Source organism: Ictidomys tridecemlineatus, chromosome 13 (assembly GCF_052094955.1).
Source record: "Ictidomys tridecemlineatus isolate mIctTri1 chromosome 13, mIctTri1.hap1, whole genome shotgun sequence".
Classification (NCBI taxonomy): Eukaryota; Metazoa; Chordata; class Mammalia; order Rodentia; family Sciuridae; genus Ictidomys; species Ictidomys tridecemlineatus.
Genome location: NC_135489.1, coordinates 2736995 through 2808443, shown reverse-complemented (window position 1 = coordinate 2808443; position 71449 = coordinate 2736995). Strand labels below are relative to the sequence as shown.

Sequence of the window (71449 nt, the reverse complement as noted above, 5' to 3'; positions counted from 1 at the left end):
TCACAGTTGTACGATCAAAAATACGCCTCTCAAAACAGCTTCCTCCAGGGAAATCTCAACTTAAAAACACCTCCAGCCTCAAAAGCATGTGAGCATCATCTCAAGACGTGGCAGCCACTCGTGATGCGCGTGTGGGTGCGTGGAGAGCCACATCCTGCACCCCGACCCTCAGGCCCTGGAGCACCATCCTGAAGCACCTGCTCAGAGCCTCTGAGAAGCAGAAGGGGCTGAGATTACTGTCAGGCAGACCCCACCCCAGGCAGATGCAGAGCTCATGGCCACTGTCACTCAGCTGGAAGACGGTTTCTCAATAAAAGAAAGAAAGAAGAAGCGAATCTTATAAAAACTAGTGGAAGCCCAGTTTCAGAAGCATTGCCTCTAACTGGACATTTGTCCCTCCAGACTGGAGCCAGCAGGAGGCTGGAGGTTGGAGGAACAACTTCAGGGAGCCAACGGGGGGCTCTGGAAGGCAGGAAGGGGCTCCTCAACTTCCTTCCGGTGGAGTCTCAAAGCTGCTCTGTCCCTGCGGCTGCTGCTGCTGGTGACAGTGACAAAGGCACCTGGGCAACCCCAAGGAGGTGTCCTAGGTCAAGCAGAGGAAAGCAGGAGAGGAGGAGAGGCGCCCGCCCACCTGCAGGAGCAGAGTGCTCCCCGAGATCCGCCGCTCCCTCACCCTGGGCTGGCTCCGACACCGGCCAGCCCCCACCTGGCCACGCATCCATTTAGAAGCACCCCTCTCCCCATCCATTCCCCACCCCTGCCACTTCTCAGCTGCGTCCTGGTCCTGCTGTGTGGGAGCATCTGCTGGCTCTGGGAAGGGGGTGGACCTGTAGCTTCACAGGAAGGTCAGAGGGTTTTGTGGCTGCTTCTCGTCCACTTGTGAGAGGCCTTCTTGTTCTGAGGGCCTCCTGGCTGGACAGCACTAAGGGGCATTGGATCAGAGTCAGGCTGATGTTCATGGAAGAAAATACTCCGCAAGTTAGAATCCCTGCTGCTGGCACTGAAAGGTATTTGGTAAATAATCCTCATTTCACAATATTTCCTTCAATTTTTGTCTAAATCACTGAAGATATGGAATCCTGCCCTTCTCCTCTCTTAACACAAATTTCCACACTAAGATCCATTTGCTTCAAGCAAGGACATCTACTTGTTTATAATTCCTCTTTGTCTTTATCAAATCTTCCTACAGTCTCCCGTTTCCTGGCATCCGGTTGGCATCCGGTTTAGTGATTCTTCTCCTAAAGTCCACTGTAGGCAACCTGCATTCCTGGAAGACCACGAGGCTCTCACACTTCAGGGTCTTAAGGCCCACCCACCACTCACATGACAGTGCATTGTCCAGGCTCTGACCCTGAGGATCCAAGGAAGCATCTAGAAGTTTGTATTTTTTCCCAGGTGACTTTGATGTGGAAGTCCCAGGTCTCTTTATGGGACTCACTGAAAAAGAGCAGAATATAGACATAAAACTGCACTTTACCACGTTTTCAACTCTCACACTTATCTTCCATATCCCAATCGATCTGTATGTCTAATTATAAAGTTGTAGGGGACAGGTTACCACCAGCCCTAGAGCATCTTTGTGAAAATCAGAAAAGATGGCTCCTGCTTCAAAGTGCTGTTCCCATTCCAGGAAGTAGGGTCACCTTGGCAGAGGGCAGTGTGGGTCTCCGTCCCCACCATGTGCTTGGCCACCAAATAGTTTGAACCATCACTGCGATGCCTGGCTTTGTGTATTGGCAAGAGAGGAGAAAAACATACCCTCACTGATCAATTTTGCAGTATTTTGATCCCCTGAAAGGCTTAGATGCTGAAATTTGGCCAAATGTTGGAAAATCTCAGCCACATACTTGTGCTCATGGAAATCACATTCACCACTAAAGCAAAGAGAGGGAGAAAGGATGCACCCAGATGGCTTAGAGCACTGGAGGGGGAGAGGATGGAAGGAGAGACGTGAGTGGGCACTGTCTCCTAAGCACTGAGGGAACCAGTGCCTCAGGGCACCTGGGGAGGAGCCAGGCGCAGTGGCCCTGCCACCAGTGGTGCTCCGTGGAGTTATGGAACCCACCACTGAGGACGGAAAGGCCTGGACGAGGTCCCGCCGAGGGGCCATCTGTCGACTGCGGTCCCCTAGCTGAGGAGGGCCACCAGCACCCCCTCTTCATGGTATGAGGCTGCTGCCCCGCCTGGCCAGGAGTGGGGACAAGAAGGAGGAATGGGAGCAAAAGCCAGGTGGCCGCTTCTGAGACGTTTGCTGAGTGTCCCAGGGGCCGAGGACCCACACACCCCAGGAAACAAGGCGGCAGGCCTGCTCCCTGGGGGAGCCGCTGTCCAAGGCAGGGGTGGAGTCTGTCCGAGGAGCGCCACCCCTGGGTAAGCGCCAGCACCCTCAGCCCTGCGCCTGTGCCAGTCCAGACGGAGAGGCCCGAGGGACTGACGAGGCAGTGCTCCCGGGAGCTCTGGGTGTGCCCAGCTTGGGTGTCTGCTCAGAACAAAGTTCCCCCAGAGGCAGACTTGAGCCTTCTGCTGGGTCCTCAGTATCCAGAACAGAGGGGAGCAGGGACTCAGGAGGGGGCAAGAGGAAGAGGCTGTCCGGCCTTCACAGAGGCTGCCCTTCCTCTCTCGCCTTCTGAAAGCCCCCGGGGCAGGCTGGAATGAGGCTGTAGGAAGCCAGCGTGGGGCTGTCCCGCCCTTGACAGCATGGGAAGGCCCGCAGGCAGGAGAGCCGCAGTCACCTGGGATGGTGACCTTCTCTAAGGAAAGAGGCGAACCCAGGGGCACGTTCCCCTCTAGTCCTTTGCCCTCCTGTAATCCCCCTCCTCACCTTTTTACTTTTATATAAACTTAAAGGTTACCAAAGTTTTATTTTAAGTGATTGCCATTCTTTCTGATTTAAGGTCCCCTGTGCAGCCTTGTGTCCATGTCACGCCTCCTAAGGTCACACCACCACAAAGAGACCGACTGCATAAGAACGGGTCACCTGGCGACCCCAGGAAGGTGCCTGGGTTAGAGGGCAGCGCTTGCCCACCTGCCTGAGCACACCACCAGTGCCCAGGAGGCCTCCCAGATGGACCTCCCGCCCACGCCCCTCTAGAGTGGCATAGCCACCCACCAGTTCAGAACCGGAGCTTTGCAATCAGAAGACATGCAACTCCTAGGAAACAACCCTGCTCCTTCTGTCCTGAGTGCTCAGTCCCCGAAGGGCTGCCTGGCACGGACAGATCATCCCAAGAGGACACGTTCACTCCACACAAACTGGTGCCCAACTCAACCTTCCCCCACCGGGCCATCTCTAGGGACCCCCTGAAATCCCCAGGCACTGATTTTCCTCTCTGCTAGGATCACTGAGATTTTTATTAACAAAGCACCCAGGACAAACTGTGACCTTGGAACACTCCCTCGGGACCTGGTCAGTCACTGCTGGGGCATCTCTGGGTCTCTGTGTCCAGCCACCAGTCCCTGCACCCGGAACACTGGTCTGCGTGTGCTCAGTGAAGGCAGAGAGGTGCCTACCTGGTCAAAAGTTCCCCCAGTACAAGTTGCAAACCTCTCTCCTTCCCGTGGGTAATTTCAAGATGTGCATGTATTTAAATATGATCCTCCATGAATTCACCAATTTTTGTGCTACATTTTTACAGATGTGTAAAGAAAAATTAACTTCTGAGAAAAGCAAGAGAATCTATGTGTCATTTTATTTTAGACTATCTTCTCCCCACAGGAAATTCAACAGGTGTGGGGCAGTTGTCAGAGGAAAAATGGAATGAATTTCTTTAACACATAGTAAGCTTTAGAATTCTTCCCTCCTGGTTTTGAAGGCATTGAAAACTCTGTCATAGCTAACTAACAGTGAACAAGTCACATTAACAGAGCTCTGCTGAACTCAGATGAGAGCTAAGTCCCCCCACCCACAAGCAGGGCTGCGGCCGGGCACACCGGCTCCTTCACCTGGTGGGAAGCACTGTGCTGAACCCATCCCGGGCTGTGTCTCGGGTGGGAGGAAACCGCAGCCTGCGGCACCGGAGGAACTGGCTCAGGGATGTCCCCTACAGGGTGGTGACGCTGGCATCTGCAGACCTGAACAAGAGTACTTGAACCCAGGGAGAAATAAGTGGACGCTCGATCTGCCCCAGGGCCCTGAGACAGGAGAGAGAATTCAGAGTTGACACTTAGAGCAGATCCAGTAGATGTTACACCTACAGAGGATGCAGAACCTTCTCAAAAACCATTGGAAATCATGGAAAGGATGGCTTTTTGTAGAGCTGCAATTTCCTGAAAACATAGATCCATGTGGCACAGATTCCAGCCTCCGGTACTTTTGATAATCTCAACAGGGGTGAAGATCAAGGGTTTCACTGCTGGGAACTTGCAAACGCAGTCTAAGCTTTTTCTTTCAACGAGAGGAGGAAAATAGCATAATAAAATTCTTTCCAAAAGAAAAACAGTTAACAGTATTGAAAACAGGGCTGACTTGGGCTTGTGAGAATTATTGAAGTATTTTCCGAGGTTGTGTTTCTGAGATGCTCTTCCTCTCCCTTCCCCCCTTCGTACTTATATGTTTAAATGTATTCATGCATATATTTGTATGTCTTTTTCTTTCTGTCTCTTTGGTTCTGTTTGTACTGCAGCTTCAAATATGAGCCAAGTCTTGTTTATGCCCTGCTATGCAGTTATTCCAAGATTATGAGCCTGTTTTTGGAAATTTTTTTTTTCTTTTTTAAATTTGGAAAGCATCCTGTTCTGTAGTATTTCAGATTTAGAACTCCATTTAGCTGCAAAATGAAAACAAAGAGATAAAGCACAGTCTTATGTGCTTCAAGTTGGGACGAATCTCAGCCACATTCCATAGATTATTTTGATTTAGTTTTAACAAAATACTGCATTCAATCACTCTAATGAGCTGTTCCTGCCCCCCTCTTGCACAAGGTCATTAGGTCCAAGACACCACCTTTCTGCTCTGTCTCCACTATTTCACGTCAGGGACGTCAAAAAAGACTCTGGTGGATTTCCACGGTGGGGAACAGGACAGGACTGCTCAGGAGGGGAAGGGAGATTTGTCAGGGCTCCCAGCGGGGAAGTGCAGGCTCGAGTCTCCTCCTGAGGGGAAAGTTCACCCCCTTCCCTGTGCTGGCTCGCAGTGAGCTCACTTCACAGCCTGTTCTACGGGCACCTTCCACACGTGCGCTTCCAGGGGAGAGAGAGCGCCCTGGAATTAGCATACACGTTAAAATATCTGTCATCGAGTGAATTGCACTTTTTTTAGGGTAACAGCTGTCTTTTTAATTAATGAGAGTAGCAGATACACGGTGCTCACGAGAGACATTCGCGCACACCACGTCCCCCACCGCAGGCCGGGGCCTGCTTCCGGTTTGCCAGGGGATGCAGACAGCAAGGTGAAGGCGCCCAGGTACCCGACGGGCTGAGAGTTCCAGTGTGATATGCTAATTAGAGGGGAGCAGCTCCTGTTCTGGTGGCCAATTAGGGTCTGAACAACCTCATCAGTCCTTGGAGCAGTTGTTAGCATGACTAATTATTTTTCTCCAGGTGTGATTTCTGTGAAGCTGGCGTGCACCTGAGTGCCGATAGGCGGCTCGCTCTGAACACTGGAAGGACCCAAGCCAGCAGCCTTTGTGGCAATGCTTTGTGTGCAGGTCCAGGTTCTTGCGCAGCAGAGCTGACCAAAGTGGATGGTGGCACCCTGGAAGTCCTGGTGGGAGGAGGACAGTTACGCCCTTCAGCACCCAGAAAGCTCTGGCATGCCTCCACGCCCATCCTGAAGGGGCTCTGGGCCTGCTGTCACACCTGCAGAACACCTGGAAGGCCAGTCTGCTGTCACAGCAGGGGTGGCCCTCAGAGGGACATGCAGCGGAGGCACAGTCACCACATTCAACCAAATGCAGGAGCTTTTCCTTGTCCAAGCCCAAAGACCTAGTCAGTGGGTTATTATGAGCAAAGAGGGCAATGATTTACATCTGAATGATGCTTTAATGCTGGTCAGCTAGACTACTGTGCTCATTGACAGTTACTCATAAAATCACATCAGGGGAATTCTTACTTTTTTATATACATATAGCTGCTGTCTCTCAAACAAATACCATTGAGTGCTCTGGGGTGTCCATGAGTAGAGCATGTATTTGAGCCACAGTCAAATCTTAAAAATGTTTCTAGCAAAATAAAAGACCAGATTATGCCCATGAGATCAAGTGGGGAAATTTACTGACCAGGAGGTCTCAGGTAGCTTCAGGAAATGTGTTTGTAGGTGAATTCGTTTTAAAGTGATTTTCCGTGTCCATTCTGAGTTCTACAGGGACATACCCAAACCAAGAGAAGCAAGTCCAAGAACCCTATTGAAAATGATTTTTAAAAGTCCCTTCTCTCTTCTCAGACACAGCAGTACCTCGCATCGCCACCGGATCTGCATGTCAGCCCCGGGCAGTGGGCAGCAGCCATGCCACCTCCCTGATGTTATAGCCAAGGTCAGGAGACTTTATGGTCCAGGGCCGTGTCCTGGGAGCAGTCATCAGTTTGCTCACAGGACATGGGCGAAGGACGAGGCATGAGAAGGGGCCAACACAGATGCAAGAGGGTGACCTTGAAGAACCTGGGAATCGTTTTTCCCTCTGAGCATTAAACTACACTGTCCACACAACACCATCAGAGCCCAACAAACAAAACCCACCTAGGAGACGGGCTGTCTGCATGTCCGGAAGAATTAATCACGCATGTGAAATACGTCTCCGGGGCTCGGGGAGAACCTTTGGCATAAGCAGTAGGTCCAAACTGAGAGTTCAGGAGGGGCTTCTGGCGGACTGCTGCGAGACTCGCCTAAAAACTGACCCTAGGAGGGCGTCCCCTGTCACCTGGACCAAGAGCCTAATCCGCCTAGCAGGCGTGCCCTCTCCTGTAGCGGGCTCTGTCCTGACCGCCTGTTCCCCAAGCATCCTTCTGATGGTTTGACTTCCCAAGTAGCTCGTCCACAGGGAGAGGATGTGTTGGTCAGGATGAAGCAAACATCTGGTCTGCTTGACACTTATATTACTCACTGTAAATTAAGGAGCTGGCACTCTGTTTCCTGTGTCAGTCTCCTGTGAGATGTGCTAGCTCCAGTCAGTGTGCTTGGGCCCCGTCAGCTCAGACCCTGAAAACCTCCAGCCCATGGATTGGAGGGCCTGACCCGAGCTGGGCAGGAAGGCCTCGCCGCACAGTTTCTGAAGGCCCCAGTTAAATTAAAATGTCATCTGTGAAGATTAACACATAAATAATGATATTTTCAAAAATTGGCCCTAAAATTTTAAGGCAGTGTGATGTAATCCAGAGACTGTGGGTCAGCGGCAGGGCTGAGTTAGCAAGCTGCGGTAATTAACAGTTGAGACCATGGACAAAAGGATGGGCAAGCTGGGGGCCACTGAGACCTCGGGCCTTTCTCCTGCCGTGTCCAGGTAGGATGTGGGCTGGAGCATGTTTTATAATGAGAAATGACCTCGTGAGCTTTGAGGGGCTGAGAATCAACATAGAGAAAGCCTCCTGAAAAAACTTTCCAAGTAGCTACCAAGCTTTTTCCCCAACTGGTATTTTTTTAATGTTCTGAGGATAACAACAGGCAACACAGATCACCAGCTACAGAAGAAGGGTCGGGAAAGCAGAGGCGGGGCCATCTACAGCTTCCACGGGGGTAGTTTGTCACTCGGTGGGTACATGTGGACACCCCAGTATGTGGAACACCAATCCAGAGCAGCTTGCCGGGTCTTCAGCAGCCTCTGGTTCAGAGTGGATTTGCAGCAGAGCTGTCCTCTCCCTGCAGTGCCAGGTGGGCTGCCCAGGGGGCGCTGTTCGTGGCAGCCCGTGTAAATGGCAGCCTTGCAGAGTGGAGCCCTGGGGGAAGAGTGGTCAGAACAGCACTTTCCAGGGAGCCTCTTGAATTACAGAGGGAGACCCACAGGCATGGAAATAAAGGGAACGATGCAGCCTCCCATTCTAATGGCTCCATTTCCCATTTTCACATCCATTACCCTCCTTGGATTGAGTCATTCCGATTCTGCAAAACCTCAGAAAAATTGCAAATGTGGTTCCCTCTGACTGCCGGGTGGAGAGTTCACGGTGCTCTTCGGCTTACCGCGATCAGGCGACCGGGTCCGAATTGCATACACTTTCCTCATTAGGAGGGCGGGTGAAGGATGGGCCCTCCGCAAACCTCCCTGGAGGGAGGTGGGCTTGGGTGCTGGCTGCATCCCTGCATCACTCAGACAGTTGTCTGTTGGGGAGAGCAGGAGTGAATCACATCCACAGATAATGGCACAGTAGGGACAGTGCCTACGGGAGGAAAAAAAGAACAATACCTGCGTCATTTCATGAGCTATTTTCAGGAAAAAGAGTATTTGGAAATTTCAAAGACATTTGATAATTCTAAACAGCTCGTTAAATTACCCTGCTCACTCCAAAAGAGAGAGTGCTTCCAAATCTGCATGCAGATTGCTAGGGGAGCATCAGGAATCAGTCCTGCACAGATTTTTGGCAAGCGTCAGGGCGCTTTTTTCTGAAGACATTCCCTCTATTGCCTGCTGCTCCCTGCTTCATAACACTTGACAAATTCACAGTTCTTAAAAGCCCCCATAAATGTTTTGTAAATTGCTCCATTTTATCAGGGAGTTCTCTGAGCCTTGTCCCTGATATTCACCATGTTTTCCCTCTCCATCCCTTGTTTATCTTTATTTTTATGCATTTTCCGACCTACAAGGCTGTCATTATTAGCATCTGCATTCTCATTACTATTATCATGATGTTAACCACAGAAAAGATTTCCCATCTGCAAGCTGCACGTTCCCACAGTCTTGAGATTCTCACTGCTCTGACAAACTAATAAAAAAATGAATAAATAAAGCCATGTAAGGAGAATTTTTAAGATGCCTTAAGGTTCTGCTGCTCCGGGACAGATACACATGCACATCTTCATTTCTGGTGCGTCTCATACGCTAAGCAGGAGCCAGCTCACAACTGGGGCATGAGGCTGAGCAACTGCACAGGATTCCATTCAGATGGGAGTGATGTCCACTATGCAAGTGGAAGAGACCGGGGAAGGAGACAGAGAGGAGGAGAGGACAGCGCATGACGGCGTGCAGGAAAGGGGGCAGGGAGCTTAAAGCAAGTTAGGAAAATTGCACTGGAGACCTGAAATTATAGACCTGTTTGGAATATTAATCCTCACAGCTGCAAGAAGGAGGCCAGCCGATTGAAACTTGTTTGGAATACTTTCCTGGACAAGTTCTATTAAAAATGAGATAGTGTACTGTAAATACAGAACCGCGCGCTGCAGCGTTTTGTCAGGGCCCAGGCACCTGATTCATTCCCAATGGCACAATCTGCGGGATATTATACGGGGACTGTAAGGAGCAGCCGGTGCATGTTTCCATCACTCAGAATTGCCACCTTTTTAAACACAGGCATGTAAATGAAATATCTTCCCAGTCAAGCCAACCTCAGGCCTGGCACGGAGCAGACGCTGATGCACGGCCGTCTGCCCTGCAAATCGGAGTTTATGCTAATGGTACGTATCAATCCCTCCCCATCCCACGGTCCGCGTTTGCCCGAGAACTTGAACGCTGAAAAGGAACCAGGTCAGCCAAACAGTATCCATATTAAAAGAAAAAAAAAATCCAATGTGAAACCAATTTTCCTTGTTGTTGGTCGATGTTTAATTTCTACCCTGAAAGTCCACTTTTCAGAGATTATCTAATCATTGCAGCAGCGAAAGGGACAGGTACTAATAATATGTAAATAATATTCCCCTTTCTCCCGAATCTTCCAGCCAGCAGTCACGCTGGTCGCTAAAATATTTCACGCTGCTTTAGAGAGCGCCTGCACTTCCAGGGGTCGGTGGGTAGTGTCAGAGAGATTCCTCCCCAGATGACACAGAGCCGGCCTCCTCTTCCAGCCAGTCCACTGGTCTCCGTGCTGCCCAGGGAAATCTCGGAGCTGTTCTCCGAATTCCTCATTCATCTCCAGGATGGCGGCATCTGACGTTAGTGGCCTTGGCTTTGAATCACAGCCTGAACGCTGGATCGCACCCAGCAGGGGCAGGACCCTGTGGCCGGGGGAGGACCGGCTTCCTGGGCTGAGAGCATGGCGAGTGTCCTGCCAGAGCAGCAGGAGGTGGCGGGAAGGTAGCAGAGAGCCTCGCCAAGGAGCGCGCCCAGCCAGACTGGTGCCTGGGTCGCCGAGAGGGCTCTCTGGGTTGGAAGCTGCCGACAGGTCCTCAGGGCCACCCACTCTGTGCCCCGCACCCAGCTTCACGTCTAGTGAGTCAAGCGCATCCCTGGCTGTGAAGGGTCAGTGGGGTTTCAGCAGCACCGAAGCCCGGGCTGGCCGCACCCCCGTCAGCCTGCACTGTCCTCTCACGTGCAAGCTCAGGGAGCCCTGAGACCAGGGCCCCACAGAGAGCGATTCTGGGCGGGAAGAGGAATGGCTGGAGGGGAAGTGCCAGTGCTTGGTGGCTCTAGAAACAGAACGCAGAAAGAAAGCAAAAGGCGCGTGGGAGCACCGGGTGGAAGGTCACCAGAGTCACACCTCCGGCCCTGGATCGCCTCACCTAGCTGACCTGGAAACCAGGGCACAGCTGAGGACACAGCAGGACTGTGGGGTGGCCTCCTCCTGAAGGCTCTCTGTCCCCTGGCCATTGCTCCTACTCAGAAGCCCTGGGGACCCTCACCCAGCTGTCAGAGCTGTCAGAGAGCTCTCACCACGGCGGTGGCAGCCAAAGCAGGACCCCAGCGCGTGATCACACTGTCTCTGCTGCTGGAATCGGGTCACATCCTGTGCAAGTCCTTGGACACTGCAGAGTTATTACCGGGTTGTAAATCCATGGTTTTAACATTTATAAAGCCCAGTGAACTGATGAAACCCAAGTGTGGCTTGGGAGCACCACGCTAAGGAGCGGCTTGGAAAGCCCTCCTTCCCGATGAGTCACTGGGTGGGCTCCGCGCCCCGCGGGGGAGGCCTGCAGCTGCCCGGTGGGGCCTCAGGAGCCCGGGGGTGGGACTGTGTGGAGCAGATCCCACCTTTCCAAACCAGCCACCACCTGCAGTGGGCTGAGCAGGACCCCGAGATGTGACCGTGTCCTGACCCCAGCACCTACCAAAGGGGGAAGGGCCCTAGGTGGAAAGAGTCTTTGCAGATGTATAAGAAACACCCCAGATGATTCGAGTGGCCCTAAACTCAATGACAAGTTTCCTTTAAAAGGAAGGTGGGTTAATGTCTGAACAGAGGTGGCCACGTGGAGACAAAGGCAGAGTGGGGTGTCGCTGCCACAGGCCCAGACAGCAGAGAAACCAGGATCTGGAAGCCTCGAGGAGCCTGCCCTCCCGCACCTGCCCTCCTATCTGGCCTCCTGCTCTGTGAGCCACGCATCTCTGTGGCAAGGAGCCACCCAGGTTGTGACGTGTCACCCCATCCCAGCTGGTTTCTAGGGAACCTGTTTACCTGAGGCTCCACTTTGCTCCAGACTCAGACTCACCCAGTCCTCCTTAGGTCAGGGCGAAGGCACACCCTGATATAGACTGACTGCACACGGCCTGTGGAGGAGGCTTCCAAGGTCCTGCTCACTCAGAGTGACGCTCCAACACTGTGTCACGGCTCACTGCTCTCGTCCAGGGTCCCCAACGTTGTTGAAGTCCTGACCCCAAGGTGACGGCATTTGGAGATGATCGGGTGGTGGGGTGGAGCTCCCACGACTGGACTCGATGCCCTTATAAAAAAGGCTCCAGAGAGATCCTCGCCCCTCCTCCCTCCGCAGGAGACCACAGAGACTCGCTCCTCTGAACCAGGAAGGAAGGGTCCTTTCAGGCCCTGAATCTGCAGTACCTTGACCGTGGACGTCCCACCCTCCAAACTGATGGCGTTTTCTTACAGCCACCCCAAAAGTCTAAGACTCTCAGTAATGCACACCCGATTTGAATTTCCAAATGTCCCATCTCCAAAACTAAAATATCTATGTTCCTATTATTTCACATTTGTTCCTGGATACATAAAAACAGCCAGTGCTATACATTTGCAAATTTAGAACACCATTCAGAGGCTGATCCCCAACAAAAGTTCTGAGCCAAGAGTGATGTCTTGTTGGTCCTCCTAAAGAGTGGACAGGCCATGAGGAGGGAGGTTTTGAGGCTTCCAAACACCAAAGAATCAAACATCCAGGTGAAGCCCCCCGAATGCTGAGCCAGAGTTCAGCAGAAGCAGAGAGTAGGCCCCCGCGTTGCGTTCTGTGGGCTCCTGAGCGCATCCTGATGCCCAGAAGCACCGAGCAGGCCTAAGCGGGGGCTGGAGTCCTCGCTGCTGAGCTGGAGGACCCACAGGCTGCTCGCCTCTCTCGGCCTCCACGCCGTCCTCTTTAAGATGGGTTCCAGGAGCAGCTGGTGTAGAAGGATGTGGTACGGCTCGAGTGGGGCGCTGTGTCCACCACTAAAGAGCACCCAACCCTCACAGCCGGTAAGTGCGTGGCTCCGAGAGGCCTGCAACTCAGAGGCCCCTGAGTCCATACGGCCCACCCCTCCCCAGGCCACGAGGATCACGGGAGCCCAAGACCCAGCCATGCAAGATTTCTCCCAGTACTCAAGCAGCACTGAGTTTCTGTTTTAGTGGTTTGGGATTTTAGTTTCAAACTTACAGTATTTAACATTCCAAGGATTTCCTCTGAATTTCACTCAGTTATCTCCTACTGTCCCTTTCACCTGAGGCGGAATTTACATAACACAGAGTGAGCCCTTTCAAACGTCCACTTCATACCCGCACACGATTATGTGATACCTCCTCTGTCTGGTCCAAAACATTTCACCAACCCAGAAGGGAACCCTACACCTGCTAGTGAGTTCCTCCTCGATGCCCCAACCACCCGCCCTGGAGATCACTCCCCTGCTTGCTGTCTTCGTGTCCCTGCTCTGGACGAGTCACACTTGGAATCATACAATGCGGGTCACTCTGTGTCCAGCTGCTCTCACGCAGCAGCTGCTCCAAGGTCCATTAGTTGCAAAGAGCACCTGCAGCAGGCTGTTCCTGTTTTGGGCTGAATAATACTCCATTGCTCTATGGACCAAAATCTGTTCACCCGTCATCTTTTGGCAGACACGAGGGTTCTTTCCACTTGGCTGGCTGTGAATTCTGCTGCTGTGAATGTGCAGACAAGGGCCTGAGTCTCTGTTTTCAATTTTTTAGCCCAGGACTGGAATTCCTGCTCCTTCTGGTAATTCTGTGCTTAACTGGTGGGACACCAAATTTGTATCTCTGCTAAGTGATTGAGGATTTCCTCGGTGGCTGTGTCATTTTACTTCCCATGAGCAATGAGCAAGGACCTGGTTTCTCTCCCTCCTGCCAGTGTGGGCTATCTTCAGCTTGGTTTCCCACTCGCAGGTTGGCTGAGGTGAGTGGGAGTGGTATTTTGGTGTACCTAGATGTTAATTTCTGCAGCTGATCATCCATGCATGTGTGTTAGGGTCTGTAAACAAGTCAGGATGGCGCCTGGCATTTTGCCAGAGGGAGTGGTTTGTGAAGTAACACCAGCGAGCCATTAGGTGTGGAGACTCCTTATTGGTTGACTGCTGTATCTAGTTTATGTTAATTAGATAAGCTGTGTGGAATGTATACATACCCCTCCTGTCCTACAATAAACGGCTCCCACTCCTGCTGTATCCATGTACACAGCTGCTCGTCACCCCCCGGTTATTTTGCTGCAGCCGGACTGTGGCACGTGTTGTTTGGCCACAGGCATGTCTTCCTTGGAAAAGTACCTGTTCAAGTCCTTTGCCTATTTATTAATTGAGTTGTTTGTCTTTCTCTTCTTTAGTTATAAAAATTCTTTATATATTCCACATACTGACGGACAGCTCATGACAAACCAGGAGGCCCTGAGGGGCAAGGTGTGGCCGGGGCTCTACTTGGCCGGTGGTCTCCCCACGTGGGCTGATGAGCCTGTGTAAACCTCGTCCCAAGGCTGTGTCCACGGGCCACACACTCTCTGGGGGTTCTGGGAAAGTGTGTGTCTTGCCTCGCTGGCTCCTGGTGGCTGTGAGTCTCTTGATGTGTGGCCCCTCGTTGCAATCTCTTTTGTGTATACATCATCCTCTCCTTTCAAATCTCTGCTTCCTTCTTAGAAAGACCCAAGCGACTGATTTGGGGTGCACCAAAATAATCCAGAAAAATGCCCTTGTCTCCAGGTTCCTAATTTAATCCCAATTGCAAGGATCCTTTTTCTGAAAAAATCCCAATTTACAGATTCCAGGGATTGGCATGTGGGTATCTTTTTCAGTCTACCCCAAATTAAGCCACATACAGAATACACCCATTCTCTTGCTCTCCCCTTTCCCAGGATCCTGGGCACGGCTATCCCGGATCTCTGCTTGGGATCTGCCAGGCTTTGCTCTTTGCTGGAGTTGGAAGTCACCTTCCAAGGTCACGTGGCTGGTGGTTGAACCTAGTGGTGGTCTGAGGCTTCCCTCTCTGCCTGCCAGGCAGAACTGCTGTGGTTCCTGGCTAACAAACAGCCAAATACAACTCCATCCATGAAGAAAGCAGGGCACGGCAAGGTACCAAGGAGTGTAATCTCTCCATTTTTACAAAGTCTTTATTTAAAAAGCAAATAGTTTATATAAGCCAAAGTTTCACAAAAATATTTTTACCAAAACAAAGATGTAGAAACAGAAACACCCTCAGTAGATTTAATTAGCTGGTTTTCTTACTATTAGATATCAGAGCTTGAAATTATTGGAGTTCAGTGTCCAGCCATTAGGGATAATCAGGGCAAATACAGCCCTTGGATTCCAAACAAAGGGCTTGGGATCTCATCTCATGAGCAAGAGAAAGCCTTAGAGAGCTTTACTAGGGTGATAGGATGAACGCAGAGTGCACCAGGAATCTGGACCTCAGTACCTATGGCCGGACAGAGGGAGGTGGCAGTGGATCTGACGTTAGAGACGATGACCAGGGAGAATGAATATGGACTGAAGTCATGTACCTGTTGGAGAAAGAGAGCGGGAGACCTAAGACAAGATGGGTGGTGGGGTGAAGAAGGACGAGGTCCTCAGGGCAGGCCAGGAGGAGCAGAAACGAGGACCCTCGGCACGGGTGAATGGCAGCGACTTGAGCAGGTCTCTGGAACATCCCTGATGGATGTTAGGGACGTTGTCTGCTCATTTGGTTCAGTCCAGCGAGGCACACAGTGACACACCCGAGTGCTGCTTACAGCAGGTGTCATACTTAGGGTCTGTGCTGCCCTGAGAGGCTCATCCCTGAAGTCTTCTTCCCGAGACAGCAGTGCTCAGAGGCGGGGCTGTGGGGTCACCACTGGCGCCTGAGGGCTCTGCCTCCGCAGCGGATTGGTCTCTTGATGGGGTCCAGGGTGAGTGGACCACTGGGTGGGGGTGGAAGCTGCAGGAGGGGCCTGGGTGAGGGGCTGTGAGGAGCCCCAATGCTCACTCATCTCCCAGGGCTCCCTCTCCACTCCATCCGCAGTGCAACCCCGAACAGCTGGGGGCCACCAAGTCCCCATGGGTGGTACACTTCCCGAGAAGGGTGGTCCCATGAGCCTCTTCCTTGAAGATCCAGTTAGAAATATGTAGCTAAGATGACAAATCAACTCTTCAGGGAAAGAAAACTTCCAGGTAAAGTTTCCTAAAATACAAAGGATAAATGGAGACAAGCTCCCACAAGACTGATCTTACCTGAACCTTGTGTGGTAGTCTCAATATCTCCTCTCGTTCCACCCTGTGGGGCTGGGGCATTTTGAAATACCAGGGGAGTCAAATGTCCTTGAATGAGCAGTAATTCAGACTCGAGTTGATGGGCATATGAACAGGCAGGCGAAAATTCAAACCAGTGTTGCTTTGTGGGCAGAAATTCAAGATGCTTAAAATGTATTAAGTGCCCATGTGGTGTCTGCAATCAATAGACCTTCCAGTGACACAGTGAGCTCAAGAGGACCATTATGGTATGGACATGAGGTGGCCTCCAAAGCTCCTGTTGAAGCAGGAATGTTCAGAGGTGAAATGATTGGACTGTGAGAGCTGAACCTAATCCTCCAGCCTAGTTGAAGGGACTGACTGGGTGGTCACTACAGGCAGGTGGGGTGTGGCTGGAGGAGGTGGGTCACCAGGTCCTCTCCTGGAAGCTGCATCTTCCCTGAGCTTGCCGATGCCCCATGAATTGAGATGCTCTCCTCCACTGGGCCTTTCTGCCATGATATGCTGCTCACCCTGGGCCCAGAGCTTTGGGCTCAGCCTTCTGTGGACAGAGACCTCGGCAACCCTGGGTCCCAAATAAACTTTGCCTGCTCTAAGTTGTTCATGTCGCGCATTTTGGTCACAGCAATGCCATCACTAACTAACACTAGACCCTGCAGCTACCTATCTTCTAGCCTGTCCTCAGGTTCAACCACCGTAGTGTTAATGGAGTTGAGCACAGGGTCCGTCCACCCTCCCTGTGAGGACACGGTAGCAGCACCCCTGAGCAGGGCTTCCCATGCTTTCTGTGTGTCTGCCATCACCTGTCACCTGGGGCAGGGGTGGGAGTGGGGAGGGGTCCATGTCTTTCCAACCCAGCCTCCATGCAGTCATCCACCCATAAATGTGAGGAGGAGAAGAGAGAACGTAACAGTGTCTCACTTTGTCTGTAAAAAATAAAGAGAGAACATAACAGTGTCTCACTGCGGGAGGAGCGGGAAGAAGAGTGGCTTTTCAGGTCAGAGAGAGGTCACACTTTGCTGACCATCACCAGGCGGGCCCAGTCCCTTATCCCATCTGACCCAAAGCTGCCACTCCACTTCCTCTGGCCACGGGAAGGTAAATTAATGAAGGTCAATGTGAACTAGGGGGATTTGGACTATAAGAAATAAAAAATAAAAATAAAACAATTTTAAAATTTCGAGAATGTTGGAAGAAACAATACAAAAAAATCTGTCACAATAATCAGTTCCAGGACGAGGATGCTCAGTGGCTCAGCGCTGCCCGAGATCAGCTCCTCTCCCGTCTCCAGACACCTCCGGCCGCTCTGCTGAGGTCAGGAGGCAGGAGGTGCTCTGAGGGCCACTGTGCCCACAGCATCTGCCGACGGGGAAGGCACAGCTCCTTCCTCGGGTTGCCTTGGGCTTTTTGAAGTCACACGACCAAGGAGTCAACTGTGTGCAACGTCATATCCACTTTCGGTGCCATTTGGTGAGTCTGGGGGCCTGAGCCTGCACGCTTACAATAACCTTTGCCGTGAGAAAACCCCATCGCCCAGAGCCCACCCTGGCTAGGCCCTTCTCCCCAGCTTGGAAAGCCGCCATCTGCCGGCGTTCTCTGCCCTGGGTTTGCGGGTCTGGGTTCCCTGTTGGGGGCACTAGGAGCCCTCGGGTCTGGCCTGGCTGCCATGGTGGGTGGAGATGTCCCCTGTGGCTGCACCTGCTGCTGATACCTCTGGCTGTCGGGTTGCACAGAGGTGGTGCCCCATCTGCTCAGATGCTTGGTGTGTTTCCAGGTTGAGGTGGTGGTCAGAAAGCACCCACTAGCATTCACAGGTCCCTGTGCGGCACGGGTGTTCACCTCCTGTAAACTGAGGCAACTCAGCAAATCGATGGATCACGTTTAGCGTCCCGAGACTCCCTCACCCAGATTCCCAGGTGTGGCCACGTCCTCCTCTCTCACCAGCAAGGTCACAGCAGCAGTTCTTCAAACTCACCAGTGTTTGTCCTTCTCCACTCTTTTAACTCTGTTTGTGCATTTTCCTTATAAATGCTGTTAGGGACGCCCAGCCTGAGGCTGCCACTCCTGGTTCACAGGACAGAGCAGCGTCCTTCCAACTCCTGTGGCCAGGGAGGTGGGATCACGAGAGCTTCAGGTGGATTTGTGAATGGCCTGGGTCCGGAAGTGCATTTTGGATCCTGCGGGGAAGTGCACCTCAGAGGTTCTGTTAGGAAGGAACAAGAGAACAGCATTCTTAGGTAGAGAGCTACACAGCCTTGGACTGTAAGAAATAAAAGTCCTGGTACATGGCAAGTATTGTGTATGTGAAATGTGCCTGTGTATTTATAAATACTTAATAAAGTACTTGTATTCAGAAATACGCATATTTATGTATTTAGAAACTGCGTGTAAATCAAAGCCGTGTGAGTCAGGGGTCGACTTCTCTTCCCACACAGGCAGTCACTCATCCCTTTAGCACTGGATCAATAAGCAATTACTCACCACCGCGTTATGAAGAGAAAGTTACCAGGAGAGAGGAAGGCTGGCCTGTGGTCCCAGCACCCCACCCTGGCGAGCCAGCACAGCCTGCCGGAGCTTGACCCACTGTACCAGAGACACAGGAGCCGACACTAATCTCCCCAAATCTCCACAACAGCATTGTCAAAATGCAATTTGTAAACATTGGATAGAGAGGTTTGGAAGTATTCTCTTGACAGATAGCGCGACCTTCTCGTGCCATAAATTGACAAAAGTCATACTTAATTATGGATTTAGTATGCCTTTATTCCAAAATTTAGAAAGAGAACAAAAATAACAGAATATTTAGAGAAACATACACATAAAGCCCAATAATATTCTAGAAATACTAGCACAAAATACGTCAGAAAAGCCATTATATCTGTATTTTGAAAAAGAATGGAAGAAAAATAAATCGCAGCAGTGACTTCGAGGTCACATGTCAGCCAATGCCCACATCCTTGGGCCAGCAGTGCCCTGCATGCCCCTGGAGCTGTGTGCACCCAGCACTCCGGGGGAAGTGGGCAGAGGCCACGTGCCGCACCTCCCGCCCCGAGGCTGGCTGCTGGAGAGTGAATTCTGTCCGTTTCCTGTGGTCACCGTGGATGTCGTGGGTAGTGATGATATATACATAACCAGGTGCTGTTCTTAACTAGGTATCATTCCACCCCTATTGCTCCAATAAATCTAAATGGCGTCTTAAAGCAAGGGAGACATAGCTGCAGTAACATTGACAGAGGACCTGGCCATTAAGCTGTCTGCAGACTCTAGAATCAGTGAAATGTTTGACAGCGCAGGGACAAATACGTATTAGCAACATTGCTTAATCCATGTTTCAAGGGCAGACTTTGAGACCATGCCTTTGCACCATGCAGCTCAGATTGCTGGAAGGATACTGTCCTAAAAGGACCGCCAGAGGCCATGCCATGGCCAGGATGTGCATCCCTTGCCCTTCCCCGGCTCGCCAAGCCCCCTCAGGCAGAGCGTGTCTCATTAGACAGAGGGGCCTAGCTTAGGGATGAAGAAAATCAATATAAGATAAAACCATTTTTTTCAAAGGAGTCATCAGATTCACCCCCAGGGTCCTGGGGCAGCGACATTCCCGGGGAAACCAAGTCTGCCTGTACCTGTGGGGAGTCTGCTCAGTGCTAAAGCTGCCAGGCAGCCAGGGAGAAGGGTTCCACCCGGGGACTCTGAGGTCTGTGCTCACACAGGAAGGTAGACAAGGCTCCAGACAGGGAGTTTCCGTAAGGGTACCAAGTGTCAGGTAGGACATTGCCCAGGACTGACAGCACATGACATCCTACCACGTCCCCCTGACGGTCCTGACTTTTCCCTCGGAGCCAGCGTTTTACTGACAGGCACCGGTCTGCCCAGTGTCCTCCCAAGGGGCCTGACCAGAGGGACAGCAGTGCTGTGTACTCGTGACCCCACTGCGCTTCTGTCTCCCCAGATTCAGGCACGTGATCTTGACGGCGATGATGATAGCCACGTCCTTACTTCATAAGGGTGAGAGCAAAGGGGCCTAGAGGAAACCCAGGGGGCGTGGTACCGACATCCCGACACTCAACATCCCATGGGCATCGACTGGTCTGCCGGGCGCATTTCTGTTTCTGCCTCACTTAGGAATCCCTTCCTCATCCTTTGTGCTTTGCAAACAGGAAAAATGGTAGGTCAGCCACAAGGTGTTCTGTGGAAAGGCAGGAGAGCGTGTTGGCTGCAGAGCTAACGGTCACTCAGGGAGCATGGTCTGGTCTGCAAGGTGCTGGGTGTCTGCAGGCTTACCTGCCTGGCCGTGCCTGCGACGTCTGCTGCAGTTTCCAAAATGTTGGCTCAAACACTCGCTGAGCACCTCCTACACGCCACTCGAGACAAGGCACTGGACGGGGGGCAGGAAGGCGAGTGAGGCAGCCCCGTCTGGATGACCACCATGTGGACATGGGCAGGAGGCTGAGGCAGGGCTGCGGGGCCTTCCCTTTGAGCCCCAGCTCAGCCCAGCACCTGGACTTACCCCCACAGAAGTGCGGGGGCTCCCCCTTCCTGAAGCCCAGCCAGGACCACTGGGCAGAGGAAGGAGGCCGCCCAGCAGCCTCTTGCCCATCCACCCTCAGCCTCAGAGAGGCGCCCAGGGGAGACCGTCATGGAATCCAAACACACGCTTCTGCTTCTTGAGACACACAGAAGTTTCTCGGTCGCATGAAAAATAGGAGAAGCAAAGACTCTAACAGTAAATGAAATAATTTTCTTTTCTTCCCTCCTTCCCTCCTCTCCTCTCTCCTTCCTTCTCCTTCCTGCCTCTCTCCTTCCTCCCCTCCTCGCTCTCTAAGGAGCACACATGCGTTAGTGAACACCAGCAAGTGTCCCAACTCAGATCAAGTGACCCTGGCTGTCATCTTAGTAGGGACCAGGCCCCGTGACTCACCAGATGGCCACTGCAGCCAAGGGATGCTCCTTGACAGAGTGGCTGATGTGACACCACACCCTGCCAGGTCCTCAAGCATTCTGCCAGGCCTGGTCACCTGACCGAGGGGCCCTCTGGCCAGTCTGACCACAGCACAGCCCTTGAGACGGCCTCCTCCCAGGCTAGCCAGGCGAGCCATCTCTCTCCTCCAGTGAGAGTCAGCCACACACACAGCTCCAAAGTCACTTGCTGATCTGCAGTGTGGTGGCCTTACCAGGCGCAGCCTGGAGAGCTGGCTCCGATGGCATTTCAGGTCCCGGGCGACAGAGGGGCAGTCCTTCTGCTCAGGGGAAAAGGAAGCTAAAGTGAAGACATGGAAAGCAGGTGGAAAAAAGAGAGCAAGGGAACCAATTTGGCCTGTATTTCTTAGTAAATATATATTTTTTTTGTTTAGACACCTTCAAGTATTATCAGAACAAAGTCAGGTATACCTGTGTTTTTATGCAGTGAAAATGTAAATGCATTGACTCCTCAGATTTCCAATCACATCAAACTGTAGAATGACTCCACGAGAAAATCTGACACGCAACACAAGAGGCACGGCTTCATGCTCACCAGGCTGCTAACCTTGGCTCGTTGCTAAGAGGTACTGGGTGACCTGCACAGCTCGCTGGGCTGCTAAGGGGGCCCCCTGCAGGGAGCCCCTTCCCCACCATCCACCTGCGGATATGCAGGGGCTGAGGACTCTGCAGACAGTGAGCACAGAGCCATCCTGGCTCTCGGTGCTGCCAGCATCCACTATGGTCAGCTGCCAAGCACATGGCCCCCAGGCCCCTGGCCCCAGGCTGTCCGTGGCTGATAACGTGAGCAAGAACGGGCAGCACGCAGCAGGACCGGCCTCAGCCAGTGCCGGGAAGCCAGCGCTGACAGGAGACTGACGGCTCCCCTTCTGCAGGCAGCAGCTGGGCGTGGACAGCCAGGACGCAGGACGCACAATGTCTCCTGGCCTGCCACGCAGCCCTCTGCCCTGCCGCACCCCTGAGCTGGCAGAAGCAAGAAGGGAACCAGAACGGGAACCCCCCAATCTCAGTGTGGCTGGAGAGACCCCAAGGACAAGAAGGGGGTGGGCTCATGAAGCCCTCCTTTCTCCCCAGCTTGCTCTCGTCACGAAGCTGGAATGAAGAGGCGACTGTCGATCTGTGAAACATAATCTCATTTCACAAGAAAAACTCGCTAGTGCCACATCCATCCGCAGGTGGCAACGGCAGTGACTTGGCCAGTGGCCGCCAGCCCCTTTCCCAGGACCTAACTCATCCTCACTGCAGCCTCAGATCCTGTGGACAGAGCAGAGAAAGGGCCAAAGGGACCGAGGGCTGGGAGCGCAGGGCCTTGGGGAACAGGACTTCTGAGGGTGTCCCTGGAGCTGTAGCTGCCAGCCTCAGCCTCGAAGGTCTCAGATGCCGATGGGGACACTGTGCTGCTCCTGCTTGTGCTGACCATGTCGCAGGAGCTGCCCGGCAGGGACACCACAGCAGGGACAAAGCCACAGAGTGAGGCACTGCCAGGGTCCAAGGCCCAGGCTGAGCCGCCGCACCGCAGTGAGCACTGCGCAGGGGCCTCAGCCTCTGTCCTCCTGCCCTGGGAAGTGGGGCTGAGGTCCCTCTGCTGTGGGCATGGGCAACAAGGGAGAGGCCAGGGCCGTGTGGAAGGACAGAGCAGTTCCACAGCACTGCTGCGAGTCCCGGGAGGGGCAGGACCCGGTGCCCTGCAGGAAGACACTCAGGGGTGGGACTAGGAGAAGGTGGGGACAAGACTGTCGGGAAGCTGGGGCAGCACGCATTGACCTCCGGTGGTGCCTCCCAGCTTGGGGTTCCAAGGAAGGGGCCACTCCCCCGCCCTGGGTATGTGGGGTACACCCTCCAGCCTTCCTAAGCCCCAAGGAGGCTTGACTTCTGGAGACTCCTCAGCCTGCAAGTCGAATGCTTCCTCGTGGCACAGTGTCCCTGAGCCCAGGAGGCTGAGGCCTAGAAAGACCACGAGGCCAAAGCAGGCCACTTCCCAGGCAGACGTGGGCGCTGGTGCCCCTGGAGGTGGCGTGAGGTCCTGGTCTGCATGCTGCCCCTGGTGCAGGACCAGCCCAGCTGCAGAGCCACCTCTGCACAACTGCACAGAGCTCGTTCCTCATCTGCGTTCAGCAAGGAAACCACTTAAGTAAAATTCAAAGGGAGAGAGGATCAATGTGTTTGTGAGAGATGATGAGGGAGAAAAGGCCCCTGGAAGTCCCCTGGCGTGTGACAGAGGGGCCGAGTGTGAAGGGCCCAGCCCGCCTGCGCAGCGTCCTTGCTGGTCAGCTGGTGACAAGCATCTGTGTCTCCAGCAGCCTGGACCCGACTTCCGGGAGGACACTCCTCTTCATGGAATCCGCTCTCTGCCCCGTGCTCGTCCTGCAGGTGACAGGTGACCAGGCGCTGGTGTTAGAAATCGCCAGCTAATTAGAATCGCAGCTCTGTCCCCGCTCTGCGCCTTCTACTATTGACAACCAGGCTGCACAGGTGTCAAAATCAACTCAGTTGTTCTTGTCAAAACTGCTCTCCCCTTCTGGTCCGCTCTCGGCGACTCTGCTTCTCTAAGCAGCTGACCAGCTCGAGGACGACGTGTTTACCTGTCCTGGAAGTTGTTTTTTCACAGAAGCAATAGTTGTGTTTTTGGAGGAGGCTTTCTGAAATTTTTTCTATGATGATTTCCAGCACCTTTGAAGCTGATTGAATACTTACCAGTCTTCATTCAGATTAGTAATGTCTCTTAATTATGGACCATCTGTAAACTTCATGAATTTGTTGTTTCATCTCCATCTTTTGCATCATTAATTAAGAGATAAATTAAAGCTAGTCCAAATAGCCGATGCAGATTGGGCAGGAACTCTCCCGCTGTGGCGAATCTTTCCACAGCCTCTCTGAGCCTTAATTGTAATGACTTGTGCAAGACCACTAGAACCCTGTGGGATGTTGTGTCTTCCACAAGAGGTGTTTGGTACTCCCCAAAGTGCTCATACTGAGTCCTACCAGACCCCTGGTACCCGTGGTTCATGATCTGGCGCCAACACAAAGGCCGTTATACTGGCATTTCACAATTAGCTTTTAAATTAGTTAAATTCATCATCAACTCTTTTTCTTTTGAGTAGATGATACGAGTTTTATCTTTCCACACCTGTTGCTCACCCCAGGCATGTATCCTTGAAGTACTTACGAAGTTCAAGACACTTTCCGTGGTGCATGAACTGGCGGGGAGAGAAGGGCAAAGCCCCCTATCTGGGGGTGTGGGGCCCCCTCTGGCCAGGGAATGAGAAGGTCCCAGACACCAAGCTCAGGACCAACACGGGGAAGTTTCTGGCAAACTCAATCAGCTATGGTCCTCACCATAAGGGAGGCGCCCCGTGACCTAGAAGGACTGTGTGTGGGGGGGGCGGTCAGATAGGGACAGACATGAATTACAGGGAGCCTCGAAGAAGTGTTCACATTAAATTATATTGGAGGGCTTGTGAAAGCTGTGTGTGTGTGTGTGTGTGTGTGTGTGTGTGTCTTTGTGTGTGTGTGTCTGTGTGTCTGTGTGTGTGTGTGTGTGTGTGTGTGTGTGTGTGTGTGCTGACCCTTATGGATAATAAGCCCCAGGTGTCCAGCAGAACATTTGAAGCCAAGTCAGGGAGGCCAACTGGCGGGGTTGGGCCTTCACCTGGAGGAGGTGGGGGCAAAAGAAGGGCCCTCCGTAAGGAGAGTTCAAGTCTCTCTCCATCCTCCAGAGAAAAATGTAGTGTTGCCCAGAGTTATGTCACCTCACAAGAAGGACATGCCAGGAAATATCTCTCAGGACCTTGCTTCAACGTTTCTTGGAAGGAGAGCTGAATTCCACACTATGAGCCATTAATACCCAGCTGGCCACGTAGGCCTTCCCCGGGACAAACCCTGCTGTCAGAAATCCTTTCTTAGCTCTCAGACAAGTAAGTCTCACAATGAGCTACTTCCCGTCCAGTGAGGCTCTCTAATACACAGAACAAGCCAATCACACAAGGTAATTCTATCCCATGATTCTTAGAAATTATTAAGAACAACAGATAGGTATGAACCAAATCTAAGGTAAATTTTAAATAAATTCCTTTACTCAATAAGCATTTATTAAGCACTCACATGTACAAGACACTCTACAACTAAGAATACAGAAATAAATGAGCATGTAATTTAACTTCTAGTCTCATATTTTAAAAGATAAAAGGAAATGTACTGATTAATAGTGGATTTTTACTAGGTTAACTATACATGTTAAACGGTATACAAATATATACCAGAGTATATATAATATAAAACAATGCTAAATTAGTGGAGGAAAAACTAGAATGAGGAAAAAAGAAAATCAAAATTAAGACAATGAAACTAGAGAAGAAAAAAAATAGGTGAAGTAAAAATTGTAAGCACTATAGTGGGAAAATATCAGAATATATTATAATTCAAATTAAAATAAATAGACCAAACTATAGGAAATGGCAATGTATGTGTAATTGGATTTAATAATTACCCAATGCCAGGGTCCGGCTGCAGCAGAATAACAGGGGGGGGGACGAATAACTTGTGTACAGTTGATACAGCAGGAGAGGGAGCCATTTATTGTAGGACAACAGAGCTATTTATACATTTTGCACAGCTTATCTTAATTAGCATAAACCAGATACATCAGTCAACCAATAAGGAATCTCCACACTTAATGGCTTGCTTTTGTTACTTCTCAAACCATTCCCTCTGGCATTTTGCCAGGCACCATCCAAACTTGTTTACGAACATTTCTCTGGCAAAATACCAGGTGTTATTTTGACTTGTCTACAGACCTTAACAATCCAACTATATTCTATTTACATAATATTATTTAATATAGGATACTGAATGCTTAAAAGTAAAAATATTTAAAATACATAGCAATAAAATAACAAAATTGGTATTGTTTCATTAATTGAATATGTAATATCATAATGCAAAAAAATTAACTTTACTAGATATTGCAATTTGCTGGGTAGATAGAAATCTTCCAAATTAATATACTTTTAATAATATCATTTTTAAAATCCATGAAGCAAATCTGATAACACTACAATGGAAGATTCACAAATCTACCACAATAAAGGCATTTCTAATATATATATATATCAGTATGTTTATTAGCAAAAAAAAAAGTCAGGCTATCAACTATATGAACAGCAAAATTAAAACGTTTAGTGTATCTAAATATACATTACATACAATAACTGTCACTTGAAACAATATTATTTTCAATGATGAATCAAAAAAAAGATGTTTCTCACACCTCAAAAAATGTTTAGAAAAACTAAGTAGATACTAGTTTATATGACTTGAACTACCTTCTTAACTTGTTAAAGGGTATATGAAAATTAATAGTAAGCATCTTTAAAATAGTGAAAAGTATTTGAAGCTTTTCTTCTAAATCAAGAATAAAACAGAAATGCTTGGTAATAATTTCTCTTCTATTTAGTATTGTTTTAGAGAGTCTACCCTGATAAGGTAAGAAAAACAAATTAAAAGAATAAGAAGAGAAAGAAAAAAAATCATTCTTATATAATATTATTGACCACATGGATGCCCCCTTAATCTCTAGACTAACTTTCTGAATTGATACAATGAATTAGTAAAGTTAGTGGACAAGAAACCAGTACCCTAAAGTCAATTGCATGTCCATACATGAGCAAATTCCAAATGTGTAGTTAAAAAGAGATGTCGTAACATATCAACAACAGTATAGGAATCAATATTTGATTTCAACTTTGTTGGAATTTTAACCATTACGTATATAATAATACAATCACCTACTTAAATCATAGGTAAAGTTAGCAACTAACTTATATAAGGAGATATACCATACTTAGGTATAAGAAAGCTGAACATAGACACTTCTGGCTTCAAATGTTTTCCACATGAAGAAATTTTAGTTAAAATGGTTTATTAAATAACACCCCTCCCCCAGTCGACATATTTCCAATTTGTTTCCACGTGTTTTTTCTGTAAGTAACTAAATAGAGTTGCACCTGCTGCTGGCTGTGCAGCCCCAGATGTCTGCTGGAAGTCCATCCTTCCTTGTGCATTGTGGCTGGGCGGTGACCGGCTGCAGCACTTCTCTCCTAGCTTGCCGGTGATCAGCCACTGCACTTCTGCTCTTGGGCTCACAGGGAGAGCAACACAGTTCTGTGTCTCCTTCCCTCCCAGTGTCAGACCCACAGGTCCTTCATGGAAACGGAAAAGGGAAGGGGAAATGAACCAGACACCATGGAAGTGCAGGGTCCTCATTTCCTAGTGCTGCTGTCACAAACCACACCAGGCTTGGTGGCTTGGAACAACAGACTATTCTACAGCTCTGACGTCAGAGGTCTGGAAGAGACTTTCCCAGCTGAGACGGAGGGGGTGGCAGGTCAGGAGAGGGTCTACCCCTTGCCCCCTCCAGCCTCCGGAGGCCACGTTGGCGGGCTTGTCTGTGGCCACATCCCCCCAGTCTCTGCTTCTGTCTTCATCTCAGCTTCTCCCGCCTCCGCCCTCTCTCCCAGGGCTCCTGTGACTCCGTCCAGTCCACCTGGGAAACCTAGAACAATCTCCTGTCCCATGAGACCTGATTTAAGCACACCTGCAGAGGCCCCTTTGCCTTGGAAGGTAAGGTTTCGGCCTCAGGTCATGAGGACGGGGACATCCCCAGGTGTGTGGCAGGTTGTGGGGGAGGAGGGCTTTTTGTCCTCCACGTGCAGCAAAGAGACAAAGGGAAGGTCTGGAGGGGAACTGGACATGATTAGAAGACAGCGGACCCTTGCCACCACCAGTGTTTGAGAGACTCCAGGAGCAGCCAGGGGACGGCAGTGGAGGCCACCCCTGGGCAAGAGGAGGAGGGCTCCTGAGGAGAGGATGAAGGTGACCCCGGACCTGGAGCCGCGAGAGCTTCCACCAGACTGTGCAAGACACCCAGGGCCATGAGCGTGCACAGAGCAGACCACAGGAAGTCATCGGGACAGAGAAAGGAGCCCCAGCTCTCCTAGGCTAGTGGCTCTCCCCGCAGCACACGTTCTAGAAGGAGCACGCACATCTGTGCCAACCACGCGGAGCTTTTTGCAAAGAAAGAAAGTCTCTCAGGGTTTCTCAAGTTTTAGATTACAGTGCACTAAACAAACATTAGTTTTACTATTTCTTACTTCCTGTACATTTAAAGCTGAGAGTAAAGGCAGTTTTAATGTTTTGACAAAGAATTTTAAAGGTCACAGAGCCATCGTCATTACTAAGATCGCCTTGTGTGGCTTCAGCTTGCAGGGTCATTTTACAGTTCCCCACAGCCTGGCAATGAGGCCGGTTCTCTAAACTGACGCGCAGATTCCGTGTAGGGCCAGCCAAGATACCCCTGTGCTCCTCATGGGACTCCAGCAAGTGCGTCTGCATTCCATGTGGGAAAACCCCGAGGAACAGCCAGGACAACCCTGCGGCAGACAAGCCCGCCCAGGCGAGCTCCGTGGGCATGCCACGTGAGTCACAGGACAGGAGGTGTCCTGGTGTGGGCCCAAGGACAACGGGACCATTTCAACAGGCCACATACCCCTGAGCACAGACAGACGTTCATTGTTCCACGCAGGAAAAGCAACTGGGCTTGAAAGGCCATCTTGAACATCTGGAGAAAGGAGAGCAGTAATCCTGAGGCCTGGGAAGGGGAATGTCTCTTCCTAAAGAAGAGCCCTGCCGTTCCAGAGGAAGAGATCCACAATGGGGCTCTGGTAAGACCTTCCCGTCATCCAAGAGAGTGAGAGTCCGTGAAACGGGAGGAGACGCGCCCTCAGGGAGCTTTACGTTCCCGTGTCCAGAGTGGGTGGAGAACGTTTGAACACAAGAAACTGGAGAAAACCAAACCCAATACAGCAGAAGTCAGTTCACAGAAAACTGACTGGAGAGTAAAGACATGCTGTTTTTCAAAAAGTACATTCTGGGCTGGGGTTGAGGCTCAGCGGTAGAGCGCTAGCCTACCACATGTGAGGCCCTGGGTTCGATTCTCAGCACCACATAAAAAGGATAATTTTTAAAAAAGGTACAGTACCTTTGTGTCCAGCTACAACTAAAAAATAATTAAAAAAAAGAAAGAAAATGCAGTCTAAAGTGCAGTCTAGAATGGCAAAAACAGTAAATTATAGTAATCATTAACAAGAAACAAAATGAGGAGGACTGTTGTGTGCTGCTGATGGTATGAACATGCACAAGGAGACAACTTGGCTGCACTTGACACAGTTTGACCTCAGCCTGCTTGGACCCCCCCCCCAATGTACTCGTAGACTCAGATGTCACAGCTCATCGTCCAAGGCACACCAAGAAACAACCATGGAAGGGTCAGAGAACACGGTCAACATGCACAAACCAAGGCCAACCCCCACGTCCCGGCGGGGGGCTGAAGAAACACACATTGTTGTCTCCATCCAATGTACTGACCCACACAAAGGGCAGAACCAAGCTCCTCCGGGTCCGTACAGAGGGATATCAGAACAGCGAGGGAGGAAGAAGCCTGGGTCTCAGTATGAAGCCACACAGGCACCACGGCCCGTGCACTGCTGGGAAGTCCTAGGCACTCACGCAGGACGAAACTTAAGGAAAGGAAACGGAACAGAAGCCAGGTGGTGGCTGGACCTCCGCAGTGCACGGTGCAGCAGAGCGCGGTGGGGTGGGAGGTGCTGGGGTGATCGACTTCCAGGTTAGTTGGGCACCCAGAGGTGTCTCTCATGTTGGGAAACACGTAAAAAGTCACGCACCACGTGACCTGCAGTCACACACACACACATAAGGTCAACCAAGCAGAGGAGTTCCTGCAGTCTGGCGACGTCATGCCGTAGTGAGGCGGTAAGGAAAGGCAGGACTTACGGGTCGGAGGTGAAGCTTGGTCGGAGGTGAAGCTGGTGCAAGCAAACCTGCCCCACCGCCTCCTGTCAGGAAGCCCAGCCCCGCGTCAGAGCACGATGCCCACGACTGGAAAATTGGCTAGCGTGTTGTCACCGCCAGCTGAGGGTGTGCCGCTTTGACTTGTGAGATGTTGGCAGTGAAAGAACGCTCCATGCGCCAGCCTCGCGGAGCTGGTTACCAATCCCTGACTGCATGCTCTTCCCCCAGGCTCCGTGCACCGCCTGTTGTTTTGCTCAGTGTGGCCCTAGGAATAGGCGTGTGTGTGTGTGTGTGTCTGTGTCTGTGTGTGTGGGTGTGTGTTTATGTGTTACCATAGATACATCACCTGGATATTGGAGTCTGAGGCCATCCCACCTCGTCGGCGTCAGTGCAGTGGTGTCCTCAGAATGACAAACCGCCTACCAACAAGTTGCTCAGACTGTATCCCCATCTTTAAGCACCGTGTGACAGACAGATGATGTGTGCGTGTTGTTCTGTGGCTAATCTCTCGTGCGAGATCACATTTCCAGGCTTGTCCTATGTGGAACACAAACTCCAAGCCATGCCTAAGCAACCTGAGTTCCTTCAGAATCAGATTAACAACAATTAGACCCAAAACTGAGTCACGCTGTGTCCCCAGGATCAAAGCGCTCCTCTACAGCCTGGGCAGTAGCTTCAGCTTGTCACATCGCCCTCAGGTCAGAGTCAACCTGAGACAGCTTTGACTTTGGCCTCTTTCTGCCCGCTACGTAATTTAGAAGCCCCTAATGCTGCCCAGCTGGCTGTTTGCGTGACCCAATAGATGCAGCTACTGCACACCCCTGCACTCCCTGGGTGTGCGGATCCACTCATAAAGGTATAATTGATTTTTCAGTGAAATATGTAACAAAGATTCACTGGTCCTGGCTACAGGGTGACTCCCTGTGATCCTCAGTGTTCGACCGGGTCCAGCTCATCAGGCAAAGCCCCCCTCCACATCCCTCCTGCACGTACACAAGGTGAAAAGGGCTAGGTGGTCGGCCATGGCATGGAATCAACGAGGGCTTGCCCTGAGTCACTAGCTGTACCTCAAGGCAGGACAGGTTGAGGTTCTGTCTAAGCTCCTAAGTGGGATTTATGAAAAGTTTTTTCAGAACTTTGAAAAAAGTTCTGCTGAATGAAATGATCTGGAAACTCCACTCAGGATAGAGATTCCAAACCTGGAGAGCATTGAGTGAGCACCATGCATGAAGCTCTGGAGGGCCACTTTGGCTCCAGCGTCCCCACAGTGGTGCAGGTCTGCCACCCTGCGTAGTGCTGTCTCACACACCAAATCTCACTGCTCCTAAGAAGCTCCAGCGTGGAAGTCCCACCTCCCCACTGGAGCTGAAGACATAGAGCTGAGGAGCTGACCAAAGGCGAAGGTCAGGAGACCATGGGACGAAGCTCTTTCCAGCGCTCTGCAGTGCGAGGCTTTGGAAGACTCAGAACTCACTGGCTCACACGGCCCTTCATGGCAGGGTTGATGCACAGGGTGGTGTGGGGGATCAGCTCTCTGGAGAGAGGAGGAACTCAACCTCGGATAAACCAGCCCTTGTCTAAGACCTAGGGGACACTGTGGTCACTGTGCTGAGATTCAGAGGGTCAAGACCAGCCCCCACGTTTTCTGGCCCATCGGCCCTCAGCAGGTCACTGTATTTTCTTAAATCTGGGTTTCCTCACCTACAAGATGCCATGGCAAGGCCTATCCCACATGAAGTCTCTGGAGGGCTGCTGTGGAGCTCCTAAGTGGGATTTGTGACAGGCAGAGAGCTCTTAAGAATCAGTCAATGAAGTATTTTAGCATGTAGCTCAGTTCTAGCACCCAGAAGAGTGCGCTGAACACTAACACTCAAGGTTTGGCTGTGGTCTGAACCTCATGTCCTCTGTGGAATCCTGATCCCCAGCGTGACGGTGCAGCTCGGTTGCATCATGAGAGGAAGCCCTGAGCATCGAGCCCCAGGGAGCTGTTCTGCCTCGTCCACCAGTGGAGACACCGCAGGAAGGCTCCGTCTAGGACGAGGGCCCGCAGCAGAAACACCACCTGTCGGAGCCTGAATCCTGCACTTCCAGCCTCCAGAACTGTAAGAATAAACTGCTGCTGTTTAAAGCCACCTGGTCTGTGGCACGTCATTACTGCAGGCTGAACAGATTAGAATGCCATATAGGCTCAGGCCTCCCGGCTCTCCTGCCAGTGTTCCTCCCACTGTCCATAGGAAGTCACTCATGGTTACACACACGCTCATTTTCCTAGCACGCCAGTCCCTTGGAGGGCCTCAGGTGGACAGCACGGGCCTCGGAAGGCTAGCAAACACCCTGGCTTGTTCATTCAACAACAGGATTTTCAACACCAAGGGCACAGGGTGGAGGGACACCTAGGGCCTGCTGCACAAAGACCAGACAGCTGACCATCGCCTCTGTCCTGAGGAGAGAGAGAGCTCATACCCCAAAAGTCCAAGGCCCAGGAAAAGAAGAGAGGGAAGCCTCATCTGGGGACAGGGCGGGTCTCAAACCTCAGAGCGGCCTTTCTGAAGCCCATGAGCCAGCAGGCTCCAGGTGGCCAGCTGTCCCGCCTCTGTGAGCCGCTCTCGGGAGCCAGCGCTGGGTGGGGGTGTTTGCAGGAAAGGCGGGGCTTCCTGGGTGCCCCACACATGCCTTGGGAGAACCCTTTTCCACACTGCTACCTTGAGGGGCCCTGGGAATGCTGGCCTGCTGTGGAGTGTTCTGGAACCAGGGGATTTGAACCCTGGGGAACAATCAAGAGCCGGTGTGTGTATGTATGTTTGGGCATGTGTGTGGGCAGGGTCATGTCACACCTGCTGGTACCTGCTCTGTTCCTTTAACCACACAGGGACTGAAACACCAGAATCCTCTGATGTTCATGTTCTGGACCCAGTTCCTGACTCCTCCCCCGGATCTACTGTGGTCAGGATGGAAGATTCCCTAGTTATATGTTGTTATATCCAAATGATTCGGAAACACCTGTGCACAGAGAGGTACGTTCCATCATTCTACATGTTGGGTAAACAGACAACGTCATCCATGAAACGGGCAAAGAGCGTGGGACGGCATGGAACAATTAGATCCCCACCCATGGTTGGAAACGTTACTGACCAGTGCACTTCGTCACCACTGTTGACTTAGCTGGATTTCCAGAGCATTTTTTATTTCAAAAACTCAGAACACCAATCAGAAAAATATTCTGTGCTTGCTCCGGAGCTTGGGCGATTCTCCTATTTCTGTTGAAGATGGTGTCTGGTGCCTTTTACCTCCCCACTCTCCAAACTGCCTCGTTTATCAAATATTTATTTTGTCTGGCAAGCACAAAGACCTTCCTCTATTCTTGCTTTCCTTCCCCCTTACAGTTTCATGCCGCCTTTTAATTAAAAGAAAAGTTTAAGATGTAATTCAATGTGTCAGGCAAAAGAAGGAGAAAGGATCTATGAGATAGGGAAAGAAAGTCACATATTTGCAGATTTTTAATGAAGAGGTTTTTAAAACATTTTCTTACATACACAAAGTCGATGCTTCGGTAGGTGAGTTGTAAACGCTCCTTTTCGTTCCATAATTATAAGTGAAATGTTCTTTAATGTGCAATAATAATGTTCAAGCTGTGCTATTTTGCAGCTAATAATTATACACAACAGCGTGGGGCATGATAGCTAACAGAAAGTTTTCCTTCTTAATGTATTTCCCACATCTCTTCTCTCCCTGCTACCTGCCTGATTTGCAGTGACTGTACTTTTTAATCCCCTCTTTATTCTCAGAATAGAAGCACTAGTTAGTTACTTTCTTAAGGAGAGAATCTGAGGCAAGACTGCTGACTGGATAAAATTGCTCCCATACAAAGCAAAGTCTATAATAGGCTGGCTTTAAAAAAAGAAAAAAAAACAGAAAGAAAGAAAGAAATACACACTCAAGCCATAGCTAAGCTTGAAGCGTGCTTGCTGGATCCTCCGTCTTAAAAGGTCAGGAGTTGGCTGTACAGTTTAACACGGCATTACTGAAACAAGACTAGAAGTTGGCAATAAAAGTGGAGGTCAGTGAGCCCTGGCACCAGGTGTCAAGCTCTTTGCAGATGGAGGAATAAATTTGTCATGGAACAGCCGCGTTTGTTATTATGGACATGCACCATTTCCGAAATATCTTGGGGTTAGTCAGCTGTGCGTCTGAGTCAGCCTCTCTCCATTAGTTTCTCAAACAGCGTTGCCTTGAAACCACTGAGTATATTGTGTCATTTTCTTTGAATAAAGAAAAAAAGAAGATGCCATTCCTATTAAGAAAAGTCATTCCAGATGAACAAAGACTTGGTGGGATTCATTTGAGGAAACCAACTTACCTCAAATTGAGTGTTCTAAATAGTTGAAATGAATTAACTTCTGCCTCCGTGTGAGCCATAAAAGGAATGTAACTCAGATGCAGCAATTGATTCAGCAGAAATTAGCATTCCTGATTTTCAGCCCACCTAACACACTGGGCAGCTGCCTGGACCCCGGCTTTCATGGGCTCGTCTCCAGCTGCTCTGAGCACACTTCCCGCCCGATGGCTCCCAGTAACTGGCCATATGGGTTCATACCCAGGCCACCCCTTATTTTGCTATCGATTACTGGACAATAAAAATATTCCTTGGCATCCAGCTTGTGGTAAATGTCCATCCAGATCCAAATAGAATATTGGAAAAAGTCCGAATGGTGTTCAGTTCTGAGGGCAGTTGAGAGTGGAGGTCCAAAAGCAGCAGAGACGCACAGCCCATGGCAGGGGCTGCCCCAAACGAGGTAGCACCCTGCTCTGTGCCTGAGAAACCGTGAGCATGTACCGGGTCCGGTTACAGAATGGAGAAATTGTGCCTGCCTCCTGTTGGCAGATGTGCCCAGCGTTTTCTGGAGGCTTCCACGGGTTTATAGCACAACTGGACTAGCAGAAAACTGAAGTCAGGCTCACTGGCCTCGTGGGTATCATGCTGTCCCCTTTCACTCCACAGATGGAAGCTGACAGTTCACAAGGTTCTGCCCAAGGTTTGCACAAAGCCAACCTATCACGGCACCCACCAGCCCAGAATCACTAAATAGTCTTGTTAGGTGCAGGGCAGGATGAACTAAGTTGTCTGCGGGGCAGGCTGATAACCCACGCACCCAAACCCCCTCCTTTATCACCTGTTTGCGTCAAGTCTGAGCACTCAACCCCACTCAAGGCTGAGCACTCAACCCCCCTCAAGGCTGAAACTTAACCCCCTTGTGCCAACAAGGCAGCTTGCAGACCCAAAGACCCCATTAGATTTGGGCTATAAAAACTCCCTCCTGCCGGGCCCCCCCCCCCCTCTCTCTCTCTCTCTCTCTCTCTCTCTCTTGCTCTCCTTCTCTATCTCTCTCTCTTGCTCTCTTTCTCTCTCTCTTTCTTCTCTTGCTTTAGCTCTTCTTCTCTCTCCCTCCTTTCTCTCTCTCTCTCTTGCTCTCTTTCTCTCTCTCTTTTGCTTTAGCTCTCCCTCCCACTCTCTCCCTCCTCTTCTCTCTCTCTCTCTCTCTCCCCCTCTGTCTCTCTTTACTCCCCCTTTCTTCTCTCTTTCCCCACTCTTTCTTTCTCTCTCTTTTTCTCCTCTGTTGCACTGCTGCAATAAAAATCTCTTGGTCGCTCTGAGTGTTGTGGTCACTTTCCTTTCAAGTCTCCAATGCCAGACCACAGTCCCAGGGGCCACTGTTCCCATGGTGCATGCCTAGCCTGAGTGTGCTTTAGTGAAGAGCAAGGCTTGGACTTCCCTTGGGGAAGTGGAGAACTAGGTAATTCAGGTCAATCCTCATTCAGCAGAACACAGAAACAGGCCATGTATATAAGCAACACAACAAGAAGACAGACACCCTCGATTCGACAGGAATTCAGGTCTGCTTTTCCTCTGGAGTCGGTGCTGGAAGACACATCTGAGGTTCTGAAATGGAACAGAACTCAGAGAGGGACATGCCATGGTAAGACCCTGGATACCACCCCCCATCTGGGTCAACAGCTCCACAGATGTGCTTCCTGAGAGCTAGCCTACACCAAAGACAGAGCTCCCATGCACGGCCTGCAGGTCAGAGTCTAGTCCCCTGGATGGCCCCGATACTGAAAATGTGACGATGCCAGGGAGTCGATGGCCCAGCACCTGCTGAGAGTAACCAAAACTGTCTGCGGAGGAAGATGACATCTTACCATTTCTATGAATGATTGCAAAACAAAAATGTCCAGCCTACGATCAAAGATAACTAGGCACAAGAACAGACTAGTCATCACGAGGGTCAACAGAAATAATGGGCAATAAAAAAGACCCACGGGGACTGCAGAATCTAGGCTCACTAAAGAATATGTAACAATTACATTTGGTTTATTAAAAAATGTAAAATTAAATTACAAATCCAGGATATAAACTAGAAACTCTAAGATGTAATATATTTTAAAAGGACTAACTATATAGCTTAGATATGAAAAGGGTAAAATGAATAAGTCAATGGGTGAATTTAAGAGCACATTAGACAGAAATGAACAAGTTAAAAAGCAATGTATCCACGATCAAAGTGACATAGAAAAAATACAAAAGGCAGAAAAAGTAGTTTTCGCAAGAAAAAAAAAATCACCCTATGTCTCTTTTGAAGACTCAGTTGGCCCAGAGGAGAGAGGCAAGAGGTGTGCGAGAGGAGAGGCCTGAGTGGTAAGTACCAAACACCTGAGTGGTAAGGACCAATGACTCCAAGCCTTTATATGGTGCATCATCCCACAGACTCCACACCCCATGCTCCCAAGCTGGGTAAATTCTTAAAGTGCACGTTGAGAAACAACGCAAAGTTCTCCAAAGAGAAAGGAGAGCGACGGTACCTTCACAGGAGCGAGTGCAGGCCGGCAGCTGAGAGCCAGCCCTCTAAGTGAAGAACAGGCCTTCCCGAGACCCTCAGCCTCTGCATGCTGCTCAGGGGCACTGGGTGGGACAGCTGTGGCTCTCAGCTGCTCCTGGAATCCACTATGAAGCTTTGAGAAGCACCCACCTGACCGCCTCTGCCGAGCCTCCGGGGCAAAGGCCTGTGCACTGGTTTGTTTTAATTCTCTGCACCTGATCACAGTGTGGAGAGGAAGTCTGGGAAACGCTGAGACAGAGGCGCTCTGAGGTAGGGCAGGGGAGGGGGGGGCCCTAACTAAACGGAGAGTGTGGAGTAGAGGGGCCACAGCACTGCGGTCCTCTGTCTGCATCCCATCCCTTGGTAGCAGCGAGCTGATGCTCCAGCATTGGAGCAGTGGCTCTCTGCAGCTCACCTGCGTGATCTCTAGCAATACTTGAGAGCATCCAGAAACCTGAAAGATAGACAAAGATGTTCCATGGACGCTTCCTCCAGGTCCCCAGAGGGAAGCCTTCCATCAAAGCAGAAGGTGCTTTGGCAGGAGCTGCAGCTCCACAGCATAGACAAGCCGTCCCGGGTTTATAGTGTGCAGTTCCCAGCCACCACCACAGTCGGGACCCAGCAGTGAAACTCTACACTCGTCCACTGTAACCACAGCATCCACACGGCAACAGCGACTGTTTACTGTCTCTTTTCCTGATGTCATTTCTTGGTATTCTATGAAAGGAAGCATTCACTGTCACTTTTGAGACTGGCTGTTCCCGTTCAGTGTATTGCTCTTGCATGTAATTGGGTCCTTGATTTTTTTTGTAATCAACTATATCAATGTCCATCTTGTCACTGATGTACTGGAATATTTATATTAATGTAATCATAGATATGCTAGGGCTTAAGCCTACTGTGTGTTTTTGTTCACTCTTTGTGTGTGTGTGTATGTGTGTGTGTGTGTGTGTGTGTGTGTGTGTGTGTGTGTGTCCTGCCTTTTTAGGGCTTAGCTGAACGCTTTTTAGAATTCAAATTTAATTTATGTCTTATATTTTTAAATGCATCTCTTTTAAGATGTGGCTGGACCATGTACTGCATTTTACATACATGACATCACACTCTGGTAGGGTCATAATTTTATTAATTTAAGTGAAATGCAGAAAATATTCTTCCCTTTAAGTCTCTTTACCCTCCCTCATGTAATTATCTTTAAATAGTTCCTCTACACACTGAGAACCACATCAAAGTTATAAATTTTGCTTCACTTAACAAATTGGAAATGTACATGATGAAGAAATTCTCTTGTATATGCCTGTATTTTTGCTTGTTCTTTTGTTCATTTTTTTCTTTCTGACGTTTTAGCATTCCTTTTATCAGTTCCTTTCTGATCTGAGAGCTTTCTTTAGCCATTCTTTTCAGGAAGGTATACTGCAATTAATTCTTTGATTTCTTTCTTCTTAAAGGTTTCTGTGCTTCATTCCTGAAGGACATTTTTGCTGGGTATAGAATTCTGAATTGACAGTTCTTCCAGTTCGGAAGTTAAACGGTGTTGTGCCGTTGTCTCCTGGTCTCCCTGGTTTCTGATGAGGAATCTGCTGTCACAGGAGCCATTTTTCCCACAGGTGGGACACCCTTGCTGCCTCAAGCTTAGTTTTCAGAAGGTGTGCATGCTCTCTTGCTGCAGGCTTTTTGCAGTTTGTTCTGTTTAGGGTGCACTCAGCTTCTTGAATCTAGGTTTTTACTTTGCTAGATTTGGAAAACACATAGCCATTACTTCTTCAAATTCTTTTTTAGGCTCACTCTTTCCGCTCTCCTCCCAGGACTCTGGTGACACAAATGGTAGGATTTTTATCATGGTCTCACATACCCAGGAGGCTCTGTTCATATTTCTCTACAATCTTTTTCCCCCTCTTTTTTGGATTAAGGTATATTTATTTTACTTTCAAATTCCTTGATTCTTCTCTTTACTATTAAGCCCATCTATTCTTTAATTGGAGTATTATAAGTATACGTAACAGTTGGATTCTTATGCTATACTCACACATGAGCATAATATAATAGATCCGTCCCATTCCCTAGTACCTCCCGTCTCTCATCTCTCTCCTCCTCCCTCCCTCTGATCTGCTTGCTCTACTGTATGGATCTCCATTTTATATCATTGTTGTTATTATTACTACCACTACTATTACTAATGAGTGCGGGGTGGAAATCTAGGCTTCCCCAGGGCCTTTGCTAAGCATTGCCTGAGGTAGAGGCACAGTTTTTCCCAGTACGTGTGGTTGGGCAGAGCAAGTGTTGATAGTTTTTCAGTCTAATGAGGCTTCCCCTTTCCTGGTGCTGACGAGACACTTGGGCTTTTTGAGACTTCTTTGTTCTGCTCCCATGGACATTTCTAGTTTCTCTAGCACCCAGCCTGAGACACAGAACTCACCCTCCCCAAAACCTCCCCCAAAACAACCATCCAGAACTCACATTGTCATGGCTTCTAGGTCCTTAGGGTGTACTCTTGTTGCATAGATACTGTCTAGGTTTTGTTTCTATCTAGTGGAAGGAAAAACTTGGACCTGCTCCATCTTTTATACCTAAGGAACTGTCTCAGGGTGTTGGGGCTGGCATAGGTCAGGTGACTTACACCCAAGAGAGACTTATTTTCCACAGTTCTGGAGATGGTAGGTCCAAGATGCTGGAGATTCGGTGCCTGGAGAGATCTGCTTCCTGGTTCTTAGAAGACAGTCCTCCTGCTGTACCTGCCCAGGTAGAAGGGGTGGGGAGCAATCTCTGGTTTCTCTACATCAGGTCACCAATTCCATTCATTAAAGCGCCACCCTTTCGACCTAATCACCTTTCACCCTCACCTTGTAGCTGAGAATTTCAACATGTGAATGTGGACGAGGACAGAAGCATTCAACCCATAGCAAGAGCTTCACCGAGTAGGTGTGTGGTGGAAGGGACACTGAGGGAGTCTGATGTCTAGCAGAGGTGAAGACGTGGCCATGTGTCTCCGTTTCCATTAAATGGAGACTTAAGAAGGTCAGCAAATCTACTTAAGGGCATTATCTATTTACTGTGAAGAGCTTTCCCACTCCAACCCATGTTGCAGGAAACCTTTCTGAAAGAACAATGTACCTTTGTACTTTTTAAAATGAGTGTATCTGGATCCTGTTGATCGTGAACAATTCTTTAGGGACAAAATTTAACAGAGGAGGCAGCTGAATGCAATTTTAAAACTCCCCTGGAGGTATAGTACTGTTTTCATACAAATATCAGAAGAGCTTCTTCTGTTAAATTTTAACCTAAAATTCAGAGTTAAAATCCAAAGGTCTAATCTTAGAACCACACTATGGTGACTTTTTCATCATAAAAGAGGAAGTAGCATAATTTATTTACTATCATTAACAAAGTTGGAGAATATTTATGGCATGTTTCTCACTCTCTGGTGAGGTGTTAAAGGCTAGAAGGATCAGCACTGCGTGGTGGTGGTTTTAACTAACTTTCTCCCTGGGCCAAGAGCTAAGAGCAGCAGGTGGAGAGCAGGATCGGAGGTCTTCAAGCAGCTTGTTGAGTGAAGCCATTCATGAGAGACAACGGGCAAGATCTCACCGGGCTCTCTTTGGGATGTCATCCGAGGCCTCAGCTGGGCCATGTCCACTCGGCTGACCAGCCCATCCCCTGCTCCTGGCCCAGCCACTCTCCCCTCGTGGGCTCTCCTGGGTTCTTCAGGGCAGGTGTAGGGCAGGCGGACTGCAGTGCCCACAGGCTGCAGGGCAGACCAGGGCAGACTCGTAGCCTGGGCAGGTGCCGCTTCTTGAGTGACCTTTGTGGTATGCTGGCCACCTTAGCCCCAAACAGCATTCAAGTGCAGTGAAGAAGAACGTCACCCAGCCCGAAAACAACTGGACGGGCGTGGCGCAGCGGGGCACTTCTGAAGTCTCCTGGACCTTCTTTATTTTCTTATTACTAGTAAAACTCTTTCCGCACTGCTCCTCTCTCTTCCACAATACTAAACCCCGTCTCGGAATCTTAACAGCTCTGCCCACAGGTGTGGTTCCTACCTGTCTGTGAGCCTGTCGGCGGTAGGCTCTTCCTTCTCCTCCAAGGCCAGGCCCCTGTCCGTCAGTGCTGCCCGCCAACTCGGTGAGGCCTAGACCCCAGGCACTCAGCTGTCCTGCACTGGGCTGTGCAGGTGTGACAGCAGGACACAGCCTCTGTACTCCAGGTGCCCCCCCCCCCCGTCAGCTGGGGCCTCGGAGAGTCCCTGTGGACAGAGCTACAGCTCTGCTGGCTACCACCGCCGGCCTGTGCTCCAAGGTCCTGGCCTCTCTCTCCCTCCCTCTCTCACTCACTCTACACACACACACACACACACACACACCCCTCCTCCTACACTGGTAAAGTGCTTCTAGATTATCCAGAATGTTAAGTGCTGTCCTCAGGAAATCTGGACTCCTCCAAACAGGACCCGGATATCACGTTATTAAAAGATGACCCCTTGGGCTGGGGATGTGGCTCAAGCGGTAGCGCGCTCGCCTGACATGCGTGGGGCCCGGGTTCGATCCTCAGCACCACATACAAAAAGGATGTTGTGTCCGCCGAGAACTGAAAAATAAATATTAAAAAATTTCTCTCTCTCTCTCTCTCTCTCTCTCTCTCTAAAAAAAATTTGTTAAAAAAAAAAAAGATGACCCCTTTTGGAGAAGATTTTCCAAGGAGCATATTTAGCAGGAGAGGAGGGTGGTGGCAGGAATAAGTGGGGTTGGCCAGCCCCAGGTGGAGAAGCCCACAGGGCAGACCTGGCCTGGCAGGAGGTGGCCATCTACATCCTGAGGGGTGAGGCACAAGGAGCCCGGGAGAGGCCCTGGCAACCGGGAAAGTCAGATTCCAGCCCCTGTGGCAGGTGACATTGGCCCAGTCACTCCTCCTTTCCCCGGTCTGGAGTGCTTCCCTGCCCGGGTAACTCTGGACATGGAGAGGGGACAGGCTCTGAACCGTGGAGGGCCAGCAAACAGGATTGCTCAGGCCCGGCAGGGCCCCAAAGCCAACGTATTCCAAGACTGACATCCTCCTCCTCCTGCTGCACTCTGTTCAGAGAAAATCCAGAACGAAGATCAGGAAGCCCAGCCGGCCCTCCCAGGGCCCAGGCAGAACCCTGAGCACCTGTTGAAGGACCCGTGGCTACAGAGGCTCAGAGTCACCAGTCATGGACCAGACTGATGTGTGACAAGGACAACAAACAAACCTGCTGCTTTGTCACCAAGATGAGGGCCGCTTGCCAGGCAGCATTTCCACAGCAGAAACGGCCACTTCTCCTTCATCGTCTGTCCGTAAGAACAGGCCTCTCAAAGTCCGACTCTTCCCAGCTGCTCCAGTTAAAGCCACACTGAAAGTTCCATGTGTTTCCACAAACCGAGTAACAATATCTTTATTATCTCAGAGCCTTCCAAGATAAGATAATCTTACATTTGAGGAAACCAGAGAGGCCCTCGCTGGAGAACAGCTGGGTTAGACATATTGGCCAGACTCTTCTCCTGCAATCGGGATAAATGGAGCATTAATATTTCAAATTGCTCTTGCTGAAAGGTTAGTCCTCCAACACCCTCAAGCTTCCCAATATCCTGCAGGGAAATTAAAGGGAGGATAGACTTCTTCGCAGGACTTGACTGAATGAAATATCTTTTAAATACTCTTCAGAAGACATGTCAGACGGCCTGCAGCAGGGCTAGGATGACGGCCCAGTTCACGACACCACACGAGGACGCTAAATGAAACCCCTGCAGAAGGCTTTCTGGCCAGAAGGCCGTGATTAAAGGAGTCATTCGATCCCGTCTCGTGGCTTGCAAAGACCCCAGTTTGATTTTTGAAACTAAAAACTCCACTTCGGCCTCATTGGTGCCGTCAAGACGGGAGGGGAACAGGTGCGCAGGGTGGACGGGGGACCAAGTGGCTGGGCACAGGCTGTGTGAGGGGACTGACAGCCGGAACCCCCACAGAAAACAGTGCTTTATATTTCAAAATAAGAGGCTAAAGCCCCTGCCTCAGGTTTGACCTTCCTTGAGTGTGCATTGCATTTGGTAGAACAGCCTCGGGAATCACACAGGAACTTCCCGCACAGTACCCCGCCTTGCTGCTCAGGAGACCCCCCCGGGGCTTGGTGACCGATGGAGAGTCAGGTGGAGGCACTCGCCTCCTGCCTTGGAATCCAGTGGTGCACATTTCCTAACAACAGAGACCTGTCTACAAAGACAAAAAAAATAGAAATTCTAATATTGATTCAAAACTATAATCTAATAATCTGCTGTCTCTATTCAAGTTCTCATTATCACCTCGATTAGGCCTTAGATAGCACATTCCCCCAGTGCAGGTCCCACCGAGGATCATGGACTGCTTTCCACCTCCCTGTTTCTGTGGTTCCCTTTCAACTGGAGGTGTTTCTCAACTTTGTTTGTTTGTCTGTTTGTTTTTTCTTGACCTTAAAAGTTCTGAAGAACATGGCTGGTTATTTGGGGGATCTCTCAATCTGGCCTTCCTTATGCTGAGATTCAGGTGAAGCATCATGGAAGGACATGACTGAGGTCCCCGTGTCACTTTGCCTAACATACAGTAGGTCACTGCTCACCCAGCATCTGCAGGCTTCCCGCCCTGTGGTGTTGTGGTTTTTCCTTTTGTAATTTGTAGGAAATTTTCAGGAGGTGGTGGGTCCGGTGCATGCCCTACTCCTCATCAAACTTTCACACACTGAATCCCCCACCCACGAGTCCCTAACTCCCTGCCCTTCCATGCTTGTGAGTGACATGGCATGGCAAGGGAGAAACTGTCCCTCTGCTTTTGATGCAGATACATCTGGAAGTGTGAGGTGCAGAGGGGAACAGCCTCTGTGCATGGGTGTGGATATGCCACAGACCAGTGCAGCAAGATTCCCTGAGCTGCGATCCATGGTTATAACTCTATATTTACTCTCTCAGACTGTTCGATGGGAACCCCTTGAGCTGACTCACGTTTCTGTGTTGTTCTCAGGGCCTATGTTCATATTCAAGTCATCCTTAGGTTTCAACAGGAAGTTCCAGACTCGGCTTGTCTTTCTCTGCCCCAACCCTGCCATGCCACTCAAAGCTCCTGATTTGGTTAAGTCCAGAGTGATCCCTTGAAACCAAGACATGAGCTCAGGGATGTCACTGTATCCAGGCCCATCTGCTGACAGACCTAGGAAATGCCCTCCTGTACAGATAGACATCTGCTAAAACTATGGGTTTATTCTGACACTCCCAGCTTCAGGGTAGCAACAGGACACACCCCAGGTATCTGGCAGCACTGTGCTTCTCCAGTCTGCAGAAACCAGGCAGCCCCAGCTCACTTACAACTGGTACAAGTCTACACCACCTGGCAAGAGCAGCTGCCGAACCCTGACTTACACCCCTGCAGAATGCAGGCCCAGCAGCTGGAGCCCAACAGTGATTGGTTGGTTTGTTATTGAGTTATTTTTTAATGTGAAACTTGCACACAGCAACATACACAGATCTTATATATACAGTTCAGTGAGTTTCAGAAGCCTGCCACTTCTTAACCCACATGTCTTCACCCAGAAGGGTCCAGGTGGTCCTCCCTGCCCTGGCCTCTCTCTGTCTCCATGAACCTCACCTTCACCTGCTCTTGATTGACTCTTCATCTGCTGGCTTCCTCCTCATTGTGTTTGTGTGTGCGTGCTGCCCAGGTCAGCAGGGCGCTCCCTCACTGCGGAGCTCAGTCCAGTCTGGGGACACAGCAGTGTCCGTCCGTCCTCCTGCAGATGCACACCTGCTCTCTCCATGTCGACTATGTGAAGGGAGCTTCTGTGAACACCCGACCACATCTGCTGAGAAACCGCAGCCGTGCTGCCGAGATCCCGACTGTGCCTCCACCAGGGCGTGGCTGTCCCCCGGCGTCTCGGGCCATCCAGGTCCAAGGTGGTCTGTTGGCATGGCCTGGTGCTAGATGACCAACCCTATCCCACTGCAGATTAACTTGCCTTTCCTGGGTGATGAGTGTTGGAGGAACCGTCATCTCTGCGGTTGCATTTGACCTATTTATTTATTTCTGGGTGTACTTTCCATATTCTGCATTTAAGTTCTGTTTAGGAACACATACCAAACTATTCTCCCCCAGGCTGTGCCTTATCTCTGCAGTTTTAATTCTGCATTTTGATTAGAAAAAGTTCTTAAGTTTGATGAAGTCCAAATTATCAGGGTTTTGTTTCCCCTTGTAACCTCGTTTGTGTCATCAAGGAATATGTACTTTCCCCCAGGTCCTGAAGACATTATTCCACACAGAGCTTTAGACGGTTGTAGTGAAGGGTTCTAGTATCCACCTGTAGATTTTACATATTGCTTGAAGTGGGACTCAATGTTTTTATCAACCATTTAGCAATTTTCATAGCACCATTAGTGGACTTTCATTTTCCCACCAAACATGTCTGTGTGTGTTTGTGTACAACCAATGGCCATAAGGAATGTGGGCCGCTGCCTGGGATCTCCATGGGCGCCACTGGTCTCTTCCATGCCGGTGGCTCTCGTCGTGTGAGGACCTTTACCAGGGTGTGGACATTTCTTCTTGTTAAAACCCAGGGAGTTTAAGTAGGTGGAGACCAGGAATGCCACCAACCTCCCCAGGCACACGTCAGCCCACCAAGAAACAGCTGAATCCACGTGTCAATAGTGCTGACTTAGACAACCGGGGTCTGTACTCATGCCAATATCACATTATCTGAATTTTCAAAATTATTCTTTCTGTCACAAGTCTTGGCATTTTAATAAAAGTTTAAAATCAGCTTGATGGAATTGAATTTTTAATTGATGTTGTGCTAAATGTATAGATTGGTTTGGAAAAATTGACATCTTAACAATAGTGAGTCTTTCAATTCTTGAGTAAGTTACAATTTTCAATATATTTAAGTCTTCCTTGATTTCTCAGATCGATATTTGATAGTTTTCATGTAGAATGCTTGAAATTCTTTAATTAGATTTATTCTACAGTGGTTGTTATTTTGGATACTATGTATTTTTTTCAATTCATATTTTCTACTTGTTGATCTCTGCATGTTGAGTTTACATCCTGTGACTTGGCTTTGATCACTCATCGGCAGTAACAATTTCCTGTGAGTCTTAGTATTGTCTGCGTATGCAGGCAGGTCATTGTGCACGTGCTCAGTCAGATCACCTGCAACCACAGACTCTCTTCCTTTTCAATATCAACTCCTCCCAGGTCTCTTCCTAGTTGCCACACTGGCTAGGACTCCAGAGCAGAGCGATCAAGGTGCACGTCCTCAATACTGGAGCATGGTTTCAGAATCACCCCCAAAGCAGGATGTTAGTTGCAGGTTTAATTAGACACCTTTTACCAAAATGAGGAAGTGTTCTCTATATCTAGCTTGCTGAAAGATTTCCTCGAGTTGGCTACGTGTTTGAAAGTTCAGGTTACATTGACTTCCTTGGATGAATTCTGTTTGGTCTGGATATGCCAAAATCCATTTGTTCTTATCCTAGTGTTGCTAAAATCCATTTGGTAATATCTTGTTAAATGTCTTTGCTTCTAGATCCATAAGGAATATCACTGTTCTCTCTTCCTTTCCTCTTCTAATATCCCATTGTCTTTTAATTATCCTTGCCTAATAAAACAATTCGGAAAGTTTTTCTGCCTCTGTTTTCTGAAGCAGGTTGAAGAAGATTGATATTGCTACTTCCTTGACTGTTTCACATATTTTTTCATAGGAAAAAATCTGGATATTTTAAGTGTGTGTGTATGTGTGTGTGTGTATGTGTGTGTATGTGTGTGTGTGTGTGTGTGTGTATGCATGTGCACACACACATTCTTACAAATTGAGTTAGGAATTTTTTTCTAAATCACCTAAGTTGTCCAACATATTTTTATATAGTTATTTGTAACATTTTTATTATAGTCTTAATATCTGTAGGGTGAGGGTATTTCTTTTATCCTTGATACTGTCCATTTTGTATTTTTTCTTGGTCAAGAATAAAAATTTTCCAATTGTATTAATCTTTTCAAATAAATAGCTATAGATTTAGCTCACTGTTTATAGTGATTTTATTATTTCATTGATTTCTCTTATTATTTTCTGTGTTGTCCATAATTTGGATTTTATTTATTTATGTATCTATTTTAGTGAAAGTTAGGGCTTAGACCACTGGTTTAAACATTTTTGTTTGGTCTTAAATACTTAAAACGACACATTCTCCCATAAGCCCTGTCTGACTGCACCCCTCAGATCTGGATGTACTGGGTCTTCACGGGCATTCAGTTAATGTGTTTCTCATCTGACCCACTGGGGTTTCTTCTTGGCTTATCAACATAGGGAAGAATTTTCTGCAGTAACCAACGTCACCAGCAAAGGCTTGTGTCGGATGCAACTTGCCCTGTGCAGCTTGGCTGCAGCTTTGCTCCACTGTCTACCCATCAGCGCAGGCTGATGGGCAGCTTTCAGGGGCACTGGCAGCCGCCCCAGCAGAAGGCAGGAGCACATAGCAAAGCCCACGCTGACACTGAACCCCGCCCCAGGGGCATGTGTGCACTCCCACTCCACTGGCCACCTCGGAGCACAGGGCCATGCCCCAGGGAGAGCCCAGGGAGTGACATCTCCTGCAGGGAGAGAGCCGCGTGGAATACCGCCAACAGCTGATGGCAGAGCTCGTCTCCCTCAGCAGCTTCAGCGTCACCCACGCCCGACTGCCCTCCCACCCGCTTCCCTCAGGGAGGCCCAGCTGCAGACAAACGTCAGGTCTGCTCTCCTGACAGAAGCACTGACAGCGTTCTGTGCCCGTTAGTTACCCAAAGAGGTGGCTCAGGTGCACAGGGGATGAGGAGGAAATGGAATGATGTTGAGAACAGAGTTACAGACTCTACCAGACTGAGTGCAAGGAAAGTCCTGGGTATTAATCTAGGTGACCAGAGAAATAGATGGTTGACTGATTGACTGATAGATAAAAGTATGTTGGTTATAGAGACATAGGTGGCCCTCCAGCTTGGAGAAGCTGCGTAGGGTTAGAGGTCCACCAAACGGAATTCCTTGTGGGATCACGGAGCCCTGGAGAGCCAACTGTGCAGAGGAAGCTCGAAGGCAGTAGGCTGGACCGTCCCCTCGGGCCTGAGAGGTGGGGCTTTTCATCTGTTCAGGCCTGTAGCAGACTGCATGAGGCCCACCCACAGTATGAAGGACAGTCAGCTTTATCCAAAGTTCCCCAGTTTGAATGTTAATCTCTTCCAAAAGCACCCTCCCAGTTGGTATGTAAAATTGACTAAAACCCTTTGTAGGCAGACCTGTGCCTGATCAACCTGGGCACTGGAAGTCCAGGGATAAAGCTTCTGCTTTGGGGAAGATGAGGTTCAACAGGGGGACTTATCTTTCTGCTGTCCTGAAGGGAGTGCAAGGGACATCGCTTGGCTCACCGACTTGGGCCACTGAAAACAGGGGCTTGGAGGAATCTGTGGTAAAGCACAAGGCGTCTGTGGGGGGAGACTGAGACGGTCTCCCTGGGCAGGTCCTGCTTAGCCACAGCGCTGGCCACGAGCAGGCACACTGGGCACAGGAGGCAGGGTTTGGAGTACTCCCCACGAGGGGTGCGGCTCCAATCATGCTGCTTATTTCTAGGAGTCAGGAGGATCCCAGAGCTGAGGCTGCAGATGGCGACTCCAAGCTCCCAGGTGAGCGAGAAGAAAGAGCGAGGTTATCTCCAGACACGGGCTGTCCTCTCCTCATCTGTGTGCCCCTAGACAAGGAGCTCACAGAGTGCTGATTGACTGCAGGCAGCAGCACCCCCGCCGTGGGCATGTCCCCGAGGGGACCTTGGCTCACTACACTGGACTATGGCCTGCCTGGATAGCCACGACACAGCCACACACTGGTGGTGTGAACAGGTGCAATGCCTTCCGCACGGCTCTGGAGCCAGAAGCCAGCAGCATGTGTTTGCAGAGGCTCCGGGAGACTGCGGCCTTTCTCTCAGCTTCAGGGTAGTCCCGCTCTCTGCTCCAGCTTCCAGGGCTGGCCCCTCTTCCTGCGCTTCTTTCCAATCCCCTCTTCTGGTAAGGACACCAGGCGTGTTGCTCAGAGTCCTCACTGATGACCTCGCCTCCCCTGGATGGCATCGCACACCTGTTTCCAAGCCGCTTACAGTCATAGGCACCAGGGCTGGGGGGGGACATGGTCAACGGACAGAACAGTGGACAGGTAGCCATGAGAGGGGACCGGAGCACCTCCTGCTGCAAATCCAGAAGGCAGCCTGGCTTGCACCAGCACGCGAAGGGCAGAGGAGGGCGCACTGGCAGTCGTCATGGGCAGGGCTGAGGGTGTGGGAACGGAAGGAAGGTGGTCTACACCCCAGAAGGCTAAAGTGGGCACTGGACGGAGGTGGTACGGCCAGCCAAAAATAGATTCAAGGTAACAGTCTGAGAGACAGCCATTAAAAACCAACAAACAAAGCCAGACTGCCACCAAGCTGGCTAGCATTACAAACACCCCAAAAGCCAGATGGCCATGCGTTTCCACAGCCACTTCCCTGCACAAGAGCACACACAAGCCCAGGCCCACCCAGCGGCCCAGCCCGGGCCCAGAGGCCGAGGCGGCTCACCGCCGGCAGATGCCCCACCCCGGGCAGCACAGACAGTCCAGGTTTGCACTCTCCACTCCCTGCACCTACGGCCTGGTGCCTGGAAGTCCACCGCAGCATGGGGAGCCCCAGAGCCTTGTCAGTGCTTGGGGCCCAAGAACCACAGCTTCCCCCTGGCAGGTGTCTCCCGCGTGGGGCGGGGGCAGCCTTCAAGGGCCACTTCCCTTAAGGAGCCGAACTCACTGCCAGGTCACTGCCCTGCAAGTTCAAGGATCCGAATTCCATGTCTGTAAGAAGGATGTGTTCTTAACTCAGAGGCTGAGGACTGTTTGCGGTGTCCTCCAGATCCCTGAAGACGTCTGTGTTTTGTGATATCTTCACGTGCTGCTGTGTAATGAGTGATCTCTTCCATCCCATTCTTAGCTCATCAATTTGGAGGGCATAGGAAGAAGAATCAGCTGTGAGTATGATTTCGTGTCCTGAAGCTTCATCTCTAGAACTCAGAATAAAATTAAGAAGGTACTGAAGAGAGAAATCACCGTTGACAACACATTTTACCTAGCAGTCCCACGCTGTTTATCAGCCTAATAAAATGTGCCAATACTTACCATCACTCTAAAACATGCACTAATAATAAGTAGAGATGTAGGGCATAATCTGGTCATTGATAAGATGTGAATTTGCAGCTCCTGGGGGAAGAAATGACGGGACACCTCACAAAGGGCAATGTTGGCTCTGGGAAAAATGGAGGACTTTTCTCCTTGATAAGCACCAGAGAAAATAGCATTGATTTTCTTTTCTTTTTTAGTTATAAAATAGCAGTCCCCGTGGTGTATGATCAAGAAACAGAAAAAAAACTGAAGATATTTCCTTTCAGTTCCCATATATTCTTCCTTTTCCTCCTCCTTCTTTTTGTGCCTCCTGTCAATAGTGAAAAATCAACCGTTTTCTATGAAGGGCAGAGTTAGGTACGGCACAGGCCAATCCTCGACCTCAAGAATCATTGGCCACAAGGAAATCATCCCTCCAGTTCTTACAGCAAAAAGCAAAGAAACCCTTCAGAGTAGGCTCTCTCCGCCTTCCTTAATACCTGGCTCTGCATTTTCCTCAACGAGATGTTCGTCCTAATCTGAAGACCCAAACTCAAAGATGCTCATCAGCTGTGGGGGACAAGGGCAGCTGGGCCCTGCGAGACCCAGGAGCCGACTTCTCCATCTCCCCGTAGACCTCACGTTAACTTCTTGTATGGGGTCCCCACCCACAGTCACCACGTAAACACCGGTACCACGGCTTCCTCCTGCTGAAGGACCTCAGGACACGGGGGACATGAACGAGAACCAGAGGTGGCTTCTGTAAGAGCGGGTATCGGGACGCGGTGCAGCACTAAAGGGGTGTAGAGACCCCTGCGTCCCGCACCCCTGTGACGAAGCCCCGAGGGTGTCGAGGCCCAGGTCAAGGGAAGCAAATCAGGACAAAAACCCAGGTTCCGTGATGTCTCCATCCCGTCAGGAAAGTCGCCTCTTTCTAAACCGTGAGTAACTAAGACACCACACGACCTGGGGACGGGGTCACCCTTCCCAAAGGTGGCGATCCCAGGCTCCAGGATGGAAGGTCTCATGGTCCAAAGGTGCCCAAACCTCCGGGACAGCAGGCACCCGACACCACGTCAGGGCTTCAGCACGACCCAGAGGACTCTGGTTTAGCGACACCATCTTAGCTCACGGCGCAGAGGGGGCCTTTCCCGGACCCTGGGCTCCCAGCTCCCAGTGCTGGGTGTGGGGGAAGAGGCCCGGCTCCAGGACCCGCTGTGCAGCCGTCATCATTTTCAGAGGGATATGGAATGTGAGGAAGATTGGCAGCCTCTGCTCCAAGGTCCCATCAACCCACCTTTCTTGCTGCTCTTCATTTACAAAACTGAAGGCACCCACCCATTTTTAAATTCCTGCTGTTTATTCTATTACATTAATTTTTTAAAAATCAGAAACAACTAAAAAAGACAATTTTGTGTGGAAGAGACAATTTTTAATATAAAAATTAAGGCTATTCCTAGGGCTACAAAGGATAGAACCAGTTTAAGGGAAAAAAAAGATTAGGAAATAATAACTAAAGCCGTATGCCTTATCACTCCAGGTAAAAATATCTTATGAATAATATAATCATTGTCTCTGGTTATTGGGTACAAAAAAAAAATCAGTCGGCCCAACTGGGTGAGATAGAGGAACATCAGCACTTCCTCTCAGGCTGGATGCAGGCTGGGAAGTTAGTTAAGAATCACTGGGTCATCTGCGAGGAGGATTATCCCACACATAGGCCCCAGGTCAATTTAAATTATTTAATTTATCTCGGTGACCGCAGGGCCAAGGCATCTTTGTGTTTGCTCTTTATCTTTCCGTCCTGTTAGCATGGGCTTAGCAACAGGGGATCAGAGACGACAGGGAAACAAGCAAATCAAGGAAGATGCGGATTCCTCCAGGGCTGTGGGTGGTCAGTGGCTGGGGCACCAGAGTCCAGATGGACAGCTTCAAGGGCACTTCCCAGCACTCTGCTCCTTAGTTTGGTGGCTCATCTGTGCTCACGGCAAGCCTTGCCCATGTGAGAAGGGCCCGGGACGGTGGCTTGAGCGGTGCCTCCCTCACCCCCCTCCTGGGCACCTTCCCAGGCTGCTCTGTGAAGCGTCACGTGGCCTTATTAAGTCAGATGGACCTCACTCTTCTGCTGTCGCGTGTCCCTTGACCAGTTGACTGGCAAATTTTGAATATTCATATAATTTCTCCCCCAGAAGTCGAACCCCTTAGCCTAGTCTCCTGGTCTGTGTGCCGTCCCTGCCTGCTCTGCCAGCCTCGGCCACCCACGTCCCCGCCAGGCCGACTCCAGCGGGGGGCCTGTGCTCCCCCATTCCTCTGTGCGAGACGCTGGCTCCACCTCCCACCTGAGGGGTCTCCATGTCTTAGGGGGCTCAGTGCTCCCCCGGGGCCTCACCTCACCTCCCCACATTTCTTACTCCTCTGGGGTCCTTCTCTCTTGGTTTTTCAGAACTATGTCACAGACTCACCTGCACTGTGACTTGGCTGCATCCATCCCCACCAGGTGTCTGCTCCACTGTGGAGGGACCTCCCTTCCTGTGTCCAGTACCCAACACCAGCCCAGAAAGCAGGAGGCGGAGCTGCATCGGTGTCAGAGGGAGGGACGTGTCCTCTCCTGGTTCACGGTCTCCACCTTCATAACCTCCGTCTGCTGCAGGAGGGGATGTCCGCTCTGGCCTTCCCCAGCCCTGGTTTCTTTCTAGTTTCTCAAGTCCACAGCGCCCACCAGGCCTGGCCTCATGCCCCAGGGGGTATGTGGCACAGCGCCCACCAGGCCTGGCCTCGCGCCCCAGGGGGTATGTGGCACCCGTGATGATGCATAAGCTGGACCTGCCCCACCCCTCAGACCCCTGCTGCTCTCTCTTCTGCCTAATTGACGAAGGACACTGCAGTTTGAAATCTCAGGTCACTCAGGTGGGAGGGTGTTTCTCAGCACCAGGAAAGACAAGTCGGCAGGATGCCGGGTGCCAGAGCGGGACCACGGGCATCAGCACCCGCACAAAACTCTCCGCCACCCACCCGAGCAGAAATCCCAGATGCAGCTCCACGCAGGACACACACAGAAGCTACCCACATGCAGGATCTCCAGTGGCCACTCCTGTGTGGACCCCCATCAACCATGTGGGGCTTCCTGGTGGCCTTCATCTTGGGACTTTGTAGCAATGGAGCCAGAGTCCTCCATGCGCCTTAGCCCATCTGCACCCGGAACTTCACACCGGCTCTGAAGACAGCCACAGCCACACGCTGCACACCACAGACCCAGTCTCTGAACTCGTCATCCAACGCCATTGCCCGGCTCCCCCCACTGACCCGACATCCCAGTGCTGAAAGAAACGCCTCCATCTTGGGTCACCTTCATCAAAATCTTTAGTGGGCTGACCCCCGTTTGGAACTCCAGCTGGCCAGGTACCGAGCTGCCAACTCCCCCCCCCCCAGGAGTGGATACCCCAGCACAGAGACTGCCCAACACAAAATAGCTCTCAGCAGGGCAGGAGCAGAGCACACCCAGAGCGCCACACACAGGAGCCCCGGAGAGAAACTGGGTAGGTTACAAAATCAACACCCATAAATCAAAGGCATTTCTGTACATCAGTACAAACCCTCTGAAAGGGAGATGAGGAAAACTACCCCATTTACAAGGTCTCAAATAAAATAAAATACTTAGGAATCAATGAAAGAGGTGAAAGACATCTACAATGAAAACTACAGAACATTAAAGAAATTAAAGAAGACCTTAGGTGACGGAAAGATCTCTCTTGTTCTTGGACAGGCAGAATTGATATTGTCAAAATGACCATACCACCAGAAGCACTATACAGATTTAATGCAATTCCAATCAAAATCCCAATGACATTCCTCATAGAAATAGAAAAAGCAATCATGAATTCATCTGGAAAAATAAGAGACCCAGAATAGCTAAAGCAATCCTTAGCAGGAAGAGTGAAGCAGGTGGCATCACTATACCAGACCTTAACCTATACTACAGAGCAACAGTAACAAAAACAGCCAATGGTATTGGCACCAAAATAGACTGGTAGACCAATGGTACAGAATAGAGGACACAGAGGCTAACCCACAAAATTTCAGTTATCTTATACTAGACAAAGATGCCTAAAACATTGGAGAAACGATAGCCTCTTTAACAAATGGTGCTGGGAAAACTGGAAATCCATTGGCAACAGTTGAAATTAAACCCCTCTCTCTCACCATGCACAAAACTCAACTCAAAGTGGATCAAGGACCTAGAAATTAAACCAGAGACTCTACACCTATTAGGGAAAAAAATAGGCCCAAATCTCCAGCGTATGGGATTAGGCCCCAACTTCCTTAATAAGACTCCTGTGGTGCAAGAATTAAAATCAAGAATCAATAAATGGATGGAGTCAAACTAAAAAGCTTCTTCTCAGCAAAAGAAACAATCAGCAAGGTGAATAGAGAGCCTACATCTTGGGAGCAAATTTTGACCACTTGCACATCGGATAGAGGTAGTTTTCCTCATATAAAGACCTCATAAAGCTAAACACCAAAAAAACAAATGGCCCAATCAATAAATGGGCCAAGGAACTGAACAGACACCTCTCAGAAGATAATATGCAATCAATCAACAAATATATAAAAAATTGTTCAACATCTCTAGCAATTAGAGAAATGTAAATGTAAATCAAAACTACTCTAAGATTTCATCTCACTCCAGTCAGAATGGCAGCTATTAGGAATACAAACAACAATAAGTGTTGGCGAGGATGTGGGGAAACAGACATTGCTGGAAGGACTGCAAATTGGAGCAGCCAATATGAAAGTGGTATGGAGATTCCTTGGAAACCTTGGAAAGAAACCACCATTTGACCCAGCTATCCCACTCCTGTGTCTACACCCAAAGGACTTAAAAGCAGCATACGACAGGGACACAGCCACATCAATGTTTACAGCAGCACAATTCACAATAGCTAAAGTGTGGAACCAACCTAGATGCCCTTCAGCAGATGAATGGATAAAGAAAATGTGGTATATATACACAATGGAATATTACTCAGCAGTAAAAGGGAATAAAATCATGTCATTTGCAGGTGACTTAATGGAGTTGGAGAATATAATGCTAAGTGAAGTTAGCCAATCCCAAAACTCCAAATGTCAAATGAGTTCTCTGATGTAGGAGGCTGATTCATAATGGGGTTAGGAGATATCATGGGAGGATTAAATGAACTCTAGATACAGTAAAGGGGTGGGAGGGGAAGGAAGGGGCACGGGGGTAGGAAAGACGGTGGAATGAGATGGACATCATTACCCCAAGTACACGTATGAAGACACGAATGGAGTGACTCTGTGTACAAGCAGAGGCATGAAGGACTGTGCCCTGTACGTGTGCTATGAACTGTAGTGCATTCTGCTGTCATGTATAACAAGTGAGAATTAAAAAAGGAAGAGACACGTTGCGGTGGAGAGTGGTGTCCCACGGAAGCCGTGAAGACTCTGTCCACCTCAGGCACATCCACCTGTCCCACTTCAGGAATCTTACGTGAGATCATTGATTCGGATGTCTCAAAGCAGCCGAGGAGAAACATTTTAGAACTGCCCACCACTGAGCTCCAGCGAACACCACGGAGGAGGCTGCAGGCCTCCATCAGGGACACTTCTGACGAAGCCACACGGAGCCCGGTCACTGAGCACGGACTGTGAACCAGGTGAGTGGCGCAGGTGGATAAAGTGGCACTTCCCCCTCTTGCCAGGCTCATGTGCTAGAGAAGGAAGAGGTGTAAGACGTAATGAATGCTTCCCGTGGTGAGGGGCTGCTGCAGAAAGGACAGTCAGGAAAGCCGTGTCTGGGGAGGGGGTGACCAACCTGGGCCCTGAAGGAAGAGAGGCCACTATCCACAAGTCCACGTGGGGCTGGCGTCACCAGGGTCCCCAGATGAGATAAGGACTTTGATTCTCAGCCTGAGTAGCATGGAAGGCATCTCCTGTCCTGACTGCGGCGTTAAGGGATCACATGTACTGTTGCACACGGAGTAGACCAGGAAGCGCATGGTGATGCAGGGGGCTGGGGCAGCACCACCACTGCAGTCCTGGTCACAGGTTCCCTGGGAGGAGCAGCGAGGTCTGGAGAAGCCATCTGCTCTCCACCCAGTCCGTGAATCTAAGAGCTGGCTCAGAGTCCTTGCCTAACAAGTCCAACATCCGGGCCCCCTCAGGTGCGTTCTTTTGGCTGACTTTGTGGCGTTGTGTTTTGTTTTATTCTAAGTATAAGACACAGTTACCTGTTTCTTCATGTACCCCATGATATTTTGTTGAAGCCTGGATATTTTAGATGACAGAGGAGGCAACTCTGGGAAGCAGATTCTCTCCCCTCCCAGGGTTGTTGCTGTGGCTGTTTTGTGTCTTGTTTTCACTTCTACAAAGTATGGATTTCGTCTTGGGTGACTACTGAGGGCTCTGCTGGGGAAGCTCTGCAGTAAGCCGGTGACTGGTGAGAGATTTCCTGAACTGCCTGAGCCAATGAGTCTTCCAGGAACCCATTAACACCTTTTATGTGTGTCGGGCACACCCCCAACGCCCAGGCATTTACAAGTCTTCCTTGACCTTGACTGCTCACTCGTGCACGGTCTCAAGGGCAAACAGAACACACTTGTAGGTCATTGAGGACACTTTTAGGTCTTTAATGAGCATGTACATGGATTTAAATCCCAGTAACCTGCCATAGATTTTCCAACCCCTTATGGACCACTTATTTCCCAGAGTTTCTTTTCAAAAAAAAAATTCTCAGGGTCTCGTTTGCCCTTCAGGCAGGGTGATCATGCAACTTGAGGCAGGGCGATCATGCAACTTGAGGCAGGGCGATCATGCAACTTGAGGCAGGGCGATCATGCAACTTGAGGCAGGGCAATCATGCAACTTGAGGCAGGGCGATCATGCAACTTGAGGCAGGGCGATCATGCAACTTGAGGCAGGGCGAGGACTGAAAGGAGAACGTCACAACTGCTTCCTTGTGACAGATGCTCTCGAGAGGGTTTCCCTGGAGCTCCATGTCGGGCTCAGCAAGGGCGCTGCCATCCTGGGAGCTGAGCCTGCCCAGGGAGCTGAGACCACGGTGGAAGTGCACAGGACTGGCCTCCCAGGAGCTCCACGTCCACTCTGCTCCCTGCAGCAGAATGAGGCTCTTGGTCTCCAGGGACACTGTGATCTTGTGGTTTTCGAGATGAGGAGAGAGGGTGGCTGAGGCCACGTGAGAACCCACAACCTCGCTGCGCTGGCCACAGCTCCGTCGCTTGTCTTGAGATGATGCCTTTCAGCTGCTGCCGCAGGCCTGTGGTCAGTTCCCGGGCTCTGGGCCATGCTGACGGTTTTGCAGCACTGTCATTGTTGTCATGGAGGATGGGCCATGGAAGTCCTCACCTCATCATTCAGAAAGTCCCTCTTCTAAGAAGTGATTGGGTTTTAAGTATGTTTGAAGCAGAGTCAATAGGATTTCCCCAAGATTTGGATGTGGGAATCAAAGAAGGAAGAGTTAAGGATGATCCCAAGACGTGAGTTCTAAGAATCTTCAAAAAAAGAACTTCCCTTGACCGAGGTGGATGAAGATGGGGAGAAAGCAGACTTCTGCAGGGATCTAGGCAGCAGTTTGAATATATTAAATTTGATGTGCCTTTGGGCATTCTGGTGGACATTAGCCGTTGGATACTCAAATCTAAAATGGAGAGTGGAAGATACCACCTATAAATGACATCGAGCAATGGAATCCTGACCTAAATAAGATGGATGTGTCTACACAGAAGGCCTACGACTCAGATCCGGGCACTCCTACACCTAGAAATCAGGAAAATGGGAGTGTTGGGCAGAGGGAAGCCCACAGGAGTGAGGCGGAAAGAGAAGCATGAGAAGGAGTGATCCTGCGAAGGCAAGAGAAGGCCTGGGTGCAGGAGAAGGCAGAGACTGAGTCAGAGGAAGACAAGGACTGACACCTCAGCCATGCGGAGGTCACAGCGGCCTTGAACTGGCTCGGCGGAGCAGAGGGACACATCTCAAGTGGATTCAAGGAGAAGGGGAGGACAGGGCGTGGAGACAGAGGGGAGAGGGCTCTTCCAAGAGCTGTTCTGTGAGGGACAGAGACGGGGGTCACACCAGGGTTTCACGCGTGACACGGTCGAGCCGATCCCAGGCACCTGCTGCCAGGACGGAGCCTGATGGTCCTGCGCAAGAGGCCCCGGACTCTGTGGGGCTCGACTTTCACTCGTACCGCAGCCAGGAAGCCCTGCTGGGTGCAGAAGGAACAGACCTGCCGACCCTGCCTGTGGACAGGAGTCCCCGCACAGCGCTGGGCGCTTCGGTTGGAGAGGGACAGGAGGTAGGAGCACCGAGGGGGCTGCAGACAGGACAGGAGCCACAGAGGGACGGAGCCACAGGGGATCCAACAGAGAACCTGCCACATGGCCGCAGGCTCCCAGGCCAGCCCGGCGCAGAGCAGAGGGCACCGCTCGCCCTGCCTCCCAGGTGGACGCTGGGTCTTCAGCAGGTCCTGCGCGTGTGTCCTCATGCCTTGGCTGATCCTCCTGAGTGTTCCTGTCTCAGGGTTCTGGTTAGTGAGAGGGATCTGGGGCTGACAGCAGTGGATGCCACTTCAGAGGTGCCTGCATTTGTAATGAAGTTTGTTCATAATAAATAACACCAAGACTGTCCACTGTGGACAGTCCTCTGGCCAACGCTGAGGTCATCCAGAACAGCCTGAAGTCACCACATCGCCCCAAATGGGCCTCATGTTTGGCAGTTGACTCTTGGCTCCCAGAGTGGTTGAACAGGAAAAGGCCACCCCAGGGCCACGGTGCTGGATCCTGTGCCTCCGTCTGGGGGTGCACCTGCTGGGTATCTCACAGCTCCCCCTGGCATCAACCTTCCAGCAAGCAGGCTGCTGAGCCACCTGTGATTCAGTGTCCCCTTACCAAGTTTGAGATAATGAACCTTAAAATACTTTTTATCTCAGATCTTAAGGATGATTTTGTCTCTCTCATCTCCAAAACTCGAGCGTCTCCAGCTACACTGCAGAAGTTCCTGCCTCCCCCGCCCCCCAGGAGGGAACTGGAGCTGGAACAGCTGAGCACCCCTGGGCTCCTCATTTCCTGCCCAGTGGAACCCAGCGGCTGCACAGGGAGCTCGGCAGGCCTGACGCTGGAGTTCAGAATCCCCCTCCTACAATATATATAGTTAGTCCTAATAAATAAATGACTTGGACCACGCATTATATATCACTCAAATCCACGAGGACACAAATTATGTATAATACATCGGCTGTGTAATTTATTTATTAAGCAAAACGTGAATTTTCCATGCTTGTGTGTGGAGCACAGTTTGTCACACACAGCTAAATGATGTATTCTTATTAGTCCCACTCAATTACCAAGTCATCCCTCTGCGCACGGTGTATTTGTTAATGATAGTGCCACAACGCTGCGTCTACAATACCTGTGATTTTAGTGATTCATAACCGCTCACTAAAACTGTGAAAATGATAAATTGAGTGCTGTTGATTAAATGCCGCCAACAGTATGTTTCATATGTGTTTGTCGCAGTTAGGAGTTAAAGAAACAGCATTGCACGAGATCATTTAAATATCTAATTAAGCCGGGCCCTCCTCGACAGGAAGAACCCATCAGAATACAAGAGAGAAAACACTAGAAGGAAGCCCGGTGGGGAGGGCCGACACCGTCTGTGGACCTCCCGACTGGGCCCTGGGCTGGGCTGGCTGTAAGGAAAAGGTCATGATAACCACTTAAAGGAACGGCCAGGTGAAGGGCTGGAATCATCCTCTGCTGGCCACAGCTGTGGGCTGCCTGATGACCCCCCCTCCCTGGGATTGCCCAGGACAATGGGGGTTTCCAGTCGCAGGGAAGGAGCCGGAGATAGCTGTGGAACTGGGGCACACTCCTAGGGGCTGGGGAGAAGGGGGCAAGGACAGTGGCCAGCAGTTTCAGGAGCACCCTTTGGCTTCTCCCTCCATGAAAGGGCTTTTTAATGCTTCTGCGTGACAAATGGCGGCAGAAAGGAAAATATCATTTCAAACAAAGATTAATTATCTTTATGGCTTCAGCTAATTTTTTTTCTTCCCTTAGATGAAGCCATATAGATCTTATAGCTAATATTCAAAGCCAGCTAGAACAAGACCGAGCCCAGAGAATGCTCCCGTGCCAACCTCAGCTGCTAATTTAGGCTGCTGGAGTGAGCACATGGGACAATAAAGGCAGACGCCGGTGACACTCGGTGATCTTATTAAGACCATCCAGGAGGTGTTTATTTTCTTCTTTTGCAATTTGAGAAATATAAACAGAAAGTCGGTGATTTCCTTTGAAAATCCATCTTCCCAAATTAGACCCCTTCTCCAGACTGTTCAGAGAAGACGGCAGTAACAACAAGTAAATAAAAAGTGTATTCTCACACTTCAGAATTTAAATTAATGTAAATTATTTTAATGTAATTAAAGTAATTTTGCTTCCATTTGTGCCTAAAACATTTTCAAAGATAAATAAAACTCTGGGCACCTTTCCCTTAGGGGCTTTGCCCTATTTTTTTTTTTAATTAAGGTGGAACATTGATTATTAGCAGCACAAATCTGTGACTGACCATGAAGAAAAAAACACATTTAAAATCGCCTTTGAAAAAGCCAGTTTCACTCTTATAAGTTAAACTCCACAGAGAGTGACGTGCTGGAGTCTGGGGACTTTGAAGGGCTCCTGGTGAAGGCCACAGGGTGAACTGTGACAGCATGGCAGAGGTCACCATCAAAGGCCAGAACAGAACCCAAACCCTAGCACAGAGGTGCCCATTTATACACGTTGAGTCTTGAAAGGTGGATGGCTGCCTTTTGGTCAAAAATCCTTAGTGTAGGGCTGTGTGGTGGCTCAGTGGTGGAGCACTAGCCTTGCTGCATGAGGCACTGGGTTCCATCTTCAGCACCACATAAAAATAAATAAAATAGAGGTATTGTTTTTTTTTTCCTTTCCCCTCACAACTTCTTATACAACCAATAAAAAAAAATAGAGGTATTGTATCTATAAACAACTAAAAACTATTTTTAAAAAATCCTTAGTGTACATTAATGCCGTTTGAAGGCTTTGTTCTCACATCTGGAAGCCGTTCCACAGTGACCCGACAACTCGAGAGTCTCTGGTCACTGTTCTGGTGGTTGAAACACCTGGCGTGGCGGGCAGAGACTCCCACACCCGGCCGCAGAGGATCCTTTGGCTTGCCCGCTTCCACTGACTCACACAGGAGGATTGTGGAGCTGCCCTCGAGGAAACTCCCGGACATGCAGGTCTGGATGAGGACAGCAGACCCCCAGATCCAAAGTCTTCTCCAAGGGACGCTCCTTCACTGCAGTGGGGTGTGAAGATGGCACCTCGGTTCTCTTCCTGGTTAACTGCGTGACATCGGGCAGTGAAAGCTCTCCAACCTGTGTGCAGAGGCAGTCCCTATGGCCATCCGTCTCTACCTTCAGATTCCACACTCTTCTGCCTCCCTGGTGGCACCAGGACCTCTGGTTTGCACCTGTTCAGTGCCCGGGGCAGGTCAGCGAGTGTCGGGCACATGTACTTGGCATCCCAGCAAAGCATCACCTAGGAAGCTCTTGACCCAAAGGGACTGATCCTCCACCCACCATCACATCATGATGGATCCCACTTGGGACCACTCCACTCCCCCCACCCCGCACTGGCTGGCTGCAAAGCCTGCTTATTGTACATCTCCACAGCAGGGTCCCCTCCTTAACCATCGTCCTTACCAAGATGTTCTTGTGAGTGAGTGGAACCCGACATAGCCTGCTGACCTCACCACACCAGGGTCATGGCATGTCTCAGTCCAGGCAGACCAAGGCCAGAGCAGGTGGGCATTTCCCAGAAACTCCTTCATCACAATGTTGTGTGCCAACCCCCCTCAGGCCTCTGCTTTCTTTATTGAACTTGTAGAAAACTGTTAAATACAAAAAAATAAGAGGAAAAATCCTGAATTCCATCAAACAGTGATCCCATAAACATGCAGCAATGACAACAAGAATGCTGTGGTCATCCACAAGTAAAACCGCTAAGTGGGCCTCCGAGGGGCAGCTTGTGCAGGGAGTGGAAATGGGACACTCTTAGGAGATGGTTCAGCTGTCAAGAGTAACCTGAAGGAAAAAGCCCACTCCCTCCTCATCACCAGAGCTGTGCAGTTAGAAGGCCTCTGTTTTACCTAGAAGTTGCACAGAAAAGATGATAAAAAAGAAAACAAAATGCCGGCATCACAAGTGGATTTTATAATAACAATCACAAAGTCCTTGGGGACAGTCCTGGCTGATCCAGCACCGGGCGCTGCAGGTACCGCCTCTGAGTTGAGTTTCCCTAGTGCCCCCCCCCCACATGGGGGGCTTACAATGCACATGGGAAGAGAGAGGGGAGCTTTGGCCATCTGCAGGTCCAACCCCCAGTCTAACTTCAAGTAGGCGCATTTCCATTTTCTGCCTATTAAAAGGCTTAGTGTCACTATTTTATTATTTTTGAAAGACAAATTCAATAATTGAGAATATCATGAATCCATCAGTCAGAGGCAGAGCCCAGACACAAACTCTTCAGATGGGGAAGGCAGAGCCCTTAGGGTTACAGGTCCAGAGCCTCCAGCCACGTGTCTTTGTATGCTAGATGTTTTATAATTGGCACACAATGCCCTCTTTCATTGCCTTTTCAACATTATGTTTATGGTAATGTGCATAATACACAAGATTTTCATTTAAATCAATAGTAAAAATCAAAATCTACTGATAAAACCAAGCAATGCACACTGGGAGATGTTTTTTTATGGTATCAATTGAGATAGGAGGGCAGGTTCCCTGAACAACTTTTCTCTTTATTGTTGGAAAAAAATAATACAGCATTGTACATCTAAAGTGTCAGCGATGAGGGGAGGTAGCAGAGGTTACCCAAAAGGGCTCCAGGCGTCAGATCCCTTTGGAGGAAGCACCGCATTGTACATTGAGGGTCTTTGTAGCTGTCAGATGGGGGCTTTCCACACCCTGCGAGGCCACCTGGGGTGACATGGGATTACTTTCCAGCTGAAGCCATTGGACCAGTGTGTGGGCTCTGCTCAGAGGAACTGGAGAAATAAAGGGACTGTGTGGAGCTGTGGCCACAAATCAAACCTGCTCGTTTTCTTCTCAGGAGGCCTGGCCAGCACCTGTAACTGGAGGGCGGAGCAGTGATGGAAATATCAAGATCAACTATTATACCATGACATAGGTGACTGTCTGTGTCCAAGGAGGAGGAAAAAGGGAGAGACAAGAGAAGAGAAGCATGTCAACAGGTTGTGTGTCCAGCCATCTGTGGGTGGCCTGGATGTCACACACGGAGAAGGGACAGAGAAGGAGCACAAGCAATGTCACCTAAGTCAGGCTGAGGAGGTGGCCTCGGGTCTGAAACCTGCCACACAGGAACCCAAGAGCCAGGACAGAGTCACCAGAGCAGCCCTTGGGAACGACTGTGTGCCAGGCTTCTTCCAGGGCCCAGCCACATCTGCTCGGCCAGGAAAGAAAACTGTGGCCACACAGTAATCAAGGGGACAGTGTCACCATTGGGGACGCCGAGGACCGCTTTCAAAGTGAACTCAGCAGGGGGCCTCCAGCGGGCAGATCTGCGGGCAGTGAGACCAAAGGGGAGGAGGAGGACTCCAAATCACTGGGCATCTCACCTGGCTCAAGGGGTGATCGAGTCTGAGAGTCACCCGGCAGGAGAGTCCCTGCAGGAACAGGGGCCGGGAGAGTTCAGAGGTAGAGAGGGCAGAAAGGGAGGTCCAGAGAGGAGAAGGGTCACAGGAGAAAGGTGGTGGGTGTGCACCTGGCAGGAAGAACAGAGTGGCCAGGTGACACTGCTGAGGAGGGGGGGGGGACAGGGAGCTGGTCGGAGCGTCATGCTGGCTGGAGGAGCCGCAGAGGGCGCCTTGGGGGAACCAAGGTGTGGGGACGGCAGGACTGGAAGTGGGGGCCAGAGAGGTCACTTCCTCTCCCAAGTGACCTGGTGAAGATCCCGGTTTCCGGCCACTGTGTGCCTCGGGGGTCCGGCTTCTGCTGTCTCTGAAGGGTGGAGCCCCCCAGGAGCCTGGGGGTTCGCAGCAGCACTGCTGACAGGTGACACTGGGACTGAGTAGGCCTCCCCTGGTGTCCTTGAGCCTCCCTGTCCTGACCCTCCCGTTTGTGGACTGGGAAAGGAAAAGGAAATGGAATGGATGGCAAGAAGAGAAACCAGCGGCTGCTCCAGTCCAGTCTTGCTTCAGCGGCTCCGGGGCCTGTTACCTGAAAGCATTTGACACCCGGGAACAAGGCACCTGCGGTCAAGGGCAAAGTATGAGGTCCACTTAGCCATCAGGATGATGACACATGGGTCCCCACCTCCCAAGAGAGTGCGTCCCTCATCCCCAAGGAATCTCCAGCTTCAGTAGATGTCCCTGGAAGTGCCTTTGCGGGGGCTACTGGAGGTGAGCGACCCCTTTAGCAGGACTGTTAAATTACCCTAGAATGTGCCGTGACGTCACAGCACAGGGTCGGACAGCAGCACGGAAGCCACAGCACCCACCACAGACCGTACAGGTGCGCACACCTGCAGCAGGTGCCCTGGGAGGCCCACGGTGCTGGCACCACAAATACTACAGCACCATGAGAAGTGGATCTGCACGGCCTGCGACAGAGGCCTAGAGACTGAAGAACCAGCCCGGCAGATCAGCGGGGTTGTGCACTGCCACCGTCCCCCATGGAGGAGGACAACAGCGCCGTGCCACACGACTGTGTCCTGCTGCTCTTCACTCCGTGGGCTAGGTCCTGTGCACACACGTCCAGCTTGCTCCATCTCTACAAGTGGAGAGGCTGCCAGCAGTGTGTGACCGTGCCCCTTCCCCTGCTAGATGGGCAGAGCCCAGGTGGCCATCCTGGCCCGTCGGCCTCCAGGGCCCAGTCTCAGGCATCCTCATGCTGCTCATACCCAGAGGGTTTTTCCATTAAGTCTCTCAACCTTCCCCGTGAAAGCTGGTCTGCCCAGAGCAACGAACCTGACCGTCCTCTCACATGGCCCTGGCTGGGCTGTGGTCAGAACCCACAGGAGCAGGAGCAGAAGGGGAGCATGGCATTGCCCGGGGGTCAGCAGGAGCAGACGGAGGTCTGCCACGGTGCTGCTCTGGGTCCGCCCTGCAGTGGTGGGGAAGTGCCCGAGGTGTGCTCCCAGTGGATGGGGGCCAGAACTGTCACCCGAGGGGGGTGCAGCCCCGTGTGGAGGAGAGTGCTGGGAGACAGGGAGGGTCCTGCTGAGACACTGCGCTGGCCGTGGAGCACAGCCTGGTGCCGCACCCCGTGGAGCTCATTTAAACAGGTCTCTGTGCTCTTTCCTTCTCCCACATGATCACTGTCCCTTCAGAGGTGCTCCTGGCTCTGAGTGGTAGCAGTGACAGAGCTGCCGTGGCAATAAATTGATCGTGAGCCCGGACAGAAACACACTCTGGCCAAGTCCGTTCCTTCCTCCTTTCCAGGGATTTCCATGCCCGCACAGTGGCCACTGCCAGGCAGGAGCCCGGGGGGCTCATTTGCAGGTCTACACTGCAGCATGCTGCGTGTGTGTAAAATGGCTCAATGTAACCCAGCACCAAGGGCAGTACTAGGAGGGGGCGCCCCAGAGTGGATTCTTGGGGTGGAAGGATGAGGTGGCTTCGCTTCTCAGCCCCTTGTAGGACCTGGGACATCCAGGACCAGGCTCCCCTCCCTGCGGGGAAGGAGCTAGGTGTGGCGCCTCCCGCTTTCCCCGCTCACACCAGTGTTTCCTTCCACGGGGAGAGAGAGCAGGGGAGGAGAAGGAAGCCGCGCAGCAGCCCGCGCCGGGCATCCGCGGTGGCCCGTCCTCGGCGTCCTCGTGTCCTTCCCAGGCCCCGAGTCACACATCACTCATCTTGTCACATTGAACTCCGGATGCTCCTGCCCTAGAGAATGCTCTGACTCCGGCAATTTTTCTTCATTCTCACTAACAATTTGGTAATGAAATATTGATTTTTAGTTAGATTCATATTGATGCTATTAGGTTTGCATTGATAAATCATGCTGGCCTCCTGTCTGGGAGGCCGGAGACCGCTACCCGGAGCCCTGGAGATTACAATCAACTCATTGATGTGTTAATTTGATGGATTTTTTCGTTCTCTTAGAAGGAGTGGGAGGGAGAAGGAAGATTTTTCAGTGTGCTGTTGTAAAGTTTTCACAGTGAAATCAGAGACAGTAATTGCAGGCTTCGCAGGATATGTTTGCCTCCAAGAATCCTCTGGCTGCTTTGGCCAGGACATAAAAGCAGGCAAGGTGGGGGCTGGAGGGGCCGTGGGGGGTTGGGGCCGGGGCTTGGGAGGATATGACACACCTTGTAAACCCTGCTCCAGAGCCCACTGGGGTAAATCCTAATTACGCCCTTTAAGGCTGAGAGAAAGCATGGCCGTCCCCAGAAGATGCCGTGACAGCTCCCCCGGAAAATGAAGGTGTGCTGTGGGCTGAGCGGCCCCTCCTCACCGCGGCTGGGGCACGGTGCTGGGGCTTTCTCCCTCTGTTCTCTTCCTTGCAAAGTGCCACTTAGCAAGCCAGTGTCCTCGGAACGGCAGCCCACTGAAAACAGCCCGAGCTTTGATTTATGGTCCTGTGCAAATGTAATGCCTGTCATTAAGGGACAATACTTGGCCGCAGCAGAGGATCATATTGTGATTTCCTTCAAAGACCCAGCGTTTAGAGGGGGGCTGCAAGCTGTCCAGGGAGAAGGGGGCTTTGGAAACGCTCAGGTAGGGATTCAGGGTTTTTGTTTTGTTCTTAAAGCAAAACTCGCCTTCAAGCATGAGGTTTCACTCTGAGAGCTTGTTGCCCACCCCCTTCCTTCTGATGAGCACAATCAGGTGACTCCACACAGCCACGTCCCTCCAGTCCGACTCGTGCATGTGTGTGTGAGGCGAGGCCTGCTTTCTGAAACAAACGCATACATGTGTTCGCGGTTCCTACATACGCCCTGGGTTTGGAAAGTGGGCTCTGGGGTGGAGGATGAGGACCAGGGGGAGGTGTGCGTCAGCTCTCCTGCTCCCCTGCTCCGTGGCCACCCAAGAGATGCACTCCTCTTAACACAGGCTGCTGGAGAGCCAGCCCAGCCCTGGGTGAGGCCCCTTCACAAACCTGCACAGAGGGCTGTGGGGAATTGTGCCTTCACCTCTTGGCCATGCTGTGGGAGTGGTGCTGGCCTTTCCCAGGTTAAAGCATTTCACACATGTCCAGAGAGGGGCTAGAGGGAAGAGGGAGAGCTGTCGACTCCCTGCCCATCCCGGCAGCACCACCTCCACACCACCCAGCCTTCCAAGCCCTCGGTGGTGGCCAGGTCAGGCTTCCTGCTGCTGTCCCCACCTGGGCTCCCAGAGGCTCATGTTCTTAATCGTTGCCTTCCTTTTCAAAGCTCTGTGCCATGTCACTCCAAGAAGGAACCAAGTCACACCCGGGACAAATACCTGTGCCCACATCACATCCCCCAGGTCCAGCCCAGGTCTGAGTCTGGGGGAGCAAACGTGAAAGCACACAGCAGGCTAGAACGTGCCTGGTGGATTGGAGGCCATGGCGTTCTGAGGCACCCCTGCCAGAGCACACGGTGGTCAGTACCTGGCAATCAGGCATCCTATGTCAGGCCTGGCCCTGCAAGAGCAGGCAGGTTATAGCTCAGGAAGACCAATGGGCAACATGGGGCTCACTTACCAAGGAGCACCTGAGTAACCACAGCACGGTCCACGGTCCCAACATCAGCACGGGACACTGGGGCCATTTCTCATCAAACACAGTCTACCCAGCTTACTGGCCTCCTACGCTCAACACGCCTTCACTTGAATCCACGTGCAACTGTTTAGACTCAACCCACTTAATGGGCACCCACCTGTGCCTGCTCCAACACTGGCTAGCTGCAGCCCAGGGCAGCCCAAGAGCAGGCTCACTGTGTGGGAGCTAGTGCTGCTCTGCTGGGGCCTGGTTGTGTGAGTCCAGCTGGCTGAAGCTCTGAGCCTCACAAGGAATTGCAATCAGACTTTCCAGAGCAAGTGCCCAGTGAGAATCCCCACCCTCCACACACATAGCCATTTCGACCGCCATCTTTAAATTCCCACGTCCATCGCAGACAGTGTTTTGATTTACCAGCCAGAGAGGAAGGGCGTTTCCTCCAATTTGTGGTAATGATGTGGTGTGATGGACAACAGACACAGAATGTGACCAGACCAGAGCAAAGCAGGACTCCAAGCCTGTGCCACCCAGACACTGTCACAGGGAGGCCCCGCCGTCACTCCTCAACTAGTACACGCACTGCACATTTTGGTTAAGAGAAAATAGCGCTTATGTCTGCAGAGGGAGAGAAAGCACATGCAGCTACGTGTGTTTAATAGACATCGTACACACATAGGTTTTCACAAAATAAAGCCCTAGACAAATTTCAAGTGAACTCAAGTTTCTTTTCTCTAATTGAATGTGACTTTGATCTTACCAAATGTCCAGGTTCTAACTGGGAGCTCAAAAGTCACTAATAAACTAGATCCAGGGCTCTCACAGAACACTGAAGAGCAGGGCAGGTTGCAGTAAGAGACGGCAGGACAGGAACCAACCCCACCGTGTTGGCCACTTTGGAGGATTCTTTGTGTCTTAGTCTATCTTCTGCTCCTTACGCAGAACACCACAGACGGGTAATTTATGAACAGGAGTCTGGGGAGTCCAGGCGCATGGAGCTGGCTTTTGTTGAGGGCCTCACGATCTGTCGGAACACGGGGAAGAGGGCAATGTGGGTGTGAGGAAAGGCACCCTATTCCGGAACCCACCGTCCACAGGGACGCCACTCCCACAGAACGGGCTGATCCCGCCCCCCAAGGTGGTCCCCATGGCCTGGTCACCCCCTGAGGGTCCCTCTGTGCAGCTACAATGGGAATTAGAGCCAACACGAGCTCTGCAGGGGACATGCTCCTCACTGCATGATCCCTGGGGAGACACTGCCTTTCAGAAGAGTCAGATCACGTTGCCAATGATGGACGGCCACATGAGCTGGTCGTGTGCCTTGTGTACACGGCACAGAACGGCCACCCAGCAGGAAGGGCGGCTGCAGCCTGGATCCATGTGCAACTCTTCCTAAGCAGTGCATGCAGGAGGCACATGGGCAGCTCCTGCAGCCCCGCTTCCAAACGGCGCCTTGTCCACAATGAGCTGCAGGTGGGTGAGTACCTCTCCTTTTTTTGATCCTGGAAGTACTTGGAATAATATTCTCTCACACTTATTACGGTGGATGCAAACCCCTTGGGTAACAGCGCAGTCTCGCTTGCCTTCTCTCTCCTACCTGGCCTGGCTCAGCCCCGCGCGAGGGGCCGGGAGCTCATGTCACGTCCCACTGAGAGGGAAACTCCTGCGGTGAGTCTAAACCATTTCCTCCTCCCTCCCCAGTGGGTTCCCACGTCTCCTCTGTAGGAACTCCTCTCTCTTGCTCAGTGCAGCAGCTTAACTAGGGTCCCAGGAAGCAGCGCCGGGCGCAGAGCAGCACACAGGGTCAGAGGGCAGCCTTGGGGCCTGGCCATGGCACCCACTGGTGAGGGCTTAGTCCTGGATCCTTCTGAGGACAGGTGTGTATCCCCTAAACCGAGCCGGAGGGACGGCTGCCTGGATTCTGAGGACTCCCACCCTCTGGGCTGAGGGCTGCTCCGGGGACTGAGGCCCTCAGGTTTCAGAAAACACCTCGGGGGGAGACCCCAACGGGTGCTGGGGTAGGGCTGCCAGGGTGGGTCGAGGAGAGGCAGGAGGGGCTCTGACGTGTCTGCTCTGCCCTCTGCAGACAAGCCCCTGTTCCCTGCTTGGTCTTCCCGTTAGGCCCCTGGGATGTCCAGTCCGTCTCAGGATCTGTCTCCCCGACACGCCTTCTCCCTTTCCATCACCATTCCACACCCCAAAGCCTCTCCTGTCTGTTACCACGACTCCTTCTTGCTCAGCTCCAACCTCACAGGCTCCCTCAGCAGCCACACGCCTTGGACGCTGCTCTTTCTCCAACACGGGTTCCACGTCTGTCTCCTGGAAAGACCCGGCAGCCCCTCTTGCCCCAGGTTCACATCCAGACCCCTCCAAGCACCCCTCAAAACCCCTGAGCTGGCTCTCTCACGTGGTCCATCAGGCAGGCGAGTGTCTGCAGAGCTCAGACTCAGGTCCATCCTGACCACTGTCCAGCCATCGTGGGCTGGACGGGCTGATTACTCTGCCACGTGGCCTGGCACACTCAGTCATGAAACTCAGAATCCAAGAACTGCTCCGTGAAATGGGCAGCCCTGTCGGTCACTGAAAACCCTGGGGCCAGATTGCATGTGCGAGATGTGTGCAGGCTTGCCCAGTGGGTAGCAGAAGGGGCCTGGCTCCCTGTGCTGACCTTCATCATCCTGGCAGAAATACCCCTTCCCTCCAAGAGGACATTTCCTGACCACTCCAAACCCACCTGGCCGTCTCTACGTCCTGTTTTACTCAGGATCATTAAAGCATTCAAATTTTCTTCAGCGATTTCATGGGTGTTGGGATTTTCCCTCATAAACTCAGCTGATGTGGGGGGGGGGGTCCTGCATCTCATGTCCACCCCCACACCCCAGTGAGTGCCCCAGGGTGGGCCCTCGGCCAGCTGCTTGAGAGGCTAATGAAACAGGCCCCCTTCTATTGTTCTTGGGTTGTGTTTCTTGACGTCCTAAGAAGTGCCCACTAACCCTGTAAAACACCTTTTGAAGTGACAGAGCTAGACGGATCCTGATATTGCTGAGCCTCGGAACGTGGATGAAGATTTAGCTACTTCTTGACTCACTGCTGACTCAGCTTGGAGGGACACACCTGCTAAAATGCTTTAAACAGGAGAAGCTCTTCACCAGGGCACACCGTGACCTTGACGCTTCACACCCAAACAGCGCTCATGTAAAGAACGTTGACATCCACAGGTCTGGTGGCGGCTGTCACAGGAGCCCTGGATGTGTTGGGTCAGCAGTTCTGCAGAGCAGGGAGTGGCCAGGGCCTCGGCCAGGGCTCCATGACCACACAGGCAGCCCCAGGAACAGGGCTGCCCAGAATCCCAGGAGGCCACAGTGAGGGAGGACCAGCCTCTGCCCTGCATGCACCATGCTGAAAACCAGCCACCACATCATCCTCCCAGACTGACCCTGTGGCTGAGGGCCACAATGGCAGGCCAGGCCATGGGCTTCATGTGATCCTCTGTGCTTTGTTTTATTTTTTTTTTCTTTGAATTTGTAGAAAATGTTGGTAGATTTCTCCAAAATTAGTAGATTTCCCAAAAATACGCATGTCTGGCTTTTCTCAAGAAGCTTGGCAAGGGCAGGGCTGGAGCACACACCCTGGAGCCAGGCCCCTGACCAGAAACCCCACACTACAAAATTCCAGCTGTGTGATTGCAGGTGAGTTCCTTGGGTTCTCAGTGCTTGCCGCTCAGGCATCACGAATATCATCAAATATTCACCCCCACCTGATGCCCTGAGCCTTCAGGGAGTGGGGACATGAAAGGTACGCAGAGCTGGGGAGCATATCTCAAGCCCAGCAGCTGTGTCAGTTATTGCTGGATTTTTCTGGTGAGGTGGACCCACTTGGCAACTCGAGGGCAGATTTTTGGAGTTGTGGATTCTGCCTCCTTTAGATGGAGCATGCTCCTTCCCCTCCCCAGGGCCACTCAGGGCCTCTCTCTTCTGACCCCTGTGGACATTGTGAGTGTCTTTGAAGGCACTATGCAGGGCCATACTGGCTGGAAATGTGCCACCAGACATGGGTCATCCATCCGGGGAGCTAAGGAAACAGGAGGGCTTGCGTGAGGGACAGG

General features: G+C 50.9%; 2 long non-coding RNA genes across 2 annotated transcripts; one reads left to right on the top strand and one right to left on the bottom strand.

The window, feature by feature from the left end:
• Nucleotides 1-25241: 25241 nt before the first annotated feature.
• On the bottom strand, nt 25242-36597 carry LOC144369743 (uncharacterized). The gene is made up of 2 exons (XR_013429459.1): nt 36414-36597; nt 25242-35493 (listed from the first exon to the last, which is right to left on the bottom strand). It is a non-coding gene; the product is annotated as an uncharacterized LOC144369743 (long non-coding RNA).
• Nucleotides 36480-37323, top strand: LOC144369744 (uncharacterized). Its single transcript, XR_013429460.1, has 2 exons — nt 36480-36700; nt 36926-37323. It is a non-coding gene; the product is annotated as an uncharacterized LOC144369744 (long non-coding RNA).
• The last annotated feature ends 34126 nt before the right edge of the window (nt 37324-71449 follow it).